The sequence below is a fragment of the Euleptes europaea genome, chromosome 3 (assembly GCF_029931775.1).
Source record: "Euleptes europaea isolate rEulEur1 chromosome 3, rEulEur1.hap1, whole genome shotgun sequence".
NCBI lineage: Eukaryota > Metazoa > Chordata > Lepidosauria > Squamata > Sphaerodactylidae > Euleptes > Euleptes europaea.
The window spans coordinates 7,913,533-7,978,337 of record NC_079314.1 but is presented as its reverse complement, the minus strand read 5'-3'; the positions used below and the strand labels follow the sequence as shown (position 1 = coordinate 7,978,337).

The 64,805-nt window shown below is 48.2% G+C and overlaps 2 protein-coding genes across 2 annotated transcripts; one reads left to right on the top strand and one right to left on the bottom strand.

Annotated features, from left to right (window-relative positions):
• Window positions 1-10,629: 10,629 nt before the first annotated feature.
• On the bottom strand, window positions 10,630-19,663 carry THAP8 (THAP domain containing 8). The gene is made up of 4 exons (XM_056847456.1): window positions 19,560-19,663; window positions 15,595-15,787; window positions 12,619-13,665; window positions 10,630-10,767 (listed from the first exon to the last, which is right to left on the bottom strand). Exons 1-4 carry the CDS (start codon window positions 19,640-19,642, stop codon window positions 10,630-10,632), a joined length of 1,461 nt encoding a protein of 486 aa, XP_056703434.1. The 5' UTR covers window positions 19,643-19,663.
• Window positions 19,664-22,950: 3,287 nt separating this feature from the next.
• WDR62 (WD repeat domain 62) lies at window positions 22,951-52,902 on the top strand. Its single transcript, XM_056845953.1, has 30 exons — window positions 22,951-23,076; window positions 25,130-25,221; window positions 25,999-26,061; window positions 27,282-27,339; window positions 31,373-31,543; window positions 31,840-31,974; window positions 33,745-33,927; window positions 34,012-34,172; window positions 35,010-35,184; window positions 35,449-35,586; window positions 37,169-37,344; window positions 37,902-37,993; window positions 38,394-38,519; window positions 38,876-38,943; window positions 39,139-39,260; window positions 39,991-40,066; window positions 40,340-40,451; window positions 41,683-41,746; window positions 42,121-42,243; window positions 42,355-42,491; window positions 42,950-43,002; window positions 43,703-43,906; window positions 44,738-44,886; window positions 45,161-45,288; window positions 47,368-47,505; window positions 49,454-49,580; window positions 49,900-49,990; window positions 50,639-50,705; window positions 51,435-51,520; window positions 52,636-52,902. Exons 1-30 carry the CDS (start codon window positions 22,951-22,953, stop codon window positions 52,900-52,902), a joined length of 3,708 nt encoding a protein of 1,235 aa, XP_056701931.1.
• The last annotated feature ends 11,903 nt before the right edge of the window (window positions 52,903-64,805 follow it).

Here is a 64,805-nt window from a genome sequence, read left to right as displayed (position 1 = left end):
TGTTATTTATTTTTAAGGCGCCGGTTTCCAAAGACTGCACTCAAAATGTTTTTTCAGTTGCCTGACGTGAGCACTTGTCTCCAAATGCTGATGCCACAATAAAATTGCTAGTCTTAAAAATGCCACGGGACTCTGTTTCTTTTGCTCTAACGGACTCACACTTCTTCCCTGCTGGAAATGTCTTCTAATGTAAAATACTTCCACACAGTAGGAAGCAAAACTGGGAAGTTCATCCTCTGACTGGTGCCACAGTTTCCAAAGTTTAGACCCCGAGAAATGCTCTTGTCCCCTTATGAATTGAACCGATGATTTTGACAAATGTGTGTTTGGCTTTTCTGCAGCACTGTAATGGGAAAAGGAACATCTATAAAAATGTTCACTTCTGGTAATTGCATGTGGCAAACCTTGACTATCAAGCTGTGTTTCTGTAGTAGGGTTCACACGTGAGACCATGGCTATGGAGTCACTTTGACCTCCTGGTTCCACACATAACAACCAATGCCATGTTAGAAGGCATCAGGAATTATCCTTCACAGGGGATCGTTCCAGAAGGGCACTGAGGGATCTCTAAGAAAGAATGCTTAACTCTCTTGCCAAACTACAATTCTCAGGTTTTTTTGAGAAAGCCATAATAGTGGGAATGTATGTATCCAAAGGCCCTGACCTAATTGCGTCTGATCTCGGAAGCTAAGCAGGGTCGGCCCTGGTTAGTACTTGCATGGGAGGACCACCAAGGAAGTCCAAGGTGGCAGAGGCAGACAATGGCAAACCACCTCTGAACATCTCTAGCCTTGAAAACCCTACAGGGTCGCCATAAGTCGGTTGCTACTTGAAGGCACTTTACACACTCATTGCAAATACAGCCAGTAAGGGGGTCTTCCCAAACCACCTCTACATGTCTCTGGCCTTAAAAACCTCATAAGGGGTCCCCATAAGTCATCTGCAACTTGATGACACTTTCCTTTACCACCATGTAGCCAAAGTACAGAAGAACATGTCCTTAGCTGCCCGTTCCTCCACCACGGTCACTTGGGCTTATTCATGAACAGTGAGGGAAATAATACTGATAAATTTATCCACTGATAAGAGGGAATCCCGGCTTGCACAAGCACTTAGTATTTCACAGATGAAAATTACTCCATAATAACCCATCAAATCTGGAATCTCCTGAAGCAGGATGTATTAGTCAGCTGACAGGAACAATTTCCTACAAAAAAAGGAACAACCTCAAGAACACTTCAGACAATGCTTAGCTGTCTCCGGAATCAATGGATTGAGAGTCTGAGATACGAATGCTCTAAATAAAGAAATAAAATATCCCACAAAAGATACATTTGTGCTTATTATAGGATTTCTGCAAGTCAAACACATGCAGCATTGCAAGAAGAGGAACTAGGCATTTGTTATTGGGACAGCCAAAAATAATAATAATTAATGTAGCTTTTGAACACATGCCTGAAACACAAAAAAGGAGTGAGGCCCTAACAAATAATAATAATAGTTGTCTTGTAATAAGTGATAATCTTTAACAGTTCAAAATGAACCCCACCAGCTGCAGACTGTGAAATGGTAAGCCATATACTAATCGGTGGCAGATTGATTGATTTTTTAAAAAAATTCTATGTTCTATGTTGACTCTATCAATGAGTGGCTGATATTTGCTCTGTGAATTATTTCATTCACTTTTACTGCTGGTATTTTTTTCTGCATTATTATTATTATTATTATTATTATTATTATTATTATTATTATTATTACCTGCTCTCCTTTTCCTTGCATGGTACTTCCAAAAATAATAAGTAGATTGGTTAATGGTGACATGTTCCTGTAAGCATATATTTACATGCCTGTGGTCTAGTGGCAAGTTGCCTCCAGCCCCTGTTCAGAATTCAGGGGAAAGAACTAAACCAGTAAAAGGGACTCCAGCACAGGTCACACTCAGATCTAGAGACCGCCAAAGCAGCACCTACTAAAATCCCCTCTTCTACTCAGCTATGAAATAAATCAAATATTATTCAGTCTTTCTTTGCCTCTGTTCTCCCCAGAGGATAAAGACTGGGTGGGGAGAGGACGGGTGGGAAATAGTCTGCATCAAGGGGGTGACAGATCACTTGATCAGGGCCAAGAATAAAGACCACATCTAAATAATAGTATCATAATACTATTATCAATAGACTGCAGGAATGCAATGAGCAAACCCACGGAGCTCAGATTTTGCAAAATTTGCAAAATGCACCCAAAACAATGCAAAATAAATCTTGAATGCTAGTTCTGGATGCTGATTGGGAAGGTATTTGGGTTTTGTAAGACGATGGAGTGACACAGGGATTGTCAGAGGAGGCCAAACCCCAAAACCATGTAATGCCTTTCCTGAAGGCCAACCAAAACAACACAAACACAGCCTGCAAGCTTTCGAGGACTGGCATCACTCGGCTTTCCCTTTGAACCAACGCAGTACCCTGCAACCTCAGAAGGGGCAAGAAACAGCATCACAGCGAAGCCAGGATTAGCGGTCTGGGACGGAGGGGGGTGGGAAGATTGGGGTCTTAGGGAGCGGGGGGGGGGGAGATTGGGGTCTCGGGAAGCATCTCTGGAAGGAGGGCTAGTTGGGCAAGAAACAGCAATCCTTGAGGGGAGGGGTGATGCAGGATTTTGGGGGAAAGAAACAAAGAAATGGGGCAAGCGTGGGGTCCATTGGAGGAGAGAGATCCATCCCTTGATGGTGAGAAGGTGGCAGACACAGATGGGGTTGAGGAGTCTGGAGACCTCCGCCCCCCCCCCAGGTGCGTCATCTTGGGAGGGGGGAAAGAGGAGACCTTGCAATGTGGGATACCTTAGGTAGGGAGACAGGGCTATATGGGGGGGGAGGGGGGGAAAGAGGAGACCTTGCAATGTGGGATACCTTAGGTAGGGAGACAGGGCTATATTGGGGGGGGAGGGGGGGAGAAAGAGGAGACCTTGCAATGTGGGATACCTTAGGTAGGGAGACAGGGCTATATGGGGGGGGGCGAGGAGGGAGGGGGGAAAGAGGAGACCTTGCAATGTGGGATACCTTAGGTAGGGAGACAGGGCTATATTGGGGGGGGAGGGAGGGGGAAAGAGGAGACCTTGCAATGTGGGATACCTTAGGTAGGGAGACAGGGCTATATTGGGGGGGCGAGGAGGGAGGGGGAAAGAGGAGACCTTGCAATGTGGGATACCTTAGGTAGGGAGACAGGGCTATATTGGGGGGGCGAGGAGGGAGGGGGGAAAGAGGAGACCTTGCAATGTGGGATACCTTAGGTAGGGAGACAGGGCTATATTGGGGGGGCGAGGAGGGAGGGGGGAAAGAGGAGACCTTGCAATGTGGGATACCTTAGGTAGGGAGACAGGGCTATATTGGGGGGGGGAGGGAGGGGGAAAGAGGAGACCTTGCAATGTGGGATACCTTAGGTAGGGAGACAGGGCTATATTGGGGGGGGGAGGGAGGGGGAAAGAGGAGACCTTGCAATGTGGGATACCTTAGGTAGGGAGACAGGGCTATATGGGGGGGGGCGAGGAGGGAGGGGGGAAAGAGGAGACCTTGCAATTTGGGATACCTTAGGTAGGGAGACAGGGCTATATTGGGGGGGCGAGGAGGGAGGGGGGAAAGAGGAGACCTTGCAATGTGGGATACCTTAGGTAGGGAGACAGGGCTATGTTGGGGGGGGCGAGGAGGCATCTTGCCAGAGTAAGGTGGAGAGGAGAGCGGACAGAGACGGGGGGGGGCCTGGGTTTGAGGAAACCCGGGAGGGGTGTGGCAGCTTTTCCTTAGTGGGGCAGAGGGGGCATGGGGGGTATTGGGGTGGGGGCCAGATGAGGAGTTGGGGGCAGCCCTAAATGGGTTGGAAGCCTCTCTGCTGACTGGTGGGGGGGGGGGGGAGAGAAGAATGCATAACCCTGGGGATCTGGGGTGCACAGCAAGGTTTGTGTGTGTATGTGTGTGTGTGTGTGGGGGGGGTGTCTATTTAACAGAGGATGGAGAAAGGGCTTGGCTTGGGGGGCAGGTGGGGGGCGACAGGCAGGTCTTCCAGGGGAGGGGCCCCCAGGTCTGCTCCCCACCGGAGAGAGGCGAGGGGGTGCGCGTCTGGGGCCTCACCTACCGGGCTGGCGGGTGGCTCCTGCGGAGGCGGCTGGAGCGCTGGGCAGGGAGAGAGGGAGGGATGGCGGCGCGGGATGGAGGCGGCTCAGAGGCCCCAACGCTCATGCGCCGCCCGCAGCATCAGCACCAGCATCAGCATCAGCATCAGGACCAGCCCGGGCCGCCTCCTGGCAAGGGGAGGGGAGGAGGTGGGCAGGCTCTCTTGCTTCACCCCAGGCTGCCCCCTTTCCCAACCACCCCACAAACATGCATGGGGGGTGTTTTAAGAATACTGCTTATGAGGATTGCCGACCAGCTGTTGAAACAAGCAAAGACACCTTGGGAAAGCTCAGTAGCACCGATGGAGAGGATCGGGCACTGAGTGACAGCTTTATTGGAGGGCTGCATTGGATTGAAGCAGTCCTCCGTTGTTTTGGTTTGATGCATTTTTACATTTTGGGGAGTGATGGCAGCTGATTCCCTTTTTTTAAAAAGCATTGCTAAGCTGCCTTCCTGCTCGAGTCTTGTGGCACCTTAAAAACAACTACTTTTTATTCCTATGTGACTCCAAAACACCCATGTCTGATCAGATGATCAGCAGCCCACCCTGGGTAATGGCATTCCCCTCCCACGGGCCCTGGACAGGAGGGCTTCCCTTGCTCCCAAGCACCTGATCCATCACAGTTAATTCCAGAGGGGTAGCAGCAACAATAGCCAACAATAAACATTCCAGATTTGGGGAGGGGGATGGGAACTCATGGTTAAACCCCAATGAAAGTCCAAAACCCATCACAGCCAGAACGGCAAGCTCTTTGTATTGTCAGCCAATTTTTTTTTTAATAAAATAAAATAAAACCTGATCTCTAAATAGATCTGACTTCTTTGAGGAGCCTGTGATGTCACAATTGGACTATATGGGATGTGATGCATATGGCACGAGCCATGTATGTGGTCCGTCCAGCACCAAAGGACCAGCGCTCCTGACCGATGCTCAATGCTCAGGCAGATCCGCGCCATTATTTATTTTAGCTGTCCCTTTCTTTCAAGCCCAACTGACTTCAAACAAACAAACAAACAAACAGACCATCTCAGGCTGCTGCTCCAGCCTTCTAGGATGAATTTTGTGTTTTGCTGGTGTTGTCAGGGTTGATGGGCTGGGACAAAGATACTGAGATGTTTTATAGCTGTGTGTGTTAACAGCCATCAACTTGCTTCTGACTTAATGGTGACCCCATGAATCAATGACCTCCAAAACCTCCTATTGTTAACAGCCTTGCTCAGCTCCTGCAAACTGAGGGCCGTGGCTTCCTTTACCAAGTCAATCCATCTCATGTTGGGTCTTCCCCTTTTCCTGCTATCTTCAACTTTCTGTGGCATTAGTGTCTTTTCCAATTTTATTGCTAGGTTATGTTTTTAGAGCCTCTTTTTTCCTGGCCGTTTAGCCCTCCCTTTTTAACCACCTTGGGCTAGAACAGCAGGATTGCAACCATATTAGACCTATAGATAGATAATAAAGAAACAGAGAAAATTAGAGTAAGAGAGGAGCAAAAGAGCAACAGACCTTCCTTCCTGCATTCTCCTACTCCTGTTTCTGAAAAGCTGTTCCTGAATTGCCTAACAATGAATCCCAATGAGTGAAGGGTTCCATCATACAGACATGGGATTGACTCGAGGGGATGGTGAGCTCAGACATTCACTAGAGATTCAGGACCAGCAGAGGATCTGCTATTCTCAACTCCCATGGGACCTCCCCCCCCACAAGATTAGAGAGAGCTTTTGGTCTGAACACCCCACCTTTATCAGGTCAAGGAGCCTCCCTGTGCCGTCCAATTTCAGACTTCTGAGGAAGTGGCTGAGTTTCCTATTTGCATTTTCCAAAGCATTCAGGACTCTATACATTCATATCGTGACTAATTTCCAATTATGTTCTTCCCTCACCCACAACCCAGGGAGTGTAATGCCCCCACTGTGTAAGCCATAAGGGGCCTGATACAACACTGCTATCATACCTGTTTTATGTTTCCTCCAACTTTCCCTGGCCTTTTTGGATCTGAATTGAAGCAACAGTGAGAACCAGGGGGAACTGTTACAGGCAGCCAATATTTGGGGAGATGTGGAAGAACTCGACAGTACCTCCTTGGTACCTGAACACAAAGAGAAGTCTTAATGCTACTATAATAGGAGTTTCCCTTCCTGTGGACCACGGCAGGCAGTTTTGTTAAGAGTTCAGATGGCACAACCCTTGCAGTAGCACCAGACAGAATCCATTATTACAAATTACCTTCTGAAGCTTTGACACAGCCCCATCCCCCAGCATCTCCCACATCAGCGCTCACTGTACGAAATGGAAGCTGGCGCACTAGCAATTAGGGTGGGAGATGGCGCACAGAATGGATGGAAGGCTTGTGCATATGCTCGTTCAGGGACCAGGCTGGCTTTCTACGCAAGCTGTGCCAGGACAAAGGCAATCAATAGAAGATAAATGGGCTCTCAGGAATCCATACACCAGCAAAGCAAAGCAACTTGCCTGCAGTGGGGGGCACAAAACAATGTTTTAGGTATGCCACAAATGCAACGCAGTGTAGTGGTCAGGGGAGCGGCTGTGGCTCAGTGGCAGAGCGTCTACTTAGTATGTAGAAAGTTCCAGGTTCTATCCCCGGCATCTCCAGTTAAAAGGAGTAGGGGGAAGGTGATGTGAAAGACCTCTGCCTGAAACTCTGGAGAGTGGCTGCCAGCCTGAGTAGACAAGACTGACCTTGATGGACCGAGGGTTTGATTCAGTCTAAGGCAGCAGCTTCATGCATGTTTTCATGAGTGTCAGACTAGGACCTCACTCTTCTGCTGCAGCCAAAACAAGGACTCTTGTGGCAACTTTAAGTCCATGGCCCGCTTCATCAAGTACACCAATCTCTGCAACCTGTATAAATTCTGGAGATTTCCTTTATGTTATTAGTCTGTGGGTTTCTACTCTGCAAAGTGTATTTGGGACATGTATCAAACAGAAATGAAGGTGCTTTATGTGGCTGTGAAACCCCAACCACTGGAAATCCTCCCATATATGTTCAACTGTTCTTCACAAACCTGAGGACAAGAAATGTTTTTAATAAGAAGGAGCATGCATATCACTCCCATTCTAGAGACAATGGAGACACTCCATTGGCTGCCCATTTGTTACTGAGCCCTGTTTAACATATTGGCTATCACCTACAAAGCCCTTCGTGGCCCGTCTTATTCAGAATCATAGAGTTGGAAGGGACCACAAGGGTCATCTAGTCCAACTCCCTGCACAATGCAGGAAATTCACTACCTCCCCGCCCCCACCCCTACTCCATGCCCAGAAGATGGCCAAGATGCCCTCCCTCTCATGATCTGCCTAAGGTCATAGAATCAGAATTGCTGACAGGTGGCCATCTAGCCTCTGCTTAAAAACCTCCACGGAAGGAGAACTTACCACCTCCTGAGGAAGCCTGTTCCACTGAGGAACATCTCCAACTGTTGGAAAGTTCTTCCTAATGTCTAGACGGAAACTCTTTTGATTTAATTTCAACCCGTTGGTTCTGGTCCGCCTCTCTCTGTTCATGTCAGCAGGGCCTTTTGTAGGTGCCAACCTACAAATGGGCAAAATCAGCAACTGCCCATACCCACGCTTTCTCCATTATGGTTCCCGCCTTGTGGAATGGCCTGCCCAAGGAGATCAGGAAGCCTCCCGCTCTCCTGGCTTTCTGCAAACTATGCAAAACTGAACTATTCAAGAGGGCTTTTCTGTGCAGGTGATAGGATTGCCCTGTACAAAATTGTTCACAAACTTCTTTGGATAAATGATTGGATCTGTGGTCTATATACCTTATTGTAAGTAGGATCGTATCATGTGATTTCCATACTGCTTAACGTGTCGTGTGAATACTTATGCTATGCTTCAGTTCTTTCTGGTGGTTCCAAACTTCTAAAATCCTAATCCATTGGTTATAAAATGTCCCATTTTGTTGATTGTCCTAATTCACTAGGTGTAATCTGCCTTGAGTCCCTGTGAGAAAGGCGACCTATAAATAATGTAAATTAAGAGAAGAAGAGAAGAGCTGGTTTTTTATATGCTGACTTTCTCTACCACTTAAGAATCAAACCGGCTTACAATCACCTTCCCTCCCCACAACAGACACCCTGTGAGGTAGGTGGGGCTGAGAGCTGTAACTAGCCCAGGGTCACCCAGCTGGCTTCACGTGTAGGAGTGGGGAAACCAACTTGGTTCACCAGATTAGTGTCTGCCACTCATGTGGAGGAGTGGGGAATCAAACCCGGTTCTCCAGATCAGAGTCCACTGCTCCAAACCACCACTCTTAACCACTACACCATGCTGGCTAAGAGTGATGTAGATTCAATAAAAAATTAAATTAAAGATTAAATAAAAATATTAAAAGAAAGTGAAAGCTGAGTTCTGCATGCAGAACTACATTCTATACTTCTTCTGCACTCTTATAGAATCACAGCACACAACGTATTTGAGGAACCCTGCTAGGGATCAATCCAACCCTTTTTAAGCAGAGGGGAGATAAACTTCCATGGAGGGTGAAATTCAGCTCACCTCCGTTTCAATAGTGCCAAAAAACCCCGCCCCCATGTAAAGACTCTCAATGATCAATACTTCATTTTTTCAGTACTTTATTGTAGCATTGGGAAAACGGACACCCACCACAGTGAAGGGTAGAAGGAGAGATGTTTTCTCCCTTCCTGCCCCTTACCACCCTCCACCATCGCAATGTCATTTTTTCTGCCTCCAATTCCTGAATTAGTTTTGAATCGAAGATTCACGTTTAAAAGAAAGGAAAAGGATTTATAATCACAGTCACTCATCCAGAAACAATTCTTAATTTTAGCATGTAGCTGGGAAGTCTTGCTGGCAAGAGGACGGAAATATGAGAGAGGACCCTAAAATTAAATCCAGGCTGTGCTTCCAGAAGCCATCTACGGTACACAGATGAAGCAGAAAACCTGGGGGAGAAAAAACAGCTTGTCTAGTTGCGAGAAAGATCAACTTGATGTGGAGCAAGAAGTCTTTCCTGGGCATTCCTCAGCAGGAGATGTCCTTATAAACCATTCCCATATTATGACTTCAGAAGCAACTTCTACCATGAGGGAAGAGGGACCCAAAAAGGTTGGGGACCCCAGGAAAAACTAGAACTCTGAGGAGGTGCAGCTGCTGGCAACAGAAACCCCCTGGCACAAAGGCAATTGGTTTTTGAGGAGCCCCTTTAGTTGGTTAAGAAGGGTTTTAATCTTATGGCTCTTGGAGGAAGCAGAGTGCTGGAGCAGATGGACTGATCTGGGCCAGCAGGGTTCTTCCACTGCAAGGAGTGAAAAGGACAGATGTGTCAGTTGGCACATAAGGAGAGAAACCAACCCTGAAGAAAAGGGAGGTTCCCCCCCCCAAAAAAAGAAATACATCACAGAGGCTTTGTGGTTATTGCAGAGCAAACGCTGAAGATGTCAGCTTGCTTTAGCAAAAGAAGGAAAAGTTAACCCCGCTGGCCTGCCTCTTACACCATCTACACAAAGCCCATCTAACAGCGATCACACACAAGAAGCTGGAGCAGAGAATGCAAAATGGACCAAGCAGTCAGGTATTTGGACTGATCCACCGGAATACCATTTCAGTAGTCGACACTGAGCTGTGTGGTATGAGATTGTGTAGCTACTTTTATACAAACAGGTATTGAACAACAGCAGTTCCTTACAGCTCCTTGTGACAATACCCATGATATATTTTGGAAAGAGGCCACAAAAATAATTTTTGCTGATGCAGGGCACCCCACTCCTCCCTAGTTCATTGTTCACCTGTGCCAGGTGACAGAATCTCAGTCGCAGCCAGGGCATTTCCTTACGGTATCCCACAATTGCTCAGAAGCACATGATTTGTGGCAGACAAACTGACGTCTCACCCATCCCCAACGCTGTATGGAAAATGCTGAGGCCCTGCCAACCACCGCAGAAGGTGATGGTGGAGGTGAGTAGAAAAGGAGAGCGTAGCACAAACACACATGCGCACTCCCAAGACCCGAGGCCCATCTCTTAGGAACAGGGCCAAGGAAGCCAAGACAGCAAAGTGCAAAAATCACGGCAGCCCTGAGACAGGAGTTTGCAGCTTCCCCCAACGATGGCTCACAACCAAACAGGAATTATAAACAATTATAAACAATTAACCTGCCGACGGTATTTCTCTCTAGCTCAGGCACGGCAAAGGGGAACAGGTCATCGTTCATTACCCGACCAAGACAATTTTATATACAATCATTTCAGGTAAAACAAAAAACACAAGCAACCCAGAAGCCTTTCTTCTCTCTCCCGCAAAATAAGGTGCCGCAGCACTAAGGCCACCAAACACCAAAGTCGGAAAAAGCCCACAGGTACCAGGGCTGCTGCTGCTCTCCCGGCTGGAGGGGGTTGGTGGCCTCCGGAGATTTCCCGAGTGTGTTCCTTTGGCCATACAGGTGGCAAATGGGCGGCTCCCCACTGCCTCTGCCCCACCCACTTCAAAGTTACTGCTGTTCCATGTGGATGACTGTCTCATTGCCTTCTTCCGCCAGCTGGGGTACGGCGTAGACCAGGGCTTGGTCGCTGTCCTGGCAGATAATGGCCACCGCACCGCCGTTCTCGGTGCTGGTCTGCAAACAGGCCTGTTAGGAAGTGAACGGAGAGGACAGTCAGCATCTCTAGTGATTTGCCTGGATGACCGTAGCTATATGAAATGGGGGCGGGGGGAAAGGGCCAACAGGCTGCACTCCTATGTGCCCTTCCCTGGGAGGAAGCCCTGCTGAACATCGCAGGACTTGCCTCCAAGGACACAGGAACATGCAGTTATTCACTCACAAGGTGTTGCAGCTCTTTGTTTCTTTCAGACCTCAAAACCTCCTTTGTTGCACAGCTTTCGAGCTTAATCGCGGACCAGCCCCCCCACAAGGGAGCCACAGAGCCCACCCTGCTGGGTTGCAAGCCTCAACACAACTGCCCCTCTCTTGGTATCCCAACAGTCCTGGCCTCGACAGTGGTGAGTTCACAAGTCTGGCTCTCCTCCTGCCACTTGAGATCACGCCTCTTCCTATCACAAGTTTGCAGCTTGGGGGGGGGGAGTCCCGTACTCATTAGGACCCGGGTCTGGAAAGACTGAAGACGGCTGGCTTAACCCCGGTAGTCCTCATCTGCAGAAGAAACACCTCTGTGTGGTACAAGGGTAGTTTCTCATGTCTGCCTTGTGTTACCTCACCTTCTCCAATTCTTCCCTTTGCGATCTTCCCCACCTTTTCAGTTCCCGAAGGCTGGTGTTTTTGCTTTTTCAAGCCATGCCTATGTGGATGTCACTCTACAAAGAGTGCTTTGCACAAAAGGGATTTTTTCAGCTCACATCTCCCACTGCAGGTGTTCCCAACCTTTTTCAGCCTGGGGACACATTTGCAATTTTGAGGGGTGGTGGTGAGCGCCGCCCCAAAAACAGCTTCCACAGGAAGTGGAGCTAAACCAGAAATGGCTTCTGCGGGAGGTGGAGCCAAATGCAATACCTTCCCTTCATACCTCATGGAATGAAGGAAAGTCTGAAGGGGGAATGGAACCACACACTGACTAAGGAAAGCCCAAACGCTCACCAGCCCTCCTGCTCCTCCAGTGGAAAACCCTTTCATTTGAATGAGGGCAGCCAACCACAAGCCCTGCCTTACAATGGCCCCGCCCACTTCCTGAAAGTTACGACCTCTACAAAATGTAAATAACCACACGTAAGTACAATAAGTGCATAAATTCATGTGAATATATCATTTATCATTCACGCTTGTTGATGTATACACATCCTGAGAAGCTTGACATTACATACAAGGTGTGAGTTGTGGGCCATCTTTTAATACACATGGAATAAACATTCCTACACAAAGCCACACATAATAAAAGGGTTCTATATTTTTTTTAACCTTTTATTACATTAATGGAGATGTCAGGATGTGTATTATATAATAATTTTATGCATGACCACTAAGGAAGGCCTAGATAAGGCTGAAACGTGTTTGGTCATTGCATAGCTATACATCAACTGTGAATGTGTTGTATGTACATGTTTATTGTTTTTAGTTAGCCTACATTGTAGCCCCTGTGTTTTTAACACAATTGTGCACCATAATAATAAAACAGATATATTTGTTGATATTTTAATAGTGTTTAGCTCAACCAGTTTGGTTTCATAAATAATAACCATGTCATATGTCATATGTGACAGTATCAAAAATAATTACATATTTTAAGGTTACATACATCTGAAGGTTATGTAAGTACCGGCGCCATGGCGCCAGAGGGCACTAGGTTAGGGAGCACCCACTGCATTCCTGACACTTGCAATCAGGACTCAGGGTGGGTTTCCTACAACTCAGACAAGCACAGGAATCCCAATACCAAACGCAAGATGAAGTTCTACCTGGAGAAGCCTGTCTGCCAGTTCCCAGCTACGAGGCGGCCCAGCGACTGCTTCCCACCCACCCCCGACCTACCATCTCCAGGAGTTTCAGCTTCTCCTCAGACACCAGGTTCTCCTTCCTCAGCTGGTCCACCACTCCCTCCATGGCTTCCAGCTTGGCACAGTGCCGCCGGTGGCGCTGCTGCAGGACCTTCACCTTCTTCTGGAGGCCCATCACCACTTCCACCAGCTCCGCCGTTGTCACTGCCTCCTTGTGGTAGTGGTGCTCCTCCAGCTGCTCCTCCGAGGACTCGGCAGGGCTCAGTTCCTCCAGCCTCGGCTCCTCGGCCACAGAGGCCTCGGGGGAGGCTTGGTTGGAGATGATGGGGAGAGTGGAGACGATGGGGAGGCTCAAGGCAGAGGAGAGCACTGTCTCAGGGGGGGTCGCGTTGGAAGGCGTCACGGCAGCAGCGGGGGCGTTGGGGATGGTTTCAAAGTAAGCCACCATCTCCGTGGACGACACCTGCAGGGAGCTCAGGACCGCGGCGGCCGAGGAATCGGCCTCCAGAAATGGCTCTATGGAGACATTCTCAATGACCAGGGTGCCCTGCTCCATCTCCACAGTCTGCTCCGCCACCAGGGCCTGCAGCTGCGGCTCTTCTGTCGCTGCCACCACCTCACATGGCACCTCGACCTCCGCGCAAAGCTGCCCTGAGACCCCCAGAGAAGAGCCCGGCATGGTTTCCAGGGCTGGCGGGGGGAGAGAGGCCACAAAGTCCACCAGCTGCTGCTCTGCTGGGTCAGGCAAAGGCTGGCTGGGGACAGCCTCCACTGGGGAAGCCACCGTCAGCGTCACGGCCTTGAGGGGCTCCACAATCTGGACCAGAGGCACCAGGCTGACGGCCCCGACTAAAGGGGCCGAGAGGGCACGGAGGTCTAGGTTGCAGGCAGAGGGCTGCGTTTCCACATAGATGGGGGCCGCAGCCACTCCGGGGTCTAGGGCTATGGCAAGTGTTTCCAGGGCCTCTGGCTCCCGGAGACTTGAGGCTCGCATCCCCAGCACGCTCCCCTCTCCGTGATGTTCAAGGATCAGCTTCTTAGCCGGCACTTCCGAGGGGGGCCTGGCTGCATTCTCCCTCTTCTGCAGGAGAAACAAAAGAATACAGCAACCATTCAAATATGCTGCATCGCAGGTCCCCCGGCCTCTAAACCAGCTGTTGGGATGCTCGTCACTATCAGTACCAACTGAGATCAAGCCACCAGGCTTTACTAACTGGTGCTTCTAGGAAAGTGCAATCCATGCATGGGAGTTTTACCTGAGGTTCATTGCTAGCTGGACCCACTTTCCAGTTGGGAATCTCTGCACCAGCAGTCTCCAAGCTCAAATCAAATCCCGCCCCTTTAAATGCTGCTTTGTAATTGGCTTACTTCGCATTGCTCACTGTGAGACAAGATTCCCTCCCTCAAAACCCAATTGCCGCATGAAAAAGCATTTTAAGAACAAAAAACTGAGCAATCTGAAAGGAAGGGGGGGAATCCAAGCCTTGGTTTTAAAAAGCCTTTCTTTTGCTCAGAAAGAGCCCCAAGGAAGCAGGAAGTGTTTGAATCCCTGCCTCTTTACACGCTGCTTTGTGATTGGCTGTGAGAGATGCCAATCTTCCTGTGGCCTGTGGTTTGCCTTCTGCACAGAGATTTCAGCTGGCCTGAGCTCAGGGCAGATGGAAGAGTCGGGTTAACTGAGGAATGGGAAGACCCGGACATTGCAAGGGCTGGCAGCATGGTCATTTCTAATGGACAGAAAACACGTGCAGAACTCCAAGGAACAACCAAGTCAGACTGTGGGTGAACGTGAGTTCAAGTACCCATGCATAAATGACCCATGGGTCTAAGATTTGGGGCTTTCACTGTGATAGCTCCCTCTCTTTGGAAGTGACTTACAGAAGAGGTCTGAAAGCCCATTTCTCTCCTTCAGTTTGGGAGGGGATAGCATATTTCTGTTTAGAGTCACATTTAATTAAAGGATTGGATTCGTGGGGAACTATTTGGGGTGGGGGAGTTTCGGAAAAGCTGGTGAATGTTGCCAGGATCTGATAAATGGGGGGGGGGGGTTGCTACTTTTTTGTGTGCAGTCAACCCCGGTGGGGTTTTCAAGGCATGGGACATTCGGAAGTGGTTTGCCATTCCCTGCCTCCACATCATGAACCTGGTATTCCTTGGAGGTTGCTGATCTAACCAGAGTCAACCCTGCTTAGCTTCTGAGATCTGACGAAATCAAGCTAGCCTGGGGCTATCCAGATCAGGGCTTTATGCTGTTTAGACTGTTTTAATTCTTTGGTTGCAATTCTTGGACCAGTCTACACCAGAAAACTTGAGTAGGAAAGGTGGCTTCATAAATAAATGGGTGACTAGGTGAAGCAGAGGAAAGGAGCACCAGCCCACCATGGCTAAATTCCTCCTGATCACATTTAGGAGCCCCTTGAAGATCTCTTCAGGACCCCTCCACCACTCACTCTTACTTGTGTGAGGTCTGAATGCTTGACTATCTCAGAGATCAGCTAAGGGTGTTCGCTTAATGGTTCCATCAGGTTGAAACTGACGAAGCGTTCTTGCTGGCCACCCCTCTCCTGTATATTCAGCAAAACCCACTCCTCAACACCTTTTACAAGCCTTTTAAAGACCTTCCTGTCTGGAATGGCCTTTGGTTAAGTAAGAAAAGGACAGGGAAACGTCAATGAATCAGCTAGATTTGACTCCAGTAGGGCCTTAAGACACCAATGAGATTTTTTGGGTATAAGCTTTTGAGAGTCAAAGCTTGCTTCGTCAGACACAAGATACAAAGGGAGATTTGACTCTCGAAAACTCATGCCTCCAATACCTTTTTGGACTCTAAGGTGCTCCTGGACTTGAATCTAGCTGTTCTACTGCAGACCAACATGTGAACCCTCTGAAACTGTCAGTGAATTAGGTATCAGTTTTGTTCCATTTGCAGTAATTTACTCTTTTAAGAGGGGAAAGATTAGAAGTCTCACTTAAAGGTGTACTTCACACTCACACCAACGGCCAAACTCACTGGTGGACTATCTGAGGTCTGGAAGATGGTGGGAATGGCATCAGGCTTCAAGTAGCGCACTCCCCATCGGTGCTCAAAACAGGACGCCGCAAAGTGCTCGCTGCACAAATGCTGGTGTTTAGTCGGGACCCACTTTTCTTGGTTCATCTGCGACAGCCATTGCCTGAGCCGCTCGGGGTTGTGCAAAGGAAACCTGAAGAAATCAGACAAGGAAATGCACACTTGGATCGGTGTACTCAAGCAACCTTTCCTGGGTGTGAGCCATCGTTCTGAAAGAAAGAGAACGGAAGGTGTTTCTTGTGTCTACTGCTAAGTCCGCAATCTCAGCAACAGCTGACTGCCCTTCCCGCTCTTGAGCTGGACAAGGCATTTGAAACAGTTTGACCGTTTCCACAGTTACATCTGGATTACAAAGAGCGTTAATTCTATGGGATGCTGGATTTCTTAGTCAAGATTGTAAACCATTTTGATTAGCTGTGTATAAAAGCAATATACAGCTAAAACCAAAACAATTTCAGGAGGCTACCCACAGGCCTGAATTCTCCCTAGAAGCTAAAATGACTAAACAGAGGCTATCATACTTTGATAGCATTATGAGAAGACCAGAGTCGCTGGAAAAGACAATAACACTAGGAAAAGTTGGAGGCAGCAGGAAGAGGAAGACCCAACACGAGATGATTTGACGCAATCAGTGTGAAAGAGCTGAGCAAGGCTGTTAAGGACAGGACACTTCAGAGGTTGTTAATTCATAGGGTCATCATAGGTTGGCAGCAACCTGACAGAACTCGTTACACACACCCACAAATGATGTTTTGAGACAAGGAGTTTCCACACGGCATTGTCCTCACAAGGAGCAACCTCAGCGTAACACTGCAATGTGACCATTTGAAAATCTAAAAGATGGAGTTCCCTCCCCTACATCCTGAAGCCTTCTTCCCTTGTGTGGTGCCAATAAAATTTGGGAAAGCAGCCAAACTGCAAAAAGTACCCCCATCAGGAGAGCAAGCCCCTCAAGAGCCCCATGGGACTTGCTGCCAAGTAAGCGTGCCAGAATTGTAGGCTTCAGAACAAACAAGTTTGCAAGAGTTCTTATTGCTTCACATGCATGACAGCAATAATAGAATATCAGTAACCAGCTGGGGTCTCGTTGAACTTCCGCAAGTTGCTTCTCTGTGATCTGAAGCAGTCGCTCGCTTCTGCGCTCCCCTCGTCTAAGGGATGTTGCCGACCCTTTTGTGCAAAGGAAACCTTCCTTCAAAGTTCCTTATTCCTTCAAAGTTCTCCACATAAGAGTGAAAGCTGAAAGTGGTTTAGTGGTTAAGAGTGGTGGTTTGAAGCAGTGGACTCTGATATGGAGAACCAGGTTTGATTTCCCCACTCCTCCACATGAACGGCGGACTCTAATCTAGAGAACCAGGTTGGTTTCCCCACTCCTACACATGAAGCCAGCTGGGTGACCTTGGGCTAGTCACAGCTCTCTCAGGGTGTCTGTTGTGGGGAGGGAAAGGGAATTGTAAGCCGGTTTGATTCTGCCTTAAGTGGTAGAGAAAGTCAGCATATAAAACCAACTCTTCTTCTGGAAAACTGGCATATGAGACCTGCCGCTGAAGAAATCCTGGTAATCTCATCATGATGCCAGAGGTGTGCCAACCCACTTGGCAACCAGGTTGATACAACAGCAGGGTTGTCAGCCAGCCGCCTCGCTTTGGTATGAAGATTTTTAAGAACCAATCTGGCCCTGGAACCTCATAAAACTTCACAATGAAAACATGAATATTGGGAAATATTCCCACACATTACAACTTGCAGTCTGGGAAAAAGCAAATGGATACTTGGACTGCTCTGGTAGGAAGTGCAGGGGGGAAAGCAGAAGTGAGTGGTTTCTTTGCATTGGAACAAAATGCTGAAGCTCAGTTCCTCTAGAGATTACTAATGTTGTGTAATTGCTATTATGATAAGAACTTTTGCAAACCTGTTTCAACATCGATGCTCCATGTTGTTTACCTTCAAGGCTGCACTCCAAGCACACTTCCGCAAAACCACACCATTAGTTGTGCAATGGGGTTCCCTTTTATGTATCTATGATACCCCTCTTACGCAGCCTTCCCTTTGGGGAACACCGAGGGCATATATAGCTCTCTCCTCTTTCACTGTACCCTCAAAAGCAGCCTGTGAGATAGGTGAACAGCCCAGGGTCACCCTCTGAGCTTTGTGGCAGGCTGGGATCTCAACCCAGGTCTCCCAATGATGATACACCACTGTGCTACACTGGTCCCTTCCCTGGCGGTGGTGGAAAGTACCGTCAACTTCCAGTCGACTTATGGCAACTCCTCACAGCAAGAGACAAACAGAAGTGGTTTGCCATAGTCTGCCTTTGTGTAGCGACCCTGGACTTCTTTGGTGGTCTCCTTCCGAGATTTTATGAGATCGGGATAGCCTGCCCTGGGCCATCCAGGTCAGGGTGGCCCTCTCCTTAGGAGCACAGAATGCTCAATGTCCACCCATGAAGGCAGACACTTGGGAACATCCATGGCAGGCTTATGTCTAACTACAAAAGGAATGTTCAAAACAAAAAGGGTTATATTATTCGCGATGCATCAGATGATGAGTGATGGATGAACCAAGGTATAATGTTTTGTGTGTGTGTTTTTACTAGTATTTTAATATGTTGATAAATATATTTTAACTTGTCCTTTTTAGGATAGCTTATTCTATTCTCTCTGCTTTCATTTAACGGTATATATGTAAAAGGTAAAGGTCCCCTGTGCAAGCACCAGGTCATTCCTGACCCATGGGGTGACATCACATCCTGACATTTCCAAGGCAGACTTTGCTTGCAGGGTGGTTTGCCAGTGCCTTCCCCAGTCATCTTCCATATATATATATATGAGGAGCCCCGTGGCACAGAGTGTTAAGCTGCAGTACTGCAGTCAAAAGCTCTGCTCACGACCCCGTTGGTTTCAGGTAGCAAGCTGGGTCCTCATTTCACCGACCTCGGAAGGGTGGAAGGCTGAGTCCACCTTGAGCCGGCTACCTGAAACCGACTTCCGTCGGGGTCGAACTCAGGTCGTGAGCAGAGCTTTGGACTGCAGTACTGCAGCTGACCCCTCTGTGCCACGGGGCTCCTCATATATATACCTGCACTGTTTTGTAACTCTATGCTGGCCATTGGCTGTAACAACAATAAACAAACAAACTACAAACATGTGCCGGACATCTCTTGCTCAGAGGTCCGCTGAAAGGTCACTACCTGCTTGCCAGGCATGGAGAGCCCCAACCACTAGTCTTTTTTTTTAATATTGTGACAGCAAGGTAGACTTCCCCTGACTATGGAAGATCCACTGATTTAGCAATTTGTAATAATCTCTTTTCCTTTCTGTAAAATGTATTAGGGCAACCAGGGAATAGCTTGTTGCTGGGCAGAATCTCCCTGTGTGTCTGTGAGCTAGTAACTGGGGTAAGAGTCATGGAGGGTTACAGTAAACCATAACAAGAACTGGGTGAAACTATTACTCCACTGCCGCCTCGATGTCTGGAGTGTTATCAGCCTACCCTGAATGTTGATGGGTTGTCATATCTTGAATTTGGATAAATATCCCTTCCTCAGTATGATCGGGGCTCAGAGATTTTTACTCGGTAGAGTGCTCTGGGTCGCAGCTGCCCAAATAAACTGTTTTCTTGAATAACGATCTGCAGGTCTCTCTCTCTCCCCCCACGAACCCCCGTTTGCCGTATCAATATTATGAACCTCCGCGCCCTCCCCCCCCCTCCTTCTGGGCTCCCACGGGAATGACCTGGCAACGGCCAAATCCCCCGGGTGTCCCGCTTCACACAGCAAGCCAATCCCGGGAGGAAGGGAGGGGCGCCCTCCAACCCCGTCACGAGAGGCCTTGTGACATCATAAAACCACCTGTGACCGTGACGTCACTCCCCTCCCCCCCCCCAAACCTCAGAAGTGGGCTGACTTGTAAAAACTGAGGCGCTGGCTGTCCGGCCGGGGCTGCCCCGCCGAGTTGGAGCAGTTGGGCGCCCGGCAGTACTTGGTCATCGTCTCCCGGCCGGCTCCTGTCACTCAAACACCCCTTCCGCGGCAGCCGGGTCGGCTTCCGTCGAGCGGCCGCTGGTTTACGCCGTGACGTCAGCACTCCCTCTTTCCTTCCGGCCCGCAGCTTGCGCCTTTCCTCCGCCTGCGCACGCGCAGACTAGGGCGAGGAGGCCAACAGCCGGGGAATTTACACGTGACTCAAACTGGAGCCTAGCCTGGTAGTCTCCACGGCAACAGCAGACAGCGTGGCACAGGGTTGCCAACCTCCAGGGGGTAGCTGGAGATCTCCCGAAAATACCTGGAGATTTGACAGTGGAGCGTGTGTGTGTGGGGGGTCATAAGAACATGAGAAAGGCCCTGCTGGATCAGACCCAGGCCCATCAAGACCAGCAGTCTGTTCACACAGTGGCCAACCAGGAGCCTCTAGGAAGCCCACAAACAAGGCGACTGCATCATAGGGTTGCCAGGTACCTCTTCGCTACCGGCGGGAGGTTTTGGGGGCGGAGCCTGAGGAGGGCGGGGTTTGGGTAGGGGAGGGACTTCAATGCCATAGAGTCCAATGGCCAAAGCGGCCGTTTTCTCCAGAGGAACTGATCTCTGTCAGTTGAAATAGCAGATCTCCTGCTACTACCTGGAGGTTGGAGAACCAAAACAGCACAGAAACATCCCTTAAAAGTACATTCATCCATGGAGACCTGAATAGACACTGTTGGTGGTCCCTAAGGAGATGTTACCTACTAAGGTGTTTTGAAATTATACTTTTGGATACATGTAGCTGACGAAGCCATATGCGAAACGTGATTGATTATGATCTAGACAACACGTCCTGTCATCCTTTATTGTGGCTTTGCAAATGTTGCTTGATTTCCAGCGTACTGAGATATGGTCTGAAAAGACATACAACTGATCCCCATAAAGGAAATATTCTTCTTATATAACTATTGGATTTATTGGACTTACACCTGAATGGACTTGAGAGGTTTCCAAGTCCTTGACATGCTGGATTGAGATATATTACTTACCTGTATCTTGTTGTATTATATTGTATATATTTATTGTCACTTTTGCACTTTACTCACTTATAAATAAGCATTTCTTATATTGTTTCTGTGCTGTTTTGGTTCTCCAATACTCTTACAGCACTGAGCCTTCGTTTTTTCCACACTATCTGGAGGTTGGCAACCCGTGCAGCAGCATTATCCTGCCAATACAATAGGCATGGTCCTCTGATCCTGGAGAGAATAAGTATGCATCTTGACTAGTGTCCATTTTTACTAATAGCCATGGATAGCCCGTGAACATGTCCCCCCCCCCACTTAAAGCCTTCCAAGTTGGCAGCCATCACCACATCCTGGGGCAGGGAGTTCCACAATTTAAGTATGCGTTGTGTGAAGAAATACTTCCTTTTATCTGTTTTGAATCTCTCACCCTCCAGCTTCAGCAGATGACCCTGCGTTCTAGTATTATGAGGGAGAAAAGCTTCTCTCTGTCCACTCTGTCCATATCACACATAATTTTATAGACCTAAAGTCACAGCTGACCTATGGCAACCCTGTAGGGCTTTCAGGGCAAGAGACTCGTTCAGCCGCGGTTTGCCATTGCTTGCCTCCGTGTGGGCTGAGAGTTCGGAGAACTGTGACTAGCCTAAGGTCACCCAGCAGGCTTCGTGTGGAGGAGTGGGGAATCGAACCTGATTCTCCAGACTGACAGCATTTTCCACATCCACCAAGCCCCACTGAATTCAGCGCTATTTATTTACAAGTAATTCTCCCAATGAAATGAATTAGGCTTACTTCCAAGTAACTGCGAGCAGGACCAGGGTTGCAGAGATCTTAAGGATCATGAAGACCTTAGCTTGGCATCATCCCCCCTGAACCCTTCAGAAAGGGTCATACACAGGTTGCACACGTCATAAATAAATAGATGGAGCGGAGGCATGTAGAGAGAGAAGGATCTGTGAGGTAGTGGTCTCTGGTTAGGACCTTGTCTCTACCACAAAATCACTTGATGGTCCTCAGCCTTACTTACCCTTTCCATCTGCTGCATAATAGTGGCCTACCAGACAGGGCTGTTGTGAGCACAAGTACAATCATGTATGTAAAGCACTGTATCAGTGGTCGGCGAACAGCTTTGGCGGTACCTGGCCAAGAAGTAACTGTGCGGTCTTGGAACAGGAGCAGTGCATTGGAACAGGAGCAGTGTTGCCATGGGGTGCATTCCAAGCGGAGGCAACTGACCTCTTGGCCTGACCCAGGAGGTCAGGGATGTGGTAAGGGCACTGTTTTGCAGTGCAGCCCATTCCTAGGCACGTCTGCTTGGGAGTCTGCCCCCACACGTTGGATCGCAAACACACAAAGATGTGGCACGAAAGCCCCGTTGGGAAACAAGATGAAATCGGGAGATAGACTGCCTCTGAACAAGGAGGTTCCATCTCGTTATCGTGGCTAAGCGCTTTCCAGTGAGCTCTCCTCCTCCATGAATGAGTCTCACTCATTAAAGCCGCCTTACTCAATAACTCGTCACCCCATGCTCTGGGAAAGTTCCTCAAGTTAATTCTACATCAAACTCTATGATACATCATTATAGGGCTGCCAACTTCCAGGTGCTGGCTGGCGATTTCCCCAGGTATTGCAACTGATCCCCAGGCAACAGAAATCAGTTCCACTGGAGGAAATGGATAGACGCTATGGAATATTTTATATTTAAAACATGTTATGCCAGTCACACACTCTTGGCCTAACCTAGCTCACAGGATCGTTGTGAGGATAAAAGGGAGGAGAGGTAAATGATGTAAATCCCTTTGGGCCCCTCTCTCCTCTCCTCAAATTCCACCTTCTCCAGGCTCCATCCCCAAATCTCCAGGAATGTCCCAAGCCTGTGACATGAACATTAGATAGCGGTCCTTGAGACTGAATTCCCACACACACACACCTAAACGTCCACACTATGAATCCGGAGACCTTTATTTAAAACCTCAAGTAGACGAAGGTGAACAATGCGGATAATATTAATTCAGGAGGCAAGAAGACGCCAGAGAGGACTCGAACCCGCAACCTGCGAGGTGGGCGTGGCACCCCCCCCCCGCTACGCGCTAAGAACGAGCGTTGGCGGCTCGCGAGGGTCGAGGCGGGCGTTGGCGAAGAACCCTTCGTTGTTATTGGCTGGGTTGGCAGTTCACTGACGCGACAGGCGACCAATGGCAGAAGAGTGGCGGTTTTCCGCGCGCAGTTTGGAGCGGTTAGCGGTGCCGCCGGCGGCTGAGGGGAAGGTCGCGGCGCCGCCAGGGGGGTCTCGCGGGCCCCGCGGGAGAGATGGCCGGCGGCGGGGCAGGCGCCGGAGGGGGAGGCTACTACGCGCCCGCAACAGGCTCCGGGGCGGACTCGCCGCCCCTCCTCAGCCTGAGGCGACGATCGAAGCAGCCGGGGCCGGAGGCGGCGGTGAGGGGGCGTGGTCAAAGATGGGCGGGGCGAATGGAGGCGGCGGTGAGGGGCGTGGTCAAAGATGGGCGGGGCGAATGGCGGCGGCGGCGAGGCGGTGAGGGGCGTGGTCAAAGATGGGCGGGGCGAATGGGGGAGGGGGCGTGGCCAGGCGGCTTTAATGAATTATAAAAGCCCCGGTTTCGTTTTATTTCTCTACTTTGCCTCCTTACCGTTTGAAGTTTACTTGAGTTTTAATAGAGTAATGAGTCATGATTAGAGCAGGGGTCCCCATCTTGGCGCCCGTGGGCACCATAGTGCCCGCTGATGCCCGATGTTTTTAGGAAGTGGGTGGCACCAAGAAGGGCTTTTGCCCAGCAAGGCTTCTGATTGGCTGTTGGAGATTTGATTGGCTGTGCAGATTTTTATTTTTTTTAATAAAGTTGCTTTGGCAGCAGCTGCAGCCACCACATCACAAAGATCTCCGCTGTGTGATGGAAATTAAGCTATAGCAATGGTTGTGTGGCTGGCCCCACCGCCTGCGGCAGCTGTTTTGTGGCTGCACCAACCATGCCGGGTCAGAATTCCAAAGATGCCTGCAAGCTCCAAAAGGTTGGGGGGCCCTGGGTTGGAATCTCTGACTAGGATCTGGGAGGATTGGGTTCAGTTCAACCCTCAACAATGAAATTGGCTGGGTGACCACAGACCAATTTCACTCTCTCTCAGCTTGCCCTACCTCACAGTGTTGTTTTGAGGATAAACTGGGGTGACCATGCTGGCCTGTGCTCTACTGAGGAAAGCTGGGATAAATGTGCATGAGTTGGGGAGATACACCTCACAAATATGAGGATCTGGGAGGCCCTGCTCTGCCATGGAAGCTTGCTGGGTGACCTGGGTCACACTCTCCCAGTCTAACCTCCTATGCAGGGTTGTTGTGAAGATAAAGTGGAGAAGAGGAGAACAATGTGAGCTGCTTCGGGTCCCTATAGCGGTGAAAGGCAGGGTATAAAAAGTTCATGAATAAATATCTGGATTTGCTCCCAAAGCAATGGTCTATATTTAATACAGTAACCCAGTTAGTAGGGCATCGCACGCACACACCCCATTTTCCCAGACATTCAGGGCTGAAAAGAGAAGCTTTTGGGATCCCCATTCCCCTAGACCTGTCTTCATCAGTTTATTGTATGTAGCAAGATTGCCCTCCTCCTCCCCCCAGTCAGGTGCAAAGGTTGTAGACTCTTTCCCTTGGCACAATGGCAGCACCTGTGCATGCATATGAAAGTATATTACTGTAGATTGCGGATATTTGCCTTTTACAGATATTTATACCTTATTAATCTAGTTTGTTGAAAGCTGCTTACATCCGAATTAAAACAGCCATAAAATAACCAATATTAATTAAAGAAGCAGTGTGTTGGCAGGGGATCAGTGCTGCCTGAGGGTGACCAGAGTGGTTGGATGCATCTGACTTGGTGGCTTAGCTCCCACCAGGGGGGGTCTGCATAAAATAAAGGCCTCAAGCACAGAAAAACAATATCCACATATGTGGATGCCCGTTGAGGAAAATCTGCCTTGGGGCCGAGTGAGAATGGGTCAGTGTCAGGATCAGGCATTTACCCCTAGCATCCCTTAAAAGTAAATTCATCCAGGCAGGTGGTCCTGAAGCAATAATACTTTATTAGGAGCAAAAAGGTAAATTAAACTGTCTACAGAACGAAGAAGGCTGCTCATGGCATGGGTAGAATACATGGTTAAAAGCACTCTAGCCAGAGAAAGCAAAACAAAGTGAAACAATTCCATGATAACAGTTCCCAGGGCAAGGTAGATAATACAACAGCTGTGGATTGCAGGCTGAGTGAATAACAGGATAACAGGATGAGAAACTATACACAGAGTTTGTGAACCAAGAACTTGACCTGAAGCCAGAGCCTGGCCTGGTCCTGCCAAGAGCCCTTCTTCAGGTGACTTTAGTCAGAACCTGACAGTCAGCTGGGCAGAAACAGCGCTCAGGCCACGGTAGTGTAAATACACTGAGGGACTTTAATATTTGGGTTTTTTTTCCCCTTCGGGGCAGGTTGTGCTCGAAAAAGTGTTGGGAATAACTACGCAAACCAGCAGCGGTTTAACTTGTGACCCGAACACGGGGTATATAGCATATCCGACAGGGTAAGTCCTTGGGTGTTATAAGAGCATCTAGAAATCTACATACCAAATGAAGCCCACAACATGCATTATTCAAGCAAATGAACTGTGCAATGAAACTGAGTGGGGGAGGGGGAGAAGTAGGGGTTCTAAACTCATTGGCTAAAATACCTGTGGAGTCTGAAATACGGCAGTTTTGAGACTCTGTTAGGTATGGTTCTGAGCTATAAGTCTGGGCGATCCTTGGGCATGCTTGCACACTTGGATTCCCTTGTTCCCTATATCACACACGGCTCATTAACAACTTCTACCCCAAACTGTAGTATGTCATTACGTCTAGATCACAACCTATCTTTGCCTCATTCCTCTAAGCCAGGATTAAACCAGACCTTGGAATTCTGCCTTAGCAGGAAAGCTGTAAACCATAATCTGTGTTTCATACTTTGTGACAAATTATCATTTGTCACAAAAGCAGTAGTTCTTAATTATAAATCCACATATGGCATGGGGGATGCTCAGGCTTCTTCATATAATGGCAAACTACATGATGACTGAATCCTGGCTTGAGCAAAAGTCACTGCTTATCATGCTGGAAAAGCAAGCATTCTTTGTATGTCTCCCTATCCAAGAGGAAGGGACACAGTTAAACCTTGTCATATGTCTTTTATGTGACTGACATGGCCGTGATATGGAGAAGTGTTCCTTTAGGAATAGTCCCCTCATCTACAAACTTTTCTAAGTTCTAAAAAACCTTCTGTCCAGGAGGTTCTGTAAAATAGCTCTTTCTTTCTACCTTTCCAGATGCGTAGTTGTAATATTAAATCCCAAGAGGAATGAGCAAATGCATATCTTCAATACTTCGAGGTACTGCCTATTTTCACGGTCTTGAGCTTTAGTATTTCTAAATAAACAGGAGTCCTGTGGCACCTTAAAGACGAATGACATGTTATGCCAGCGTAAGTGTTTGTGGAGTGGAGTCAACTTCATTGGAAGCAGTGAGTCTTCAAATGGCTCCTGGACTTGTGGGCCTCTGAGAAAGCGTGGGCACAATGTGTTGGCAGGGATTGCCCAGGCAATAGAGGGTTTGTCTGTGGTGTTTGGTTGGTTAAAGCCCATAAAAATTTTCAATTAAAAATATCTAATGAGTGAATAGTCCCAAATAAGCATATGCTCATAATGTATTTATTTAGGATATTTTATGCTGTCTCTTCAGAGTCCTGCTTGAGGTAACTTACAAATCAAATCACCAGCCCCTGGACGTATGCAGCATAAAAACTACCCATAAACAGAAGCAGACCAATTAAAAAGTTGATAAGATAAAAATCCCTAATTAAAAGCCTGGATAAAAAGATGTTTTTGCCCTGACGCATGAAAGAAAGTAAAGTAGGTGACAGGTGAGCCTCAAGGGGAGGGTGGTGGCACCACAGGCAAGGTGCCACCACAGAAAATACCCTGTCTCTTGGCACAGAGAGTAGGGCTTGAGAGGCCATGTCACTCTTTTGCTTGGGGCAGAGGATGACACAGAAATGTAAAAACATAGAGCAGGAAGGTAACACCAGGGTCATCTAGTCCAACCCCCTGCACAATGCAGGAAATTCACAACTATCTTCCCTTCCCCACTCCCCCAGTGACCCCTGCTGTTTGCCCAGGGGAAGGCAAAAATCTTCCAGCACCCCTGGGCCAATCTGGCCTGTAGGAAAATTCCTTCCTGACCACAAGATCGGCATTACCCTGGGCATGTAAGAAAGGGCCACAAGAGCTGTGCACTGACTCCATCCTTCCTGCCCTCTCTCTCATGATTTGCCTAAGTACACAATCAGTTTGCTTCATTTCTCCCCATAGAAGATAGAAAATTTATTGTAGAAAAACCTTGTGTGAAATAGAGTTCAGTTTGTCAGATGTGCATTCTGTAGAGATGGTATTTGATGCTGTCAAGACCCATCTGTTAGTCTTTAACACACCACAAGGTTGTCTCTCCTGTTGCCATAAGTGTGTGTGTGGGTGTGGGTGCCTACTTTTATTTATGGAGAGAAAAGATGGAAAATATCATTTGCTCCATTTCTCTCTTTTTTTCTTTTTCTTAGGAAAACAGTGAGTGCTCTGTCTTTCTCCCCTGATGGGAAGTTTATTGTCACTGGTGAGGTGAGTTGCTTCGGGATTTTTATTATGCAAGACTACCAAAGAACATTAAAAAAATTACTTGTCTGAGAATGCAAAGGTTTTTTTTTTTTTTAAGGTAAAGGTAGTCCCCTGTGCAAGCACCAGGTCATTACTAACCCATGGGGTGACGTCACATCACAACATTTACTAGGCAGACTCTGTTTACGGGGTGGTTTGCCATTGCCTTCCCCGTTCGTCTACACTTTATCCCCAGCTGGGTACCACTTTTCAGCAGCTGGACTTGGCCATGTGTGGTTCCCCAGCCGCACCAAGAAGAAGGCAGTGTTATTTTCAAGGCAGCCGCCTCAACCCCATACAAACATTTAAAGCAGTGTTCCTGCCTGGGAATTAAGATCACAGGGAGAGACCCTCCTGACTGTCCCACCAGTCAAAGAAGCTCATTTGGTGGGTGCACGAGAGAGGGCCTTGTCAGAGGCAGCCCCACAATTATGAAATAACCTCTCCAGAGAGATCTTTGATCTTTAGGAACCAATGACACGGTCGTGAACATCATAGAAAGCTTTAAGACTGACTATGAAGCTCTTGGAAGCAAACTGAAGGGAATGGGTGAATCCTTCCTGTCAGAGGAAGGGGAATGCGAAGGGAACAGAAGATAATGGAGGTGAACCACTGGCTTCATTGGTGGTGTCAACAGGAGCAATTTGGATTCTGGGACCATGGGCTAGGTTTTCTGGATGATGACCTACTAGCATGCAATGGACTGCACCTTTCAAGGTTGGGGAAGAATGTGTTTGGCAGGAGAGCTTTAAACTGACACCATGAGGGGAAGGAGACAACCAACATGGGGATTTCAGTAAAGGAGAGCAAACAGCAGGGGTGCACCTGGGAGGGCTGGGTCAAATGGAGCCGAAGGTGTGGGGCTTCAGATGTCTATGTTCCAATGGCCAAAGCCTTGGGCAATAAGAAGGAAGAGCTTGAGCTTCTGATGCAGACAGAGGGATAAGATTTGGTAGATGATGAGAGGGAGGGCATCTTGGCCATCTTCTGGGCATGGAGTAGGGGGTCACGGGGTGGGGGTGGGGAGGCAGTTGTGAATTTCCTGCATTGTGCAGGGGGTTGGACTAGATGACCCTGGTGGTCCCTTCCAACTTTATGATTCTATGACACCAAGAGACTTGGTGGGATGATTCCCATGACTGGAATGTAGTAGTGGATGGATATGAGTTTAAGAAAAACTGAGAGAGTCGAAGAGGCAGAGTGGCGCTGTATGTGAGGAGAGGGTTTGCTTGTCAAGAAATACTGGAGGAGGCGGGTGATGGCCCAGTGGAACGTATCTGGGTGAGGATAAGGGAAGGAAGGACAAACAGTATTGTGGCTGGAGTCTGCTGCAGACCTCCTGACCAGGGTGAGGAGGGGGATGCTGCCGTCCTTGAGCAGCTTGACAGGGGATCGAAACAACAAGACCTGGTAGTTATGGGAGACTTCAACTTCCCTGATGTGTGCTGGGAGACAAACTCTGCAAAGCATCTACAGAGAACTCCATGATGAGCTAAGGGAGAAAAAGGAAATGTTCAAGAAATGGAGGCAAGGACGTTCCTTTAAAGAAGAGTATCTGCAGGTTGCTAGGCACTGTAGGTCAGCCATCAGAGAGGCCAAAGCTCACAGTGAGCTGAGGCTGGCCAGGGAGGTTCACTACAACAAGAAATGCTTCAGATATGTGAGGAACAGACACAAGGGGAAAGAGACCATAGGTGAAAATGGAGAAACTCTGACAGGCCTGTATCCCAGTTGCTTTCGTTTCCTTTCGATTCTCACTGATCAGGCTCAAGAACTCAAGGACTGTTATGCATACCTAACTGCCTTTGAAACTGTGTGAACCACAGTGCTGTTTGTGTTCTGTAATCTCTTGCGTTTTTTCATGCTTTTATATTACCAAGTTCAAGCCAGCACATGTCATTGCTGTCACCTTTTCCTTTATGTTAACCTATTTTGACCAGTAAAAACCAGCTTCTTTGGACCTGACTGTCTCTGAGGTGGTTTTTGGGTTCAGATTTGGGCCAAGGGCTTACACAGGTCAGAGAGAAAGCCTCAGTGCCTATTTTGCTTCAGATTTTTTATCTGAAGAAGATAACAGGCTCATCTAGAAATGGTAGAAGGCAAGACACGGCGTTTGGGCTGCTGGTTGACATGGACAAAGAGGTAGTCGAGAAGCACCTGGCTGCATTGGATGAGTACAAATCCCGCAGGCAAGATGGAAGGCACCCAAGAGTGCTCAAAGAACTTTCTAGAGAGCTTGCAGAGCCTTTGTCCATCATCTTCCATTGTTCACCTCTTGGAGGATGGGAGATGTGCCTCAAGACTGGAGGAGTGTGAATGTTATCCCAGTCTTCAAAAAAGAGAGGAGAATAACCCAGGAAACTACAGGCCAGTCAGTTTGACCTCTGTCCCAGGGAAGATACTGGAGCAGATTTTAAAGGGATCAATCTGGGAGCATCTGAAGAACAACTTGGTGATCCGGGAGGGTCAGCACAGATTGGTTTCTAACAGGTCCTGCCAGACCAATCTTGTTTGTGCTTGATTGAGTGACGAGTTTACTGGATCGAGGGAATGCCATTGACGTCATTTACCTGGGTTTCAGTACAGCTTTTGACAGGGTTCTCCATGATGTTCTGATGGATACACTAGAGTACTGCGGACTAGACTCTAGGATAGTTAGGTGGAAAGGGAACTGGTTGGAGTGGGGTGCCACAGGGCTCAGTTCTGGGCCCGGTACTTTTCAATATTTTTATAAATTGTCTCGATGAGAGGGTGGAGGGACTACTCATTAAATCTGCAGATGGCACCAAATTGTGAGGAGCAATGAACACCCCAGAAAATAGAGATAGAATTAATTGAGATCTGAGCACACTGGAAAATGGGCGGATGTGAACAAGATGCAATTCAACAAGGATAAATGCAGAGTTCTACGTCTGGGTAACAAAAACAAGGAGCATGCATACCAGATGGGGGATACACTTCTGGGTAGCAGTGTGTATGAACAGGATCTTGGGGTATGGGTGGACCATAAGTTAAACATGAGCAGCCAGTGTGATGCAGTGACAAAAAAGGCTAATGCGATCTTGGGTTGTATCATCAGAGGCATAACATCCAAATCGCAAGATGTCATAGTTCCATTGTACACTGCATTGGTCAGGCCGCACCTGGAGAATTGTGTGGAGTTCTGGAGGCCTCACTTCAAAAAGGATGTGGACAGAATGGAGTGGGTGCAGAAGAGAGCCACGAGGATGATCAGGGGCCTGGAGACCAAGCCCTACGAGGAAAGGCTGAGGGACTTGGGAATGTTCAGCCTGGAAAAGAGGAGGTTGAGCGGGGACATGATTGCTTTCTTTAAGTTTTGAAAGGCTGTCACTTAGAGGAGTGCAGGGTGCAGTTCCTGTTGGCAGCAGAGGATAGGACAGGCAGAAAGGTACCAGCTGGATATTAGGAAAAAAATTTTTTACAGTAAGAGTTGTTCAATGGTGGAATCTGCTGCCTAGGGAGGTGGTTAGCTCGCCCTCTCCAGCAGTCTTCAAGCAGAGGCTGGACAAACACTTGTCTGGAAAGCTCTTGAAAAAGACCTTGTTTAATTGGACTTTTTCATTGGCTTCTCCTTGTGCTGGGGGTGTTTGCAGCATGCTTCTTTCCTCGTCAAACTGTAAGAGGCACAGGTGGTGGCATTTGAGTCTTGCTCATTCTTGCACATACATGTATGGTGCCGTTTCTATTACTACTTATTTTATTTTTTTTGTATCTTTAATGTTAGGAGGGGGAGGGGGAGCAGAGAAAGCAAGAAAGGGAAGAAGGGGAAAGAGAGAGAGGCCTGTCTTTCTAAAAACATAGATCTGCCTGGCAGTCATGTCCTCTGACCTGGTTCTTTCCTCTTTGTCACCAAAACCCTTGAGCTGGATATAGTAAGGGTCGAGCGTTCTGTGGGTGCTGCAACCCAGACAGTTGTTCTGGCATCAGACCAAATGAAGTCCAGCACTCACTTCTGTCCTGGGATTTCCTCCTGCAGAATGGACACCGGCCAGCAGTCCGAGTGTGGGATGTTGAAGAGAAGGCGCAAGTGACGGAGCTCCATGGGCATAAGCATGGCGTGGCCTGCGTGGCTTTCTCTCCCAATATGAAATACATCGTCTCGGTAGGATATCAGCACGACATGATTGTCAACGTGTGGGACTGGAAGGTAAGAAACAACATCACAGAGGTGCTCCTGCTGCTACTTGTCCGCAGGCTAGCGATGTAGCACTGCAACTCTCACACGTAAGGACCTAGACAGAACTTACAACATCTGTAATGTTGTAACAGAAACAGAGAACAGAATTTTCTGTTCAGTTGCATTTCCAAAGGTTTAAAACCCCGCCAATGGGAGAAAGTGGGAATCATTCTGCCTTACGGATGGGTTCTGATTGTAATTACTCACGTCCTTTGTACCTCTTGCAGCAATTATTGGTGGGTGGATGATTATTTTCTGCCTTGCAGAAGGATTCACTCGTTGCATCCAACAAAGTGTCTTGTAAGGTTATGGCCACCTCCTTTTCGGAGGACAGCTACTTTGTTACAGTCGGCCACCGCCATGTCAAGTTCTGGTTCTTGGACGTGTCCAAAGAAGTTAAGGTAAGCGTCTCTGTACATAAGTAAAGGAGCTTTCACAATAGTTTCCTGGTCTATGTTCAAGTTCTTCTGGTTATCGTTTAATTCCTACATTACATATCAGAAGTCTTTTTTAGCCCATTAAGTTTCTTTGCAAGAGGCTAGGCTTTGTAACTGGAAAGCTGATATTGTCAGAGGTCTTACAAACTAGCTACAAAAAAGGGCAGTAGCACAAAAGGAAAAACCAAAATGTTGAAAGCCTTATGAACAACTCATATTATAGTTTCAAGCAGGACATTTCAAATTATAATCTTCAGATAAATAAATATTCTTCAGATATAAAGTGTGCTTCTTTCTTGCACTGAATGATACTGAAACTTCCCCATTAGAGAGAAACTGGTATCTTCGTTTGATTGGTGGCTTCATAATGCAGCAGTAGCATTTACTCCACCAACTTTCCCCCACTGATTTTTTATGTTAACCGAGAGTTCAAGCACTCTTCAACTGTCAGTGAACTCTTGCTTGCTTAAAGTTACTTTAATCTGTGACAGTTAATTGGAACAGTTACAGAGAAGTTAAGTTAGTTGCTTTTTAACAGAAATCAAGATTGGCCTTCCTATCTTGCTGTATCAGATGTAACTCATATGCACCTGTTGATTGGCTCATTTGCATTTGTGTTCATTATCTCATGTTTAGTTAAGGCCCAATGATTTATCTAGATAAATTATGACAGAAGAGATTTATCCGAGGAAGTTAAGAGTGATATTTATGCACTACCATGATAAGTATATCAGAATTCTCTGGATGCAAGTCTCAGAAGAAGATTAGGTGAGATTTCTGGAGGTGGGGGGTGACTTGGGTTTTTTGATAATCCCTAAAAGCAGTGAGACAAAAACCTGAAGCCTGTTTTGCTTTTTAAAATATTACTTACTATAATAGGATTAAACAATGTTAGGGACTTTGATAATTGTATCACTTATTTTTACAGTAACTGTAGGGATAATTTTTATATGCCTGTATTTCTTACTGACTTGCATAATAAAGAGAACTATTTCTTTTTTCAGTGTAAGATAAATAAGTTTCTACAGATGTTCTTTCTGGTTTGCTGGTTATAGTTCAAAGAACTGAACTCACACCTAACTTGTTTGTAGTATCAGATGTGAAGGTTGGTAATCAGCCTTAATAGATAAACCCTGGAGAACTCTGCCACTAAAATGGGCTGAATAGGCAAAGGCTTTTAAAATTGTATAGTCCAGATTCTCTAATTGGATGCGGGAGTGAGCCTCACATAAGAAAGAAAGAAAGAAAGAAAGAAAGAAAGAAAGAAAGAAAGAAAGAAAGAAGCAATAGTATCTGTTTTTCTATGTAACTGTATATGTTTTTCAAAATATATTTTATAGATTTTTCACAAGTAGTGGGTAGTTGTTGTCTTTTCCCATTTGTGCTGCTGTACTTTTTTGTAGGTTGTTTTGAAGGGTTACTTTTTTCTTTATCTTGCTATATTTTGGAGAGTTCTTACAAAGCCATCAGAGTTGCCCTTCTCTGTTGGATAAATTGTGACCTTACAGATGTGTCACCTTATTGTGGCCTTACAGACTTGTTTAAAAAATAAATTTGCTGCCTTGTTATCAGTTTCTTCCATTAAAAAAAATAAACTGAGAAGCTATTGCATAGGCGTGCAGAGAAGTGTCTCTGTGGTTTCTCGAAAGTTTTAAACCTGGAGAGAAAAACTATTGTTATTCTAAAGTATTTTCTTTTCTAATCCCTGGGCCTGAAATATTACATTCCTTGCAGATCAAAGAGACGGTTCCACTAGTTGGTCGCTCCGGGCTTCTTGGAGAGCTTCACAACAACATCTTCTGTGATGTGGCATGCGGGCAGGGGGAAATGTCGGGCAACACATTCTGCATTTCTTATTCGGGGCTCCTCTGTCAGTTTAATGAGAAACGCGTGCTGGAGAAATGGATCGATCTGAAGGTAAACGGTTTGTTTCCGCTGTCCAAGATGCAGCTCCTGCTGCTTCACGATCTGACTGACTCCCTGTCCATCTTCTTCTTTCAGGTACCTCTCGCCAACTGCATCTGTGTGAGCGAAAGGTTTATTTTCTGTGGCTGTGCTAATGGTGTAGTACGAATCTTCCGCACGCACAATTTGCTTTACCTCACCGACTTGCCAAAGCCACACTACTTAGGCATCGATGTAGCCAAAGAAGAAAGCCCAAGGTACAAAGACAGGAGACCTGAGCTGGGAGATGCCATCTTGGTACATGAGACTTTGCCATTTTCCCAGCCTGCCTGTGAATTCTGCAAGGAGGAAACCTACATTTGTTGGTTTGGGCAGCAAGTTCCCAAACTTGGTAGAATGTGTGTTTCTTAAAGAGCGCTTCCATCACACTACTGTCAGGGTGTTTTTAGCTTCTCCCATGCTCTTCTGTTTGGGATAGGGTTGGGCTGATGGTGGAGGTAATGGAAAGAGCCATTCAGTCACAGCTGGCTTATGGTGACCTCGGAGGGGTTTCAAGGTAAGAGACATCCAGAGGTAGTTTGCGGTTGCCTGCCTCTGCATAGCGACCCCAGACTTCCTTGGTGTTCTCCCATCCAGATACTGACCAGGGCTGACCCTGCTTAGCTTCCAAGTTTTGATAAGAAGGGGCTAGCCTGGGCCATCTGGGTGAGGGCTGGGGCTGGATTGGGGGATATGTATTATAGAGCAAGTGTTAAATGAATTTCAAGGACGTCACTTGTATGCGGGTGGGAGTGCAGGCAGACTTTGCTGCTTCAAGTCTAGCATGAGCCTGAGGGAGGGGCTGCCTCAGTGCCTGTGAGTGTGTAGACACTTGGCAGCTCCTCTGCCCAGGCCTGCCTTAGCTTCTCCCAGTGTCTGGGTCTCTGTTGGCTTTCCCTGGACAGTACCTTGGCACTTGCTTGTGTCCTCTGGGGTTTTCTGTGCTCTTCAGACTTTTCTTACTTTGCTTTGGCTCCCATTTTTTCCCCTTTCTTTGATAACCCAAGAGGAATTCTTCCCCCTTCCCCCTTCCATCCCCCACTGGCTTTCTCAAGAATGGCAGGTGCCGCCTGGCCCGACACCATCGCCTTGGTGTTTGATCCCCGCCATTGTTGGCTCTCCTGCATATACAAGGACCACAGCATGTACATTTGGGATGTGTCAGACACCAGTCAAGTGAGGAAAATCTGGTCTGACCTCTTCCACAGCTCCTTTGTGTGGAACATCGAGGTAAGGGATGCTTCTGTTTGAAGATAATGCAAACCTTCACCAGGCGTTTTTGCCAATGACCTGGGTTTTAAGGCTTAAGCCAGGATGAAACAGAGTAAATAATCCCCCCAACCCATTAAGGCTTGAGCATTTGCTTCTTAGAGGTGTATGTCTCAAGGCCCTTTTGCTCCTGTGGCACAGGGAGGGTCGGCTGGCCCACCAGACGTCTTGGGGTTTTGTGCGCTGCTTTTCTGTTTCCTCTCCCACTGCATGCCTCTGCCTTAGGTATATCCCGAGTTCGAAGACCACAGAGGCTGTTTGCCCCCAGGATCCTTTCTCACGTGCTCATCGGACAATACGGTTCGGTGTTGGAGCTTGGAAAGCAGCGCACAAGCTGGCTTTCAGAGGAACCGTTACAGTAATGTAAGCATCCCAAAAATGGGGTAATGGTTAGAGTACTGGAGCGCAACTGGGAAAGCCCACGTTAAGTGGGTGCTTCTTTTTCAGCCTAGTCTTCACAGGATGGGTGTGAGGCTTGCCTAGGGCCCGCGTTACTTTCGTTTGATGGATTGACTCAATCAAGTCAGCCACAGCCTTCAGTTTGCAAGACCTGAGCAAGGCTGTTAACAATAGGATGTTTTGGAGGACATTGATTCATAGGGTCGCCATAAGTCGGAAGGAACTTGACAGCACGTAACACAGACACTCTCACTCTACTTTCTTTTAGAAGCCAAGCCAAAAGACATCTTTTTACCCATGCTTTTAATTAGCTTTTTTGTTCGTTTATTATATTTTTATCCCACCCTTCCTGACTAAAGCTGGGCTATGGGTGACTGACAACATAGAATTACAAGTAAAATTATTAATGTCATATAGATAATTCAGACATTAGATCAATGAACAGTAACAGCACCCTGATCATGGCTCTTGAATGATAATGTCATTTTCAGGTTTAGAGAGCCATGTGGACTGACCGTGCGGAGCCACAAGGTGTTAAAGGATGGGCATAAGATAGGGTTAGGGGGAAAGAGTAGGAAAAAGAGGGAAGGGACAGAGAGTGGGGGGGGGAAAGGAAAAGGGAAAAGAAGAGGAGGGGAAGGGGAGGCCCTAGCTAAGAACCGTTGCTATCCTCAACTGTAAGCATGGCAGAACATCTCCGTTTTGCAGGCCCTGCGGAACTGTGCTAGACAGAGAGTTCTACCAGGCTGGGGCCAAGAGTGAAAAGGTCCTGGCCCTGGTCAAGGACAGCTGGATAAGTTTCAAGCCAGGGACCATCAGGAGATTGTTGTTTGCAGAGCACAGTGTTATTTGGGGGGCATAGCAGGGGGGCATAATGGGTATGTATGAAGCTGCCTTTATTGAATCAGACCCTTGGTCCATCAAGGTACTGGCTACTCAGACTGGCGGCGGCTCTCCAGGGCCTCAGGCAGAAGCCTTTCACATCACCTACTGCCTGGTCCTTTGGATGGGAGATGCTGGGGATTTAACCTGGGACTTTCTGCATGCCGAGCAGATGCTCTACCACTGAGTCACAAGTTTTTTAAATGTTCTCCTGTTTTACGGATAGTTTTTATGCTGTTTGTGTCCAATGGCTTTTTTTTAAATGGCTATTTCTATATTGTTATGTTTTAATGGTAAGCTGATGGTGCAGGAATCAGAAGAGGTGGAATTAAAAAATACTCAATAAATAATAAACCCATTTATATTTCCCCTGAGCTCCCTGGAGGAAGGGCATGGTGGAAAAGTGGCCGATCCAGAGTTTTAGGCTGGTCTAGACTTAGTACAGACTCCAGCTTTGCCCTATAATTTCAAATCAGCAAGGAAATGAAGGCCAAGGTCTGGAAGGCGTGTGAATGGTCAAAGCTGATAAGGCCTGGCTGAACTGCTTCCTTCTTGGTCTTTTATTGCCAACTCTCCTTGTTTAACTGTCTCTTAATTTTTCTTTTGGTACATTTTCCTGTCATGACATGTAATATAGCTGTGCTCTCCTCCCCTTCTTTTAAAGAACTTGCTGAAGGTTGTCTATATGGATAACAACACTCAGCATTTGCAAGATTCAACCAATGTGCCGGACCGAGGTGAAAACACCGGGTACCTGGACGTGAAATCTGGTGTGCGTGTCCTGCAGGTCAGCCCTGACGGCCGGCACTTGGCCTCTGGTGACAGAGCTGGAAACTTGAGGTGGGTCTTCCCTTGTTCCTTCTGCTTTCTCCGCCTGTCCTTTGATGGTCAGTCCAATTGTGCCTTAAATCAAGAGCTCCCAAAACACTTTTGTTTCTGTTGGACGCCTGTCTTAGTTACTTGAATGCTTTTTCTGGCTCCTGAGCTGGGAGCAGGACCTCTTTTTGGTCCACTGTGTGCATAAAGTGTTGTCGAATTGCAGCTGATTTATGGCGACCTCAGCATGGGGCTTTCAAAATAAATGAGAACCAGAGGTGGTTTGCCATTGCCTTCCTCTTCAGCGTCTTCCTTGGAGGGCTCTCTTCCAAGTACCAACCCAGCTTAGCTTCCAAGATCTGACAAGATTGGGCTATACCATACCATTCTACATCCTGCTGTCACATTCAGGGCTGCCTTACTCGGCACCAAAACCACAATCTGTGCCCTGTTGGCACTTATCTGTGCTTGTGGATTCTTGCCTTTGGTTTTTACAAACTGAACTAGCTTTCAGGAGTGCTACCCTAGTAGCAGATTTCCAAAGGAATACAAGTTAAGTGTGTATGTTTCTTTTTTTACAGAATACATGAGCTAAAATATATGGAGGAGGTGATGAAAGTTGAAGCCCATGACTCAGAAGTTCTGTGCTTAGAGTACTCTAAACCAGAAACTGGTAAACATCACATAATCTGTACACTTGAACACATAAGCACTTGAAGCTGCCCACTACTAGAATTAGATGCTCAGTCCATCAAAGTCATTATTGTCTACTCAGACTGGCAGCAGCTCTCCAGGTTTTCAGGCTGAGGGTCTTTCACATCACCTACTGCCTGGTCCTTTCAGCTAGAGACACTGGGGATTAAACCTGGGACCTTCTGAATGCCAAGCAGAGGCTCTCCCACTGAGCCACAGTCCCTCTCCACAGTACATTTATACTGTTGTCTTCAGACAAGCCCCTGGGATGGACAGGTTGCTTTCAGCTGACCCAGGGAACCATATTCTGCAGCTAAATTTCTTCTGGTCCCTTCAAAACAAGCACCCAGCTCAGGTATCTTTTTTTTTGCTATTTGTAGGGATGGCCCTTCTAGCCTCAGCAAGCAGAGACAGGCTGATCCATGTATTAAACGTGGAGAAAAATTATAAACTAGAGCAGACCTTAGATGACCACTCATCAGCCATTACTGCTGTGAAGTTTGCTGGTAAGTTTCCAGAACTTGTGCATTAGTTGTCTGTGGTTTCTGGGGGCCTCCTTTCTTTTGTTAAATCTTGGGGTGCTGGGAAGACTCAGCTTCCCTCCTTGGAGTGTAAAAGCCAATGCATGACTGGTGGTGTTTGGGGGCACAGTAGAGCCAGACATGAGTTCTAGGCCCTTTTGAATCCTATTAGTTTCAGTCAGAATCAAGCCCGTCTTTCCCTTTCTGTGCTCTTGCACAGCTTCGTGTGGCCTGCACAGGAGAGACTGTGTCAGTTGTGGCTAGTGAGGGCTTGAAAGCTGTCGTTGATGAGTTAAGGGGTTCCTTCTGCTACCAACAATTTTCCCTTTCTTTTCCTACAGGAGATGGCAATATTCAGATGATTAGCTGCGGAGCGGACAAAAGCATCTACTTTCGCAGTGCACAAAAGGTGAACTTGAACTGCTTGCCATCTTTGTTCAAGAGCCTGGTGCTGCTGCTGCTGAAAGATTCCCCCCTCCCTTTGTATCCAGTTATTCACTCTGAGCCACTCTGCTCATGCCCTGTATGGGTTCGTTAGAACCAGTTTACAGCATTGTCACAGAACGCCTGCGCCACTTCACCGCATCCTTTGCTTTGCCCTCAGGTTGCTGATGGAGTCCACTTTGTTAGAACCCACCACGTTGCAGAGAAAACAACCTTGTATGACATGGATATCGATATAACCCAGAAGTATGTTGCTGTGGCCTGTCAAGACAGAAATGTCAGGTGAACCATTCTGTGATGTTTTCCTCCTCGTGGAAGAACTCAGTTGTCCTGCGCCACGGAACAGTGGAATTCCAAGTCACCCACAACATCTTAGAATGTTTCCAGCATTTTTTTCCCCAAAGAAAAAAGCAAATTTTTGCAAATCTGTAATCTTTTACATGAGGTGTTGGAATTGTTTGCCTTTCGCTTCGCAAATGTTGTTGTGCTGCATTCATACGTCTATCCTCCTCTTTCAGTTCTTAATTATTAAAACCTTGGTCACAATCACCAGGGAACTTCTCAAACCGTTAGGCAGAAAACAAATAAAAGCACTGTAGTAAATCATGCAAGATAAGCTGGAGGCTTCTTCAAAGCAAATAAATATGTGAGACTCTGGGAGGGGACTTCAACAAGCACCACCCATCTCCCTTGTCTTCCCAAAGGTGTCCAGGGAATTTCTTCCACACAGTCCTCCTTAAAATGAATAGGAGATTGCAGGAGCATTCTTGTGTGGGGTATGTTCGCCGGAGATTGTGCCCAGCCCGGGTGCGTTTAGGCAATCTAAGTACAGACATCTAGCTGCCTGCTTTTAACTCGCAATTCCCCAGCTCATAAGTGTATCGCTTTCTGCTGCTGTTTTCAAAAGCATTATATGCAAGGGCATAAAAGTACAATGTACATGAGCGGTTCTTCAGTTGTGTCAAGCCAACAGGCATCCACACACCAAAATGACTTCTCCATCTTCCTCCAGGGTCTACAACACAGTCAGTGGGAAGCAGAAGCGCTGTTACAAAGGCGTGCAAGGAGACGATGGATCCCTGCTGAAGGTAAATGAGTGACTGCCAAAGCTGTTGAAAACTGCAGTGTTGAAAAACGTTTTTATCCTGAGACTGTTGTGGCCCACGCGTCACTCCGCTTCACAGAGAAAGGGAGCGGTTCTCAGAAAAGGGTTCTGGGAATGCCAAGCAGCACTGCCCTCAGCTGAGCTGAAGGACGGCTTGCACCAAGAGGAAGCCTTTGAAAAGCCTTTGGCTCTTCTGGATCATTTAACATGCAGCTTGAATGACGGGAGCGGGGCCTCTTATTGACCTTCCTTTCAGGTCCAGTTGGATCCTTCCGGAACATTCCTGGCCACCAGCTGCTCTGACAAAAGCATTTCCGTTATTGACTTCCACTCTGGGGACTGTGTTGCCAAGATGTTTGGGCATTCAGGTGTGTCTGGCAGCGCTGCTATTCTCCCCCACACCCCCCGCCAAAAAAGAGGATTTCTTTGTCTCCTCTTGTTTGCCTATAAACTCCCATGCTTATGCAGTGAACTCCCCCCCACACACACACACAATTAATGTGGTGAGCAGCAAGAAATGAGCTAGAATTCACCAGGGGCCATTAATTTCCTAGGAAGCAAATTTTCCCTCAGCTGGCCTCCCGTGCCGAGGGCATCTGGAAAGGAGCCTGGCCATGTCCATTCTGTTGGCAGCCTATTCGAATTCTGGCTCGGTGGTACAAAATTTCAGGTCTTCTGCTTTGTGGTGGCTCTGGTGCTCAGCCTCTTGAGGAAAGTTGGCTTCCTCCCTCTTGCTGCAGTGAGCAGCCTCTGCTGGGGAGTGTGGTCATCTCCATGGGATAGGCAGGAACCATATCATCTGTGCCTCTCCCTATCCAAGGGAAAGGCTAGATTACCCACAATTCCAGCCATCAGTGAAGAAGTGATCCTCATCTTGCAGCTTTTTGAAATGTTCTTTCAGCATTGTCCTCCTATCTGTCGTTCTTTTATAATAGAACCAGAGGAATCTTCCTCATAGATGCAGATCTTTTCCCCTTCTGTCAGTTTTGACACGACGGCTGACCATCTCCTCCTCAGTGAGCAGCATTTGTGTGGTTTAGTGGATAAGGAAGCAGAACTGCTTCTCCTGGCCTGGGAAGAGTAGACAGAGAGCACAGAGCAATCTGCAACCTGTATATGGAAATATACATGTATATGGAAATATACATGCCCTTGGTGAATAGGCCTTGTGTGAGTGGGGTACAGAACGATCATGGTCCTGGACCCACTTTTCTAAAACCTTGGGACTCTAATCTTGGCCATCCCATAGTATGACCTGGAAGCTCTTCCGAGTGAGAGAGGAAGAACCCACAACTAGTCTTCACCTGAGTTGCGGAGAGGCACTTTGCTCATGCTCCAAGTCTCTTTTTTTCATTGCTGAACTTGTTGTTGAAAGTAGGTTCCAGGGCTGGCGAGCCCAGCCCCTGCTCCCTAAGTCCTGTGTGTTTTGCTTCACACTTTCCCCTCTATTGCTTCTTCCTGCTTTCCACCCAAGTGTCTCATGCGCCATTTCCTGTACCTCAGAAAAAATGCCAGGCTGGGACTTGTCTGTAGATGTTGTCAAGTTTGCAAGCCTGTTCCCTTGCTTCTCAACGTCTGCCTGTCTCCTTTGCGTTCCAGAGGTGGTTACAGGGATGAAGTTCACCTATGACTGCAAACACTTGATCACCGTCTCAGGAGACAGGTGCGCCTTTTGAGCTATGGGAGGTGTTTTCAGGGCTTCAAAACTTAAGCAGGATGGTGTGAAGATGATGCGCTTGGCTGTACTTTAGAAGAACTCACAGGAGTTTAATCAGCCTACGGGCAGGGCTTCAGAGTATATGCAACGCTTTTGGATCCCTGGGCAGAAAAGAGCAAGAGAGTGTTGGATCCTGGGGATCTATGGGGTGCAGCCCTCGGATGCTGTTTCCTGCCCAGGGATCCAAAACCTAAAGGAAGCCAGAAAACTTCTTGTGCTGGAGAGAAGCGCCTCCTCTAGCAGACCAGATCTGCAGGGTGCAGCAGAGAGCGCTGAAGATTTCAGCACTGTAAGCCGTGTTCTTCCCTCCCATCGTCCAGCTGTATCTTTATATGGCATCTTAGCCCGGAAATCACCATCAGCATGAAACAACACTTGATGGAACTAGATCACGTCCAGCAGCAGAAGAAAGCCAGAGAACAGGCATGGTCTCCACAGGTCAGGTACTGGACCAGATTGCCACTCGTTGCCTTGGGGCGATGCCATCCTCCCTTACCCTAGGGTGACGAAACTATAGTCATGTGATGGTGAGGGACGTATCTACCCTCCTGCAGGCGGGAAACCTACATCACCATGCCAAGTGGAAGGACTTCCTGTGGTGCTGACCTCCCAGCTGACTCCGACACCGAGGACGAGAGAGAGGAGGAAACAACATCCTTTCACACTCCCACCAAAGAGGAATCGGATACAGGTATGGGGGCACCACTGGTTCCCGAGGCTACTGGAAGAGGGATGGAAGTAGGCCTAAGAAGGGAGGCAGGCTGGGCTTTGGAGAGGAAGCGCACGGAAACGGAGCCCCTTCTGCTGAAAGGCTCAGGATATGAACTGTATCACCTACAAGACTGAAATGGCCTTCTGCTCTCCTCTTGCTTCAGGTCAGTGTTGAGGCTCAAGGAGGAAAAGTAGCTGAATCCTGAGAGTCTGTGCTCAGCTTTTAATACTTCAGAACAAATCCCACGTTTCTAGTCCTTACAGATTCAGAAGGCAAAATGTCTTTATATACCCTGCTCTGCTTAAAAGCATTTCCCTTTTTAAAAAAAGAAATAATTAAATGTGGAAAAATAGGTTTCCTTGTTCTAATTTGCTGATGGATGAAATTTTGAACATGGCTGCCAGTTGCTCACCCCAGTATTTTCTGCCGTTCTCCAGGTCCTCCTTGTGTCCTGACCAACGGCAGACTGCCCATGTGGGCAAAGAGACTGGTAAGTAAGATACGCTCATAAGGCCAAGGAGATGCTGAGGAATTGTGTAGGCCAGAAGGGTTGCTAGCTGGTTTGGGTTCATGTCCTGGGGCGTGCGTACTTCTCCTTAACTTCAGTTTGTGCGCTCTGGATTCCCACCCCCCTTTCTCCTCTCCTGGTTTTAATCATGATCAAGCATAATGTTGTTGCCCCTATGACCCAGAAGTGAGGCCTAATCAGGATTCCTTTTCAGCTCTGCTGCCAGACTAACCAGGTTTAACTTAGTGCCACTACAAGACTTAATTGCAGTCTAAGGAGATAAGGTGGGATATAAATATTTTAAATAAGGGCAGGTCACAAGATTTTGCAGTCCAGAAGAGAGCGACAGGAGGGAGTGCTGATCCCTCAGCCCACAGTAGTTCAGCAGCTGGGAGGCACCAGTCCAAGTTTGGCTTTAATTCCTCAAAGCAGGCAGCAGAGGGCCAGCTTGGGAGAATGTGAGCTGAGGTTTGGCTCCAAAAGAGAGGAAAATGCCACAGGAGATTAACCCCTTGAGTGTAAAAAATAATAAAACTCAGAGATCTCCAAGTGAATCTGAATATGCTTATAGTCAAATCCTTGTAGAGGATGCCGTCCAACCCAGATGCTGTGTGTGATCTTTCTTTCTTGATATTTTTGGTGTATGCAACTGAGACCCCTGGACATTGTCTTCTCTCTCTAGCTTGGTGAGGTAGATAATTCAGACAGCACGGTCTCAGCCTCTAGGGCATGTTATCAGCCACAAGGACGATGGGCTGAACGTGCCGACCGGGAGCCTATCAAAACCATGCTGGGTGCGGATCCTAATTATTTCACCCCCATTAAAAACGACAGCGTGAATGACATCGAGCTGGAGCCCCGCAACGTGGACCGGCTGCTCTCGCAGGTGAGAAGCATCGACGTATGTGGTTCACAAATTGCTTTGAAGGGGGCTGCCTGGCATTCCCCCAGCCTGAGAACCAGACTGGGAGTCCTTATAGACTCCAGGGACAGAGTCCCAAGGCTTACTGACGGGAAGTCTCACAGGCAGTTTTCTATGCTGGGTCCATCCATGGAGCATATTAATTGAATGCCTCTGAGCATGTACAGAGTTCCTTTGTTGAACTACTGAAGCAAGCCTCCATCTCTCTGGAAGGGTGTGATTTCCCCCACCCAGCCAGACAGGGCTTATTCATTTCCACAGGGCTGGCAGAGGGGAAGTCCTCCTGGTGGATTTTGCCCCAGGGGATCAGATCTGCCTTTTGCCTGCCTGACACATAATGATCCCCTCAAACTGCTGTGTGAGGCAATCCCTTGTTCCTCTCCTCCCATTAAAGCTGCCTTCAAAGGATCACATGAAGCTGAGATTATACTGAGTCAGTCTGTTGGTCTTGTCGAGCTCAGTATTGTCTACTCGGACTGTCAGCAGCTCTCCAGGGTTTCAAATAGGAATCTTTCCCATCATCTTCTGTCAGGTCCTATAACTGGAAAACCCAGGACTTTCTCCTTCCCTGCAAAGCATGCACTCAAAAATGAGTGTATGAATTGATTGGTGCTTGAGGCCATCTATTGATTATCAGCATACTTTGGATACCTGTCCAGCAGCCCTTGCTTTCTGGTTCCGAATTCCTGAATTTCCTGCAGCCTGCCCTGGAGTCATGTTTATGTCCTGTGGGCAAAGTGTGTGAATCCATTTCATTCTTAAAGAAAAGAATGGGCTTTTTTCTATGCCTTGCAGACGGAAAGCACTCCTGGCACCGTAATGGAGGACTTCAAAGAGCCAGATCTGACTTCTGAAGACGAGGCCACTCAAGAGCTTGACTCCCTCCAAGCAGACAGAAGTGGTCTGTCTGTGCAGATGAGCAAGGATCTCGTGGAGGCCAAGAGGTTAGTCCTTCCTGAACTGCCTGGGGCTTCAGCCTTAAGCGCCCAGGTGCAAGTTCCATTGATCCTTGCAGGGCTTCCTGGTAAGTAAACATGTTTAAGACTGACTGCAGCAGGCCCGGGCTTTGGAGAGTCTCTCCTACGGAAAAGCAGTTGCTGGTTGCTGTTATTGTATTGCCTTTGCCCACTAAATCCCGGCTCTTGCGTTCAATAAGCTTGACCCATCGAATGAAAACTTTCCCAACAAGCTCTGGTACTTCTGTTTCTTCTTTGAAAGGAGACCTGGGAAAGACTTGTGTCTTCAGCTGACTTTTCAGATGGACACGCCAGAGAAGCAGCCAGATAACACATCCTCTGCCATTTCCTTGGATTCGGAGGCATCTCTGTATGGCCAGCCACAGGAGGGTAAGGTTCTAAACGATGCCTTGCTAACCCTGGGGGGCGTTCTCCCCTGCCCACTTGTGGATTCCTCACAGTTCCTGTGACCAAAGCACAGCCAGCATGAGGTGTTGGTCTGATGTTGGCTTGGTTCACTGAAGCCTGTTGGCCAGGGGTCCTCTCTGCCAGAGAAGGGTTAATGCCTATGCGGATGATTGTCAATCTCTTTGAGGACCCAGAGGGGAATCCATTGGCAGAGTCACCCTAACTCTTAGAAAGGTGATCCTGCTAGCTGCACTGGAGGAGTGGGGATGGTTCTCCCCTGACAACCCCACAATAAAGGATGCAACTAAAAGCATCAGGCTGTATTGAATGAATCAGCAATGTGACAGTGTGAGTAAAAACAGAATTGCATCTAAGACTATATAACATGCCACACTGAACAACAAATACAGCTGTGACCCATACAATATGAATCTACTCATACAGTGTAAAAATGTGTTGTGGAACATAGTAGCAGGTCCTGCTGAAGCCTGGCTGTAAATGTAATGAATTGGTGAATATGACTGATGTTTCCCACGGGCCTTGGACGCGTTTTGTGCAAGAGCCTCTTCAGATCTCTGTGCTCAGATTGGTTATTCCTTCTTGTAGAGAGAGAGAACAGATAATGTAATAACAGCATCATGTCGAAAAGCTGCATCTCATTATACGCAAGCATAATACAACTGGTACGTCTTACCCACATGTAAAGCTAATTGCAAAACACTACTTAATAATATGTTTGCCAAAATTTTATCAAGTAGAGCTTAATATTTTTCATCCTTCAGGAACAGCTGTAAAAATGGCTGGAGGTTAGTTCATCATCATCATTCCTTTATTGGCATAAAAGCATAATACAATAAGGGTACAAAAGGAATGGAGATCTTAAAAAGTGCCCTTTATGGAACAGTTAAAAGACAGTTACATCAAATAGCGCTGTTTGTTGATACTACCATCTAATTAACCGTTTGGCGGGCTTTTAAAACAAACTTTAAAAACTGTGCCACCTTCTCCAATATATGGGGCGAACGATTGTTCAATAAATAGGAAACGTTAAAAGAATCTGAGACTTTCTGTCTATTAACCAACAGGGGGCTTAAAAGTTCGTTACGATATTCTGTGTAGAAACTACAATAAAATAAGACATGAGCAACCGTTTCAATACAATTGTTGCCACAAGGGCAAAGCCGGTCAGACAGAGGGATTTTCCGAAATCTGCCTTCGAGTAGCGCAGATGGCAAAACATTAAATCTGGCCAGAGAAATGGCTCTACGTCGAGAAGGATCACACAGGTGACTGGAGTTAGTTAATATGAGCACAAAATTTTAAAACCAACTTAATATCTTTATTTGGAGACTCACTTTTCTCACTGATTGCAGACTCAAAGCAGTTTACAGTATGAGAAAGTGACAGGTTATAAATACAACAAATCTACGTAGCAGTAAAAACCTAATCCACAGGGGCCAGAAATAGACCGGAGTGGGTGGTCAGAGCTCTGCCCCAGACTCTCCTTTCTTTGCTTCCAGGATGCAACTTCCTTTAAGTATGACATGTTATATTGTCTTATATGCAATTTCATATTTATTTACACTGTCATATCACTGTGGCTCAAAGGTAGAGCCTCTGCTTGGCATGCAAAAGGTCCCTGGTTCAATCCCTGGTAGGAGTTGATGTGAAAGACCCTCATCCTGAGACCCTGGAGAACCGCTGCCGGTCTGAGTAGACAATACTGACCTTGATGGACTGAGGGGCTGATTCAGTCTAAGGCAGCTTCATGTTTTCATTACAGTCTGTGCTTTTATCTGGGTCTTTTTTCTGGGGCTGTCTTGGTTTCCCAGAGGACCCTGTCCCTTTTCTTTCTTGTGATGTTTCTCCCCAACCAGCCTAAACTGCTGAGGTGTGCAGTAGCCAAAAGGGAAGCAAGGAAAGGGCAAGAGACAATCAAGGGGTCATGGAATAGGCTAAATAGTGCTGGTAGGGCCAGAACCCAGAACCTGGCCCAGCAGACCTTGCGAGAGGGGCACTCTGAACTAATCTCTGATCCTCTTTCTCTTTTCTTGGTTTTAGACCAAGAGTCTCTAGTTTCTGCAGTGGAAGCAGAACTGACTGATCTGGATGAGAAAAGCAGCTCTTTGCCCCAAACCCCGGAGCAGGAAAAATACCTCAAGCACCATTTTGAGACTCTGGCTGATGCCCACAGTGAAGGTACCGCATTCTGCACCCGGGCTGTGCAAGCCCCCAGCGACCTTCTGCAAACCCCGTTGCGAGACGAATGTGTGCTGTTTCTCAAGGTGCAGTTTGGCGGCAGCCCTTGGGATTTACAGTGAGGGGAAAAAGTATTTGATCCCTGCTGAATTTTCCCGTTTGCCCTCTGACGAAGAAATGACCAGTCCATAATTTCAATGGTAGGTCTATTGTAGCTATGAGAGACAGAATAACAACAGGAAAACCCCCAGAAACCCAGAAGACAAAAGTCCGAGATTGATGTGCATTATAATGAGTGAAATAAGTATTTGATCCCTTTTCAAAAGATGACTTAGTACTTAGTGGCAAAACCCTTGTTGGCAATTACAGAGGTCAGACGTTTCTTGTAGGTGGCCACCAGGTTTGCACACATCTTAGGAGGTATTTTGTCCCACTCCTCTTTGCAGATCCTCTCCAAGTCAGTAAGATTTCGAGGCTGATGTGTAGCTACTTGAACCTCCACAGATTTTCAATGGGATTAAGGTCTGGAGACTGGCTAGGCCACTCCAGGACCATAATGTGCTTCTTCTTGAGCCACTCCTTTGTTGCCTTGGCCGTGTGTTTTGGGTCATTGTCATGCTGGAATACCCATCCTCGACCCATTTTCAATGCCCTGGCTGAGGGAAGGAGGTGCTCACCCAAGATTTGATGATACATGGTCCCGTCCATCGTCCCTTCGATGCGGTGAAGGTGTCTTGTCCCCTTAGCAGAAAAACACCCCCAAAGCATAATATGTCCCCATCCATGTTTGACGGTGGGGATGGTGTTCTTGGGGTCGTAGGCAGCAATACTCCTCCTCCAAACACGGCGAGTTGAGTTGATGGCAAAGAGCTCGATTTTGGTCTCATCTGACCACAACACTTTCACCCAGTTCTCCTCTGGGTCATTCAGATGTGCATTGGCAAACTGCAGACGGGCCTGTACATGTGCTGTCTTGAGCAAGGGGACCTTGCGGGCTCTGCAGTATCTCAGTCCTTCACGGCGTAGTGTGTTACCAACTGTTTTCATGGTGACTATGGTCCCAGCTGCCCTGAGATCATTGACAAGTTCCCCCCGTGTAGTTCTGGGCTGCTTCATCACCCTTCTCATGATCATTGCAACTCCACGAGATGAGATCTTGCATGGAGCCCCAGACCGAGGGAGGTTGACAGCTATTTTGTGTTTCTTCCATTTGCGAATTATTGCATCAACTATGGTTACCTTCTCACCAAGCTGCTTGGCAATAGTCTTGTAGCCCAGTCCAACCTTGTGCAGGTCTACAATCTAGTCCCTGACATCCTTGGACAGCTCTTTGGTCTTGGTCATGGTGGCTAGTTTGGAATCTGATGGATTGATTGCTTCTGTCGACAGGTGTCTTTTGTACAGGTACTGTAAAGAGCTGGGATTACAGGTAAGACCTCTCCCTTATAGCAGGTGCTTCTAATCTCAGTGAAGATACCAGGTAGCCTGACTTCTGGCTGGTTGAAAGGGGATCAAATACTTATTTCACTCATTATAATGCACATCAATCTCTGACTTTTGTTTTCTGGGTTTCTGGGGTTTTTCCTGTTGTTATTCTCTCTCTCACAGCTACAGTAGACCTACCATTAAAATTATGGACTGGTCATTTCTTCGTCAGAGGGCAAACGGGCAAATTCAGCAGGGGATCAAATACTTTTTCCCCTCACTGTATTTTGATGGAGTTTCAACAGCCCCCTGAAAGAGCAAGCCCCTTGTCTGACCCTACTCAAGACTGGTGCACCTGCTGAGAAGTGCACCGCTACTGCCACCACCTTCTCCCCATTGAACTCTTGCAGGGGGAGCCCTAGACCTTGAAGCCCCTCAGGTCTGAAGGCCAGGGGGCCAGCTGCCCCTGCCCACCTGCTTTGTGAACTCCAGAAAGCTGCTATCTCTTCTTTTACCAATACAGAAAAGTTTGACGGGACACTGAAGGACTTGAAGCCACCGGAAGGTGAAGAGGAGGAGGCCGCCCTCTTTCTCAACCCTCGCCTGAGTATTTCTGCCAGATTTCTTTCACGCTGCCAAAAAAATAGCAGGTTGGGGGATGATCTGTTTTATAGAAATTAATTAACTATGTAAAGTAGAGCGCCAGTGTGGTGTAGTGTTTAAGAGTCCCAGACCTGGGTTTGAATCTCAGCTCATGCCACAGAAGCTTGCTTGGGTGACCTTAGGCCAGGCATGCTCTCTGAGCCTAACGTACCTCATTGGATTGTTGTGAGGATAAAATGGAAGAGAGGAGGTGAGCTGCTTTGGGTCCCCACTGGGGAGAAAGTCAGGGTACAAATGAATTAAATAAATAGAAATACATAAAGTAACCCAAAAATCCATGTGAACATGATGCTTGTGCTTACGCAGGTTTCCAAGGGCGTGTCCGCCTGCACAGCTCGCTTGGGGTGTTCCAGACCAGCTCAAAGAAGAGACACCCAGACAGCCCAAGTCTGCAGAGGCAGGTTGATCTCTTACGGTGGTTTTCCCTCTATAGCTCACAGAGAGCCATGTTTCCTTCCACTCTGGGCATGAGCCCTGGCACTCCAGGGAGGCTTGCAGGTTCCCTGTTTCTCTAGCAGCAGCTGTTTCAAGGTGGCAACCACCTGCTGGCTGCGCACTCTGCTGTGAGTGAGTATCACTGATCTGTTGAGTCCCAAATGAACCAGTGGGTTGGGTGATTCCATTCTGCAGCCCCTGGCGTGTAGTGGACCCTGGAGAGCCCCTGCCACCACTGGGATAGATTGGCCAACAATCTGACCCAGCACGAGGCAGCCTGCTCATGTCTTCCAGGAATATCAGAACCATCTCTCCCATGCAGTCACGTCATGGGAGAGGCACATCTACATTACAGACTGAAGGTCTGAGAACAGCTTAACTGCTTCCCCCAAGGACCTCTGGGAATTGTAGTTTTTGTGAAAGGTCTTGAGCAATCTTTGTCTCAGATCCCCTGCATCTCTGTAGAGTGCCAGAAGACATGAATGTGCTTGCCTGGGAATGAGTTTGCATTTTGTAAAGATAAGGACAAGGGTGTTCTCTTTTTAAAAATTTAAGTAGAAGCTGGAGCCCTTGTGGGTTTGATTTATAACTGGGCAATAATTGGTTTTAGAAACCTCCCGAGGGACTTCTATTTGAGCTGAAGGACAAGCCAGATACTGAAACATGCCGTATTTCAGGTGAGAAACTTGGCAGTGCTTTTTGGGTTGGTGGTTTGTGCTGTGCTGCATAAGGGGAAACTTTGATCTCTGTAGCACCAGTTGATTATCCAAAGAGAGGGTTGATTTTATCCTTCAACTTACTTTTATGACCCTTTGAGTCTGAAAGGGTGCAGCTGGTTCTGTTTCTGCCTTGAATGCATCTTCTGTGGGGCTACCTCTGAAAAAGGTCCAGAAAATCAAACTGGCGCATAATGCAGTGCCGTTTCAATTGCGCGAGCTCCCACTCTGTTTCCAGGCCCAGTAGAGAGTGTGGTTGCTGACCCTTTAAATCCATAAGTGGTTTGGGATTGGAGTATCTGAAAAAATTCATCTACCCCTCTGAGCCCAGGATTTAAGTGGGGGGGCTTTATGCACCCTCTGTAGATGAGACAAGAGTGGCATGTATATAAGCCAGGGCTTTCTTATCCATGGCTTCCAAACTGTATCACAACCTTAGAGATTGGTCTCACCCCTCCTGCCCCTTGGTGAAATATGAAAACTTTCCTGCTCTATCAAGGCATTGATCTGGCACAAACATTATTTTTACCAATTTGTGTGGCTGATCTGTATTTTGTTGTGATTTTTGTTAATGGTTGCTGCTGTTGGTACTTTATATTGTGGCTTTACTGTTGTACTTCCTAGAGCACTCTGATACAAATGGCAGGTTTTAAATAAAAATGATAAATGAATCCTCTTTTCTGTCCTCAGAACCACAAGTTCTCATTGAAAGCTTTGAAATTAACCTGCAGTCTCTACGCTCCAAATTTCAAGAAACTTTGCATCTTTATGATAAGGTAAGATATGAGGCAGGCAGCAGTATAGGAGCCTCTTTCTTGAAATCTGGGTGTCCCACCTTGAAACCACTGGTTGCCAGTTTGTCTCCTGGCTCAGCTCACAACGCCGGTTCTGACCTTTAAAACCGATCACATCCTGGAACTCGCGTGCCTGAAGGAGGCGCCTCTCCCTGTATCAGCCCACAAGCCAGCTGAGGCCCCTTCAGCAAGTGGTGTTTGTGGTTCCACCACAAGGCCAGGTTTGGCCACCCCCAGTGGGGTCGCACTCTTTTTCTGGGGCTGCACCTATCCTGTGGAACTGCCTCTGAGTGGAAGTTCGGCATAACAGGCTTGTTCCAATGACCTTCTTGTGTCCTGTTGGCTTTGGAAATTGATGCTTTTGTTGCCCTGGGCATTTAGTTTTGTTGGTAGCAGCTTTGAACCTGGCGAAGGATGCAGGACAAAAGATAATAAAGAAGGTTTCTTTCTGATGGTGTTGGGGAAGGGGGCGGAGCAGCTGGCTGGTTTCCTTGGTACTGCACCATTGTGGTTCAGGTAACAACAGTCGGGGATGTGGAACCCATCACCAGAATGTCCTTCCTCACTCCAGGGTGGTGGAAAGTGCCATCAATTCACAGCCGAATTACCTGTGTGTGTGGAGTTTTCAAGGCAGGAGACAGAGAGAGATGGTTTTGCCCTTGCCTGCCCATTCGTTAAACTTCGTTGGCGGTCTGCGATCCAAGTACTAACCAGGGCCAACCCTGCTTAGCTCCTGAGATCTGATGAGATTGGCCCTGCCTGGGCCATTCAGGTCTGGACTCCTTCCATATGCATATACCCCATTTTGGTACTCACTGGCCTGTGGGCAAGGCCAGCCCCCTCTCACAACCACCCCAGAGAACCAGGTGTAAATCCAAGGAAATTCCTTCCTCACTCCCACACAGGCTTGGCAGCTGCTTGGCTCTTGGGGTTGGATTTGGCCTGGGACTGGCAGGTGCCCAGCCCAGTCACAGACTCTCCAGTGCTGCTTTTGTGCTCCCGCAATGCCTGCATTCGATTTACAGCAGCCAGCAAAGGAAGGCAGTGCTGGAGGCAGAAAAGAAGCCATAAAAGCTTTGCGCTGATTTCCTCCATAGGTAGCTTCCTGCCCAGACTCCTGCAGGGAAGAGCTCCTCCAGGCCAAGGAGCTGCTGCTGAGGACTTCCTGCTGGATGAGAAAGGAACTGGACTCGAGAGCTGTGAGGGGCAGCCTGGACGTGGCCACAGCCACAGACAGCTCCTGCCTGGGGCTGAGGCGTCTCCAAGACGACGAGACCCACTGCCTTCTGAAGCACTACTCTGACTCGCTGCTGGAAATGGTTGAGAAAAGGCTGGATGAAAGGAACAAAGCAGACGTCGCCTGAAGCACCTCCAGCAGGTGAAGGACCCCTCCGCACCCGCAAACTTACAAATATTATTGCCCTCGAGAGACGCTCATTTCTGTGTAACTCCTGAGGAGTCAGTCCTTTGGGGACAAAACAAGGTCACCACTAGCATTTCTCTGTGTGTAAATGTTTTATGGTTTTTGTCCTCCGGAAGCAACAATTTCTATTTGTCTTAGCTTTTTTAAGGGGTCAGATTTCATGAAAAGCTTTGAGAACAAGTTAAGCAGGGGTAGTTGCAGAAGTCAAGCTTTTTCTGAAAGTGGGCGTATGTGATGAACTATTTTATTTTGTTCAAAAAAAGTGTGTGTTTTAAATAATAAAATGTTTGCACTGAAAAGAGCATGTGTCTTTCTTTATAAAGTCCTCAGAACTAAAGCAGGGAATTGTTTTCGTTTCCTTTTGAAGCAGAGCTGTGCCCGTTCTATGGCCTTTTCTGCATGGCTTGACTTACTCCTGATTTTCTTGGCAGGCAATCCACACAATCCTTGGAATCAGTTTGAGCACAGTTTAAGCAGGTTCTCTGAATTCCCAGCTTTTGCTTACTAATTATTTGTTTAAAGTAAGTCTCTATCTCCGTCCCATCCCTTGCAGAAAGTCGCCTTTTTAGTTATACCTCTGTGAGGGGGGATAGAGACACTTATTTAATAAGACCTGCTTAAACAGTCATCACAATGGTATGTTGATAATTTTAATGCTGCTTTTTAAAAATAAAAACAAAACCACATGTCATCATCAAACCACTCCCTCTCCTCCCCCTGCCACCCTGAAGACAACAGTCCAATTGTCAAAAAGTGGGCAGGGCAAAGAAAACCCAACAGAAACATTATACACCTGGAAAAAGGCGACTCAAAATCAGCTTCCAGAAAAAGACTAGGGTAAAAGTGGTCCCAAAAGAACTGGAGAAAATACCAGGGGGGGAAACAACAAAAAAGACGCAGAAACTAAAGGCACAAAAATGTGGATATCGGGATAAATTGAAGCAGGACAGGGCCAGAACCAGCTGAAATAACCCATGCAGAAAAGTTCTGTTTCTGCAAAGTCCCAGTGCTTGCATTGGGAGATGAAGCTTCAACAGCTTTCACTGCTTGAATAGCCCTCTGTTTGGAAAAAAACAAATCTTTGTGGGTAAGGGAGGGTAATCCTCTGCTACATCCGCTGCAGTCTGAAATGATATGGCCTAATGTGTGGTGTGAGTGTGCATGGGTGCCACACCCAGCTTCTAACCCAGTCCCCAGCTGTAGGAGAAAAGCGAACGGGTTAAGCTCTTCATTTCAAACGCTGGAGACTGAAAGACACATTAGCATAATAATAATTGGTGTTCAGAGTGTTTTTGCAAGCAATATTTCAGAAATTCTTACAAGAGGCTGGGCAGGTAGACCAGGGTTATTGTTCCCATATGGGAACAACTGGTCTGACCGCTGAACCTGACGGCAAAGCCTTTGGTCAGCTTGGGAGTGCTTACCTGAAGAAAGATTTGAATCGGGGGCTTCCCAGCTGATATTCTTCACTGCTAAGCTGCATCAAGTCTCAGGCATTATCTTTCTGGATCTGGCTTTAGTTTAAAAAAAAATCTGAAATCAACATGTAAATATAGTTTTGATTTCAGGCTGACTAACATTCCACTCTGCATCAGGCACTTGATGCTGTGTTGTGAAGAGTTTCAGGCTACTTGAACTGACCCAGAGACACCCCCCACCCCCCAAAGTCCACCCCCCAAAGTGCTTCTGCTGTGAGATCTCCTTGTCCAGAGGGCCGCCCCTGCAGGAAGGAGGTCTGGTCCAGCAAGGCAATTTCCTTAGGGTATTTGGAGAGAGCCCTCAGCTGAACTCTTCTCCGGCATGATTTGTTAACCAAAAAGAGACAGTGACTGCGTAAAATCAAACTGCTCAGAAAGCTGTCCATAGAAACAGGTTTATTCAAATCCGAGCGCCAAGTGAGACATGGAAATGTCTGTTTGAATGGAGAGATTTGTTTGATTTGTTTGCTTTTAAGCACTGGAGCCGCAGCCGTGAGCGTCTGGAACGAGAAGCGGAAAAACCCAGCAAGGGAAGGACGCTCAAGCAAGGATTCTAGCCCGAGGGGCTGGCTAATGAAATTCTCTGAAATAACGGGTTAGGGTGTGACCAGCAACTGCCAAATTAGGGCTAAGCAGGTTAGGCAAGAGAAGGAGGACGGAATCTGGCAGGTGCAGCTTGTCCTGCTTCCTTTTAAAATTATTTTTAATTAAAACAGAATACATAATCACAACCAGTATACACAGCCAATAACATGTCTATTGGTTCTTGTGGGTTATCCGGACATGTCCTTCAGTGTTACTCCTCTGAAGATGCCTGCCACAGCTGCTGGCGAAACGTCAGGAAAGAAAATACCAAGACCACGGTTACACAGCCCGGATAACCCACAAGAACCAATTAACTCTGACCGTGAAAGCCTTCGACAATATTTTAATAACCTGTCTAGTTCACAAATTAAAAACAAAAGAAGGAAGAGCATGTACACAGTTATAGTTATTCCATTCTCATCCATTTCTAACAGCTTAAGGATTTTTTTTAATGCAACCAATCGTTGCCATTTTTGTCATGTGAAATGTTAGAATTATGAATTGCTGTTAGTTTGGCTATTGATAACAATTCCCCCATCTATAAGAACTGTTCTGATTTGCCAGGCAACGTCGGTTGTATCCTGCCACCTTAAAATACCATTTTCGCAGAGGTCAAATCATGCAGTAGAACAAGGGTCCCCAATGTGGTTCCTGTGAGTCCAATGGCGCCCACGAAAACCATTCCTGACACCCACCAAGTGTTTTTAGAAAGTGAGTGGGGACAGGTGGGGCTTTTGCCCAGCAAGGCTTCTGATTGGCCATTGGCAATTTGATTGGCAGTGCAGATTTAGAAAAACACTGCTTTGGCAACAGCTGCCACCACAGCACAAGGGTCCTCATGGCATGACTGAAGGTAAGCCACCGCAGCCATCTTGTGGCTGGCTCCGCCTCCTGTGACAGCCATTTTGTGTCTGCGCCCACCACTGTGAGGTACTGTGTTGAGTTGCTCTTGGTTTTGCCCATACAAGCGGCTAGAGTCTGGTACGAGAGCCAGGCTCTTGACATGAGTCAGGCCTCTGCCGGTATGTTCTCACTCCCAGTAATTCCCTGCCCCCCACCCCGTGTCCTTGACTGCTAACAAGCAACTGCCAACGAGCAAGTCCTTTGTTTTGATGTCTGCTTTGCCTTCCTGCCCAAGACTGTGTTATCAATCCCTTTCCCAGGCCTCTGGGTGATACACCTGTGATGTAGACATGTTTAAAACTATGCAGTATTTTCTAAGTAGTCACTAGCAGCTTTGCCTTTGCGAGTGCCTGGATGGGCCTGTTGCTTCTACAATAAAGTTTACCTGCTTCTGACCTGATCGTCTGAGCGAGTGACTCTTTGGGAATTGCCCAGGGCGGCTGGAGAGCCTCACATTAAGCTGCTAGTCCTCTGCTCCGGCCTCTGCTCCTATCCTACGTTTGGATAGCCATGGCAGGGGATGGAGATGACAAGAAGGACGAGGGCAAGACTGTGCCGGGGGAGCCCGATCCTGACTCCAAAGGGGAGAAGCCGGCGGGGAAAACTACCAGCGGGGCCGGCTCTGGATCTGGTGTGGGCACAAAGTCAAAGACTACCCGGGTGAGTGCCTGGTTGGTGTCCCCTCGACACTGGGCGGTGTCAGGGGTGGATACACGGGCTCGGAGACCTGGATTTACGGGTGCTGGGTTCAAGGAGGACCCGGCCCGGAAAGAAGTGGTGTGGCAGCACCAGATGGAGGAGGAACATCAACATTGGCATTCGGAGCGGCAGGAGATGACCGACTGGATGGACGCCATGCAGGCCGCAATGCTAGACATGGCCCGCGAGTTGGATGACTTGCGACAGAACCCGCCGCAGCCTGCGGCGCCCGTTGGGGCCGGACAACCCGCGGCGCCCCCTCCGCCGGATCGGCCCGCTACACTGGCGCAGCGGGACTTGAAGATTACCTTTGATGGGTCGAGCGACCTGTCGTCGTATTTTTTGATCCAAGTGGATGTTTTCATGTGGGAGCAAGGAGGGACTTTCGCTTCGGATGAAAGCCGTGTGCAATATGTTGCTTCGTTGCTGCAGGGAGAGGCGGCAGCTTGGATGGTACAGCAGTATGAATTGTGCTCCCGTGTGTTGCGAAGTCTTGATGACTTCATGATAGCCCTCCGGAACCGGTTCGAGGATCCGCACCGGGGGGAGCGGGCCAAGACCGCTTGGCTGCAGCTGCACCAAGGGACTAAATCAGTGGTGCAATATGCTAGCGAGTTTCAGCTACTCTCGAGTAAAATCCTGGACTGGAGTGAAGCCACCCGGGTGCAGTATTTCCGTGAGGGACTTAATCCTGAATTGAAGCACTGGGCTTTTATGCAAGGAAACCCTCCGGACGTGAAGGGCTGGGTCCGGCACGCGGCTGACATCGAAAACCATAGGCAGTTGTTGTACCTGTCCAAGCAGAGGACGGGGCGAGAGGCTAAACCCCGTGGAGACAGGCCAGGCACCTCGAAGGACTCTCGCTTCCCTCCGGGGGGGGCAGTCAGTAGCGGAATGTCGCAAGCGCTTTGAGAGTGGGGCCTGTCTCGTTTGCAGTGGTATGGGATATTTCGCCTCCCGATGCCCGTCCCGTGCCGTGAAGCCGGGACCATCTCAGCCAAAGGCAGGAGAACCGGAAAGAGCATGCGCCGAGGGACAGTCTTGTCGCCGAAGCAGCGTACCAGGGAGACGGAGTACCTCCTCGGCTCTCCAGGTGCAGTCTGACCAGGAACCGTCGAAAGCTACTGGCCCATCGGGGCCACGGAATACAAACGAAACTTTGGGCTCATCGGAGCCGCGGATTACAAATTCCGACTCTCCTTCCTCTAGCGACGGGGAGGATTGGGTCCCCCCGGCAAAAAACGCCGTCGGTCTGCTGTAAAGGGGGCTCCTCAGCAGACCGCTCCGGACCTTGAGCAGGGAGCTCCAGTCATAGTAAGCGAACAGGAGGACAATGTGTACGTGAAGGTTGCCCTTACGTTGCCCAGAGGGGGACCTCTGTTACGAGTAGCGGCTCTGGTTGATTCTGGCTATGCTCAGACTTTAATAAGTGAGGAGACCGCCCGAGAGCTACGGGTTAAACGAGTTAAGTTGCCAGAGCCCATACAGTTTTCCCAAATGGACGGTAGCGACTTCAAGGGTTGGCCAGTCACTCATCGAACGGCTAGGGTAATACTGGGCATGGGGGAACACTGGGAACAGCTCTATTTCACTATTGCCCCCATAAAGGCCCCTGTCGTGTTGGGAATGAACTGGCTACTGAGTCATAATCCAGCCATAGATTGGAAGGAATGAACTCTCACTTTCCCGCACACCCTATGTGACCGACACAGGCGGGAGAGGGCACTCAGAGACCAGGCGGCCGCTTTGACGGGGTCGCCATCGATCAAGACTCATTCGCCCCAACTCCCCAAAGAGTATGCTCAGTTTGCTGACGTGTTTGATGTCCGGGAGTGTGATTAATTGCCCCCCCCCACCGGGTTACTGACTGTGCGATTGAAGTGGTGGGAGACGGTAAACTTTCAAAAGGGAAAATTTACCCAATGAGTCCTAAGGAAAAGACAGTGTTACGGGACTATCTGGATGCCAATTTAGCACGGGGGTTCATCCGTCCCTCCAAGGCGCCTTATTCTGCACCCGCTTTCTTCGTGAAGAAGAAAACGGGGGATTTGAGGCTCTGTATTGACTTCCGTAGACTGAATGCAGTCACTCAGTCTAATGCTTACCCCCTTCCTATCATTCCAGACCTGCTCGCACATTTGAAGGAAGGCCGGATTTTTACTAAACTGGACTTAGTGGAAGCTTACCATCGCATCAGAATTAGAGAAGGGGACAAACCAAAAACGGCCTTCTCTTGTTGCTTTGGGATGTTTGAGTATTTAGTGATGCCATTTGGATTAACGGGGGCTCCGAGTGTGTTCATGCAAATGATTAATGAGGTCTTACATGACGTTGTTCCGTGGAGTTATTGTTTATCTGGATGATATTCTTATTCACACCAAAACTATGGTGGAACACGTGTTTTTAGTACAAGAGGTGTTAAAGCGGTTGCGCGCCCATAAACTGTATGCAAAGGTGTCCAAATGTGACTTTCATCAGCCGTCCATTACCTTTTTGGGGTATGTGGTGTCCCATCAAGGACTGGAGATGGATCCCGAGAAGGTTCGAGCAGTGGTAGAGTGGGAAGCCCCCACTACTCGCAAACAGTTACAGCAATTTCTCAGGTTTGCTAATTTCTATCGGAACTTCATCCCAAACTTCGCTCATGTAGCTTTGCCCCTTACCTCGCTCTTGCGCACGAAAGGGAAAGGGGCGGCCACTACTTTGCCGTCCGCCAAACTGCTGTGGACCCCAGATTGTCAGCAGGCGTTTGATACGCTCAAACGGCTATTTACGTCCAAACCCGTTTTAGTGCATCCCGACTGCGAAAAGCCTTTTGTGGTACAGGTGGACGCTTCTGATGTTGCCATGGGGGGTGCCCTTTTGCAAAGGGATGAAAGTGGCCAGTTGAAGCCGTGCGCTTAATTCTCTAAAAAGTTCTCCCAGGCGGAGATCAATTGGGCTATTTGGGAAAAGGAAGCGGCGGCCGTAAAACATGCTCTCACTGTCTGAAGACATTTCCTGGAGGGGGTTGAGGTCCCCTTTGAGGTCTGGACCGATCACAAAAATCTGGAGGCCTTGAAAGGGTCCAAAAAGTTATCAGCCAATGCCAGGCTTCAGCAAATGCATGGCGTTTCAGGCAACAGAACTCGAATCCAGGCAGAGCAGCGATTCAAAGATTTATTCCGAAAGTCAATGATTTCAGTAAGGAGGCAAACAAGGCTGGAATACATGACTGGGTGGGAGAGGATACATATATAGGGCTGATACAATAGGGTTATAGGAACAAAGAGACAATGTAGTCGTTTCCTGCCGGTAACGACTTAAGTAAAACTGAAACAGAAACAATTAAGAGCAATCAGTGGAGGAGATGGCCGAGCTCTCGGCTTTGTATGCGGGCCTGATATCAGATCAGAGATTTACACGGGCAGGTCCCAATACAATTGCAAATCCCTGGCCGGAGCTCGTGTGCAAAACGGGGGGGGGGAGGAGTGCACAGAGAACTCCATCTTGTTTGTGGGGAAACCATCTTGTTTGGGACCGGAGCTGTCAGAAGCCCTATCTGACATCCCGCCTCTCCAAAGGCCCCCTCCCCGGGTTCCCAGATTTGTCGGGGCAACACTGATGGAACTCGGTGATCAGAGAGGGGGCGTTCACTTGTTCTGCCGCGACCCACTCATCGTGACTTGAGTTCAAGTGTTTCCAGTGCACCAGGTACTCCAGCTGACCTCTCCGCAGCCTGGAGTCCAGGACCCTGGAAATTTCAAAATGCTGTTCCTCCTGTACCATGATGGGTGTCGCTGCCGGGGGTTCGGGGTGCCAACCGGGAGCGGGAGAAAAGGGCTTCAGAAGGCTCACATGGAACACGGGGTGTACCCCTTGCAGAGTTTTGGGGAGGTCCAGTTCGACAGTGACCTCATTGATTACTCGGGATATGGTAAACGGACCCACGTACTTTTGGCAGTTTTCTACACGGACGCAGGGACTTTAAGTTCTTGGTGGAAAGGTACACCTTTTTCCCGACCACTAGATCCCACTGAGGCGCTCTGTGTTTATCAGCCTGCGCCTTGTATCGTTCCTTAGCCTGGTCCAACTGTTTAACAAGTCCCGGCCAAGTATTTCTGACGGTGTTAGACCATGCCGCCACCTCCGGAGGGTTGCCTCCCGGCGGGAGGGGGACCGCCCCCAAAGGGTCGAATTCCATCCCATAAATGGTCTTAAAGGGACTCTGCCCAGTAGCAGAGTGCACAGAGTTGTTATAGGCATACTCCGCCGGGGTAACAGGTCGACCCAATTATCCTGGTGATAATTGGTGAAGCAGCGCAAGTAGCATTCAACAGCAGCATTCAACAACAGCATTCTGCCCATCTGTCTGGGGGTGATAGGCTGACGACAAACCCTGTTGTACCCCTACAATTCCCAAAAACGCCTGCCAGAATTTAGACAGGAACACCAAGCCTCTGTCGCTCACGATCTTCAGAGGAAAACCGTGCAGGCGGAAGATCTGTTGAACAAATAGGCGGGCCAACTTGTGGGCTGAGGGCAACCCCTCGCATGGAATAAGGTGGATCTGCTTAGAAAACAGATCTGTGATGACCCAAAGCACGGTTTTCCCCTGGCTAGGAGGGAGATTGGTTACAAAGTCCATACCAATCACCCGCCAGGGAGCCTCCGGGGTCTCCAGGGGTTTCAGCAGTCCAGGGGGCTTTCCCATGAGACGTTTATTGGGCAGGACCTTACGAAACCATCTATGTCCTGGCACATCCTTGGCCACCAAAAGCACCACCATACCAGGTGTATGGTCTTCACGAAACCAAAGTGACCCCCCGTCTTGGAGCTGTGGCTCCATTCTAGCGCTTCCCGGCGCAGCTTCTGGGGAACATAAGTCTTGCCTTCCAGGGTCCCAGATTCCTCCCCCCCAAGGGGACCCTCCCCTCGTTCCTCGCGGAGAGCCTCCTCCCACCTGGTCTTTGCGGCAGAGGACAGATCTCCAGGAACCTCCTGGGAACGGGGGGGAATTGTGAGTCTCTCTCTGTGGAAGGGCCGGGAGAGGTGGAGAATCCGCAGCCCGGGCTTGGGCCCGGGTCCAAACCCCTGGGGGACGAGTGGCACTGCTCATGCCGTCTTGCTGAAGCACCGGGGCAGGTGAGGGGGTGCCGCCCGGGCTTGGGCTCGGGTCAGAACTCCCGGGCTTGCCCCCTCCGGGTCCAAGCCCAGGTGTTCCGGGGTGAAAAGGGACCCAAGCGGCCGCTCGACTCTACAGTTGTACTGCGGCATGCGGGAGAGACCATCCGCCAGGCTATTCTCCCTCCCGGGAACATGCTTAATGGTGAAGCGGAATCTAGAGAAAAAGTCCGCCCACCTCAGCTGTTTGGCTGAGAGCCTCCTCTGCCCCAAGATGGCCTCGAGGTTTCGGTGGTCTGTCCAAACCTCAAACGGCACTGTCGCCCCTTCTAAGAACTGGCGCCAAACCTTGAGAGCATGTTTGATAGCCATGGCCTCCTTTTCCCCAATCGGCCAGTTGAGCTTGGCCCCTGAGAACCTTGGTGGCTTCGCTCCACTCTCGCACCTTGCACGCCAGGGACTGGAACTCCTGGGCATATTCTAGCACAGACCGGGACCCCTGCCTCAATCTGCGCATAGCAATCTTGGCTCTCTCTGCCCGGTGAGGGTCCTCAAACCGGCGGTGCAGGGCTTCCAGGAAGCCATCAAGGGAGCACACAAGTACAGGGTTAACTTCTGTCGCGGCCACCGCCCACTCTACTGCCTCCTTCTTTAGAAGCCCAATGGCGTACCGCACCCGGGCTTCTTCGGAAGGAAAAGTCTCACCTTATCGTTCATAAAGCCAGAAAGTTGCAGTAGAAAGTGGAGTAACTGGGCACAGGTCCCATCAAAGGAGATCTGCAGGTCCTGGGCAACTGTGCGTGGAGAATGAATGGGGAGGGTAGTCGCAGCGATGATGGACGATCGGAGTCCTCACACCGTCCCTGCTAGTGCCGTCATCTCCCTCCTTAGGATCTCCAGCTGGTCCTGAAGCTCCCGGTTCTGTCAAGTCAGGTCGTGGTTCTGCTCCTGCAGAAGACGACGTTCCTCTTCTCGGGGGTACGGGGTAGAGGTGACTGCAGCTCGGCCTCGGAGCAGTTCCTCCTTCCTGGAGTATAGGTCCTCCAGCGGGCCTCGATATAGGTGATCGAAGTTTGGCCCCGTGGTTGATTGGTGGACGTACTGTCCGGCGATCTGCGGTGCCCCCTCTGCAAGTTCTGCGGGCTCCTTCCTCGGGGTTACTTCCTCCCGGCTTGGATCTGCTCCTCTTGGGGCTGCTTCTTCCCGGGGCAGGACCGCTCCCAGGGATTATCTTCTGCCTACCATCCTCAAACAGATGGACAAACAGAACGAGTCAATGCTGTGGTGGAATGTTATTTGCAGTGTTATGTGAACTATCACCAAGATGATTGGGTGGATCTATTACCTTTTGCTGAATATGCTTACAATAATGCTCCTCATTCTTCCACAGGGTTCAGTCCCTTTCGGGTTGTATATGGCAGGGAGTTTGGGCCCTTTGGTAACACAGCCCTTTCCCCTGAGATTGAGGGTGTAAATGAAGTCCAAGACTGGGTACAGGTGGTACAAGCCACATGGCCTTGGCTTCAGAAAAATCTGGAGAGAGCAAAGCACAAATAGAAGGAACAGGCTGATAAACGTCGTTCCCCAGGGTGGGAGTTGAAGGTGGGGGATCAGGTTTACCTGTCCACCAAAAACCTACGGTAGTTACGTCCTTGCAAAAAACTCAGTGACAAGTACGTGGGTCCTTACCCTATCACTCAAGTAATCAATGAAGTCACAGTAGAGTTGGCCCTCCCTAAAACGCTCCGGGGAGTGCATCCAGTATTACACATCAGTCTTCTCAAACCGTACACAGCAGCCCCCCATTTCCATCCTCAGCCCAAGCCGGAGGTGCCTACAGTGGTGGGTGGGGAGGTTCATCTTGAAGTCTCTAAAGTGTTGGATTCCAAGTTGAAGGGGAAGCTGTTCTATTTGGTCCGCTGGATACACCTAGGGCCTGCCCACGACGAATGGGTGGCAGCCGCACATGTTGCAGCCCCTCGTCTGGTCCGTGAGTTCCACGATGCCCATCCCCACAAGCTACAACCGGAGGTGGTGGTGGGGCCTTAAGGGGGGCAGAATGTGAGGTGCTGTGTTGAGTTGCTCTTGGTTTTGCCCGTACAAGCGGCTAGAGTCTGGTACGAGAGCCAGGCTCTTGACATGAGTCAGGCCTCTGCCGGTATGTTCTCACTCCCAGTAAATTCCCTCATAATTTTTGTATGTTTATTTTGTATGTTATTATTTTTATCTGTTTGTTTTGTTTATATTATAAAAATTAAAAATATATAAAAAAAGAGGACATTTGGATGATCTAGTCAAAGTTAGGTGCTACTGGTGTACCATTTTAAAGCAGATCACTCTCTTATTTGAGTGCTGGAACTCCATTCCCTTCATATGAATCAATTTCCATTTGTCTGGATCCAAACAATAACGAGGGTGTTATTTCATGGAGCCCCGTGGCACAGAGTGGTAAGCTGCATTATCGCAGTCCAAAGCTCTGCTCACGACCTGAGTTCGATCCCGACGGAAGTTGGTTTCAGGTAGCCGGCTCAAGGTTGATTCATTCTCCCGAGGTCGGTAAAATTAGTACCCAGCTTGCTGGGGGTAAAGGGAAGATGACTGGGGAAGGCACTGGCAAACCACCCTGTAAACATAGTCTGTCTTGTAAACGTCGGGAGGTGACATCACCCCATGGGTCAAGAATGCCCCGGTGCTTTTACAAGGGAACTTCACCTTTTTTATTTCATTTAAGAACATGGAGTTTCCCCTTATCTGACCTTAGACTCTGTAGTATAGATCTTGGACAATATCTGCTCGTCCAATGTCCTTACAAACTGATCAAACTGTGTCAGTTCATGTGCTACGTTACCAGACTGAATCTGCTGTATTAAAAAGCTTCTAACTTGTCAAGAAGACATAGGAGATATTTTCACGCCACTGCTTTAATAAATTTATTCATATTATACTTACCTTATGGCTTTGAAACAGGTCAGGTTTTCTTCCAAATTGAAACCTCCTTGCTTAAATACAAATTTTTTTATCTATATGCCAATAAAGGCTTGTGTTGTGTGTTGATTAATTTTTCTCTAGTATTTAC

Excerpts from the sequence above, each read along its gene's own strand:
- THAP8 (XM_056847456.1), bottom strand. The coding sequence starts at position 19,642 with ATGACCAAGTACTGCCGGGCGCCCAACTGCTCCAACTCGGCGGGGCAG. Across the intron at positions 15,788-19,559 it reads CAGCGCCTCAGTTTTTACAA|GTTTCCTTTGCACAACCCCG; the intron begins GTCAGCCCACTT and ends TGATTTCTTCAG. Across the intron at positions 10,768-12,618 it reads AGCTGAAACTCCTGGAGATG|GCCTGTTTGCAGACCAGCAC; the intron begins GTAGGTCGGGGG and ends ACTTCCTAACAG.
- WDR62 (XM_056845953.1), top strand. The coding sequence starts at position 22,951 with ATGGCCGGCGGCGGGGCAGGCGCCGGAGGGGGAGGCTACTACGCGCCC. Across the intron at positions 38,944-39,138 it reads ACTTTCGCAGTGCACAAAAG|GTTGCTGATGGAGTCCACTT; the intron begins GTGAACTTGAAC and ends CTTTGCCCTCAG. Across the intron at positions 43,003-43,702 it reads CCATGTGGGCAAAGAGACTG|CTTGGTGAGGTAGATAATTC; the intron begins GTAAGTAAGATA and ends TTCTCTCTCTAG.